The sequence below is a fragment of the Pelodiscus sinensis genome, chromosome 19, assembly GCF_049634645.1.
Source record: "Pelodiscus sinensis isolate JC-2024 chromosome 19, ASM4963464v1, whole genome shotgun sequence".
Taxonomy (NCBI): Eukaryota; Metazoa; Chordata; order Testudines; family Trionychidae; genus Pelodiscus; species Pelodiscus sinensis.
Window position 1 is genome coordinate 7,570,791 of NC_134729.1, and position 69,529 is coordinate 7,640,319.

A 69,529-nucleotide genomic window follows, 5' to 3' on the forward strand; every position below is an offset into this window, starting at 1 on the left:
TGTACAGCAGGGCTACTCAGCTTTGGAAGCCCCGGGGGCCACAATGATACTCACAGCACATGCCAAGGGCCGCAGCTTAAGTGTGGTTGCATATACATGCAAATAGCTTCTTTTACACAATGCCCTGGTGCTCCCGGCACCTCCTCCACGGGGGCTAGAAACACCGACACCCTGTACCCGTCTGTTCAGCCAGCCCGTCCGCTTGTCTTCCAATGTTCAGCCCGTTGTGCAGCGTGTTCCGCGTGGAGGCCACGTTCAAAGGATCCTACCTGCAGACCATGTGTTGAGCCTCGTGTAAACCCAAACCACACCACAGGCCGCATGCTGAGTACCCTGGGATAAGGCATCCGCCCTCTCACTCCGCCCACCCAGAGAGCAGCCGGACAGCCAACTCAGGCTGCTCCAGGGATGGAGCCAGCGCCTGCATTAGGAAGGCAGGATAAGGGTCATGCTGAAAGTAGGGAGGTGGCATGGAGTCCTGCAGTGGCTTAGGGGATAGGGCATCTGCTGGAGAAGCACAGGGTGGTGGGCTTGAGTCCTGCTTCCCCCTTGGCCGTTCAAGTCCTACCCACGCAGAGAGCAGCCAGACAGCCAACACAGGCTATCCCAAGGATGGATCTGGCTCCCACATGAGGCAGTCAGGATAAGGGACCCACTGGAGGTGTGGTGGATCCTGGAGTAGGTTACAGGATTGGGCATTTGCTTGGGGAGCTCTAGTCCTGCCCACCTTGGAGCAGCCCAGACACCCAACACAGGCTGCTCAAGGGACAGAGCAGGAACCTGCATTAGGAAGGCAGGATAAGGGACATGTAGGAAGGTGGGGTGGGTCCTGGACAGGGCATTTGCTGGGGAGTGCAGGATGACAGGTTGGTGTTGAAAAGCAGCCAACACAGGCTCTTCCAGGAACAGAGCTGGCTCCCGCATTGGGAAGGCAGGATAAGGGACACACAGAGGCTGGGTCTAGACTAGCCAGTTTTTCTGCAAAATCATTCGATTTTGCAGAAAAACTTGCCAGCTGTCTACACTGGCCACTTGAATTTCCGGAAAAGCACTGACGATCTCCTGTAAAATCATCAGTGCTTTTCCGGAAATACTTTTGCTGCTCCAAAAGACTTTTGCGCAAAAGTGCCAGTGTAGACAGCACAGTAGTGTTTTCTGCAAAAAAGCCCCGATCGCGAAAATGGCAATTGGGGCTTTTTTGCAGAAAACCACGTCTAGATTGGCCACGGAAGCTTTTCCGCAAAAAGTGCTTTTGTGGAAAAGCATCCTGCCAATCTAGACGTGATTTTTCCGAAAATGCTTTTAACGGAAAACTTTTCCGTTAAAAGCATTTTCGGAAAATCATGCCAGTGTAGACGTAGCCAGAAAGTAGGGAAGTGGAGTGGGTCTTGAATGGGGATAGGGCACCTGTGCACAGCCTGCTTCCAGCGTGACAGTGGCAGAGCTGCCAGGAGAGTTTTCCCACGAGGTCTCACTCCCCTTCTCCCCATGTATCTGACATGTCCGCAGGGCCAGGCTGGGGGGGGGGAGGGGCCTCCAGCTATGGGCAGCCCCAGGAGCTGCGTTCAGGGGGGAGTGGGGTTACTTCACTGCTGCCAAACTGGAGTCTCTCGGTACCAGCAGACGTCCTCTGGGAGTGCCAGCGAAAGTCCCTTCAATTCAGGGCACTGACCAGAGACCAGCCCATGTCTGTGCACAGGCCCAGCCTTGTCCTCTCCAGCACAGTCTGTGTGCCAGCCACCCAACCCCCACCCCACTGCTCCATCAGACCCCAGCAAGCTGCTCCCCCAGCAGGGAGGGGGGCCTGGACAGTGAGGAGGGTGACGAGAGCTCCATGTTGTGCAGACGCACCTGCACTGGGGGTCTCCCATGCAGCCAGGCTCTCTCTGAGCTTCAGGCTAATGAGCTTGGGGGCCCTAGGCCTTTACCCAGCCCGGGAGGCCCACGCTATCTGTGGCCAACCCACTGCCTACGTGCTGCAGGGCAACAGAGCTGAGGCAGGCGTTATATGCCAAGTACTGTTCCCGCTGCAGCAGGCCCATGGGACACCTCCGGCTGTCTCTACCCGATACCCAGCCAGCTGCCCCACTGCAGGCTGTGCTGCAAGGCAGAGGTATGAGCATGCACCCACCGACCCCTGGGGCAAGAACAGCATTCAACTTGTCAGGCCAGTGCTGCCCCAGCGCCCCAGGCCTTTGGGCTGAGCCGCTTCTCACTCACATGGATGAAGCCTTGATGCGCAGGCAACGGACATGAGTGACGTTGGCCAGGCCCCTCAGCAGTGGGACCCAATACCATACACCCCCCACCGGAAGGGGCACTGCTGGGCTAGGCCTGCCCTGCCCTGGCCGGCAGCGAGCTGCGTGCCCAGAAATCCTGTCTCTGCAGCTGCTGGGGAAGGAGCTTTTTATTTCCAGCTCTTGGAAAGAGGAAGTTTTGATCCAGCCTTGTCTTGGCAGTGGAGGACCATCCACCCCCTCCCCCAGCCTGGAGCTCGCCAGCTCTTACTTCCAGTGGGCCCTCTCCTGAACCCACCACCTGTTAGTCGCTGGTCGGCTCAGCTGGGCAGGGCCTGGCACCCTTTACCCCATGTTTACACTAGCCTTCGGCTCTCCAGCACGGGCTAAGCTAGGCCAGGACAGCCCAGGCCTGAAGAGATTTTTGCTCCGCCGGCTTACGGGGGCTGGCGCCTTGTCAGCAGGGGAACTGTGGGAGGCGCAAGCTAACCCCCCGCCTCACCCTGACAGGTCCAGCCGTGGGCACTATAGCCAGGGGCCAGATCCGTTGTGCCTGGCGCTGTCCCCTTCATGGTGCAGGGAGTGCAGGAGGCACCAGAGCAGAGAAGCTGCCTTCTCTCCTTGGCAGGTCCAGGCTGGAGATGCTGCTGCAGGACCAGGAAGGGAAACATCCCTGGGTACAAACCACTTCTCCTGGAAGCAGTGAGTAAAGTCAGAGCATCCGGCCCAGCCCCTTCCTGTCTCTCCTCCGAACAGAAGTTGCATGAGCTGAAAGCCGCCATTGGGGCTGGCCCATCACTGCTCCGGGCTCTGGCCAGCCAGCTCCACGTCCGAGAGAAGCAGCACAGCAGCCCAAGGGAGCCCTGGTCCTGGCTGGGCAGGCAGTCTGGAAGCAGTGGGGGCAGTGGCCAGCCCTCGCCCGGGAGGTGGAGAGACAGCTGCCGCGTGCAGCCAGGCAGGGGCACTGTGCGGGTGGGGAGCGTGCCCCTTGGAGGTCCTAGCCTGGCTCCTCCTGCTCTGCCCCTGGTCCTGTGTGTCAGGACTCAAGGTCCCGCGACAGCCGCGACAGCTCCTTCTGGTTGTCGATCACTTTCAGGTGCTGGAGGTAGGCCCAGGTGGAGACAGGACTCCGTCCGCTCAGGGACAGCTCAGAGCCTGCCGGAGAGAGCCCCAGATCAGAGGGGAGACGCTCTTGTCTAAAGCCCCCAGCTCAGCCCAGGCCTTGACACAGAGCTCTAGGGCCCAGTGCTGGGTAAGCAGGGATGGGGCAGGCAGCTGGAAGTGCAGCTTGTGCCTGGCTCTGTTGGACTCTGCCCTCGGCAGGGCTGGGCTGTGCACGGAGGCAACGCAACGCCAGGCTCACAGGAGCACCCCATGAGTGACCATGGGAAAGGCAGGGGGGGGCAGCCTTTGGGCTGGGACGAGCACAGGAGATCCTGTGAGGGTCCCCACCTGACGGACGGCTCAGGACAGGCCCAAGGTCCCAGGCGAGGCCGTGGCAGAAGCCACTGGAAGCTGGATCCCTGCCTTCCTTATCCAGGCTCAACCCAGCCCAGCCCAGCAGGCCCACTGGGGAGGGCAGAGGGGACGAGGCGGCTGAATGGCGGCCGGGTTCCAGGCACTGCCCCGGCCCCTCGTGGGCTGAGTCAGGTGGGGACGTGGGCTGCAGTCAGGCAGAACAGGTCACTACTGCACAGGGGCTAGGCCCTCAGAGCAGCAGGGGAGGCAGCCTCAGGCTAGGCCCCCAAGCTGCCCTGGTAGCGTCTAGCTCCTCCCCACCAGGCAGGACTGGCAAGCTCCTTTACTGCAGCGCTTTCACCCTGGGACCTGCCAGTGAGCCAGAGGGAAGGGCAGGGCTGCTCCTGCGTGCACAGAGGGGGCATCTCCGGGGCAGGCAGGCAGGTGCTGCCAGCTGTGATGGGGTCGCTGCTCTCCCCTGCCATGACTCGGCACAAGGGGGCCATGCTGGCAAGGTGGCAGACTCAGCTCCCGCTGGCCCTTGGCTGATGCTGCAGGAAGACGACGGGTCGGGAGTGCAGGGACGAGGGCGGAGGGAGTCTTCTGTGAGTGGAGGGCAGGAGGCGGTCCCCGGCTGGAGGGGACTTGGAAACCTTTTGATGTGCCCTCCTGTGCCAGGGTGGGCTGTGAGAACACAACTAGCCCTGCTCAGGGGCTGGCCATGCTCCCCAGCTATGGCCAGAGGCAGGAGCACCCCAGAATCTGCCCCAGCTGCTGTGGGTGAGCAGGCAGGCCTCTGCTCACGCTCCCACCCCGGGCCTGACATGCTCTCCCTAGCACAGATGTCGGGGGAAGACCCCAGGGGATGGCAGGGAGTAGGCCATGCCCACACGGGGTCTGGGCATGGCTGGTGCTGGCAGAGATGGACCGCGCAGCGGAGGGGTATGACTAGCCATGAATGGGGAAGGGGTAGCACTGGCCTAGCCTCCCCCACCCCCATGTTCCAACTCATCCCTCCCATAGGCTAAGGCACGGTAAGAAAGGTGGGGCTCCATACAGGTGGAGATCCGCAGGGCCTGGGGGTCCTCCAGCACATGGGGGGCACGACTCCGCAGCGGCGAGATGGGAGCTAGGAGGGGAGAACAGAACCAGATGTCAGGAACTCACAAGCATGGGCTTCCTTGCCCCTCTACACGCCCCTCCCCCAACCTCGGCCTGCCTGGGCCCCAGCTACCCTACACGCCCCTCCCCCAACCTCTGCCTGCCTGGGCCCCTGCTCCCCCATACGCCCCTCCCCCCCATACACCCCTCCCCCAACCTCTGCCTGCCTGGGCCCCTGCTCCCCTATACGCCCCTCCCCCAACCTCTGCCTGTCTCGGCCCCCTGCTCCCCTACACGCCCCTCCCCCAACCTCTGCCTGCCTGGGCCCCCTGCTCCCTTATACGCCCCTCCCCCAACCTCTGCCTGCCTGGGCCTCTGCTCCCCTATACGCCCCTCCCACAACCTCTGCCTGCCTGGGCCCCTGCTGCCCTATACGCCCCCTCCCCCAACCTCTGCCTGCATGGGCCTCTGCTCTCCTATACGTCCCTCCCACAACCTCTGCCTGCCTGGGCCCCTGTTCCCCCTACACACCCCTGCTTCAAAGGAGGGGTGCTACAAAGCAGCAGCACTGCGTGGAGCCCAAGGTCAGCAGAAGATGGGCTCCATGTGCTGCTGCTACTTTGAAACGCTGTGTGGAAAGTCCCCAGCTGACCCCGGGCTCCATGCGGCGCTCCAGGACCAGCGAGCTCCATGCTCCCCGCAGCGCTTTCGCCTTTCAAGTGCCCTTATCGACCAATCGAATAGTCGATGCAAATTGCACTGACTATTCCATTAGCCAATAATTGAAATGCAACATCCCTCATTTCCGCTGGCAGCAGACGCCCAGCCGGCTGTGTGGAAAGTGAGCCCTGGACACTGGACACCTCCTCAGAGTCCTAGCAAAATGCTGATCAAGGGCTTGCAAAGCCCCAGGGCGATTCTAGCCCGGAAGCGCACAGCAGGGAGGGGTGCACCCTGCTCCCAAGAGAAGACAATGGAGGGCTGGGACTGTATCGGGGGGTGCAGGTCCCCCGGCACAAGCTGCCCTATGGATGGAGGATCCCACTCAAAGGGGGACGCTGGGTGAGCTAACCTTCAGGAGGGGGGTTAGCGTCCTCACTTTAACGTAACCCTTTGCCTCCAGGCTGTCCTCTGTTCTTCCTTAAATGGCCTCTGACTTGTTTGTAGGACGCACTGTCCAAGTGCTAGGAGCTGAGTGAGGGGAGGCCCCCCAGGTGCAAGGCATAAGCTGGGGACCTGCTCCGGGGAGTGTCCCACAAGCCTCGGGGACACCTGAGGGGTCACTGAGCTGGAGAGAGAGAGCAGGGCCTGCGTGGCCCATGGCGGGTGGAGCCAGGGAGCTGACTCTGGCAGGTACAGACATGGTGCCTCACAGTCTTGGGCGCTCCCAGAAAGCATCACAACACATGCGCCCCTTTTCCTCCCAGCCCTCCTGCTCCAATGCCCCCATCTGCCAACATCTCCCTGCTAGGTGCCCTTCCACCCCCCTGCCCCAGTACCCTCTCCTCCTGATCCCTCTGGGCTGCCCTGGCTGGCGGAGCCCAGCACTGGAGGTGGGTTCCCAGGGGAGGTGCTGCCCGCCACGGCCCTGGAGCACGGCTTTCCCAGGGCTGGGAGCTGTCCTGCCCACAGGCCCCGTGCGCACTCACCATGCGTGTGGCTCTGGCAGTGGTGGATGATGCGTACGGCCTTGGCCATCATTCGCTGCAGGAAGGACAGGGTCACTCACTGACCAACCAGCATGGCACGGCCACACCCCAGCTCCTTGCAGGCCACATCCTCACAGGCTCCCCTCTTCTCCCACTCTGGAAGCCTTGCCCAGCACATGCCCACGTCCGTCATACAGACACCCCCAGCAAAGGGCCACGTGCTAAGCAGCCACAAGCCTATGGACTGGGGAGGCACTGCGACGGGCAGCTCCTCTGCTCAGCTTGGTGGCACTGCAGGAGGGGCAGGTGGAGCCAGCCATGCCCGGCTGGGGCACTGCCATGGGGCAGAGCAGCTGCAGACGGGGAGTGCTTCCCTGTGGTGGGTGAAGGGAACGGCCCAGATAGCCCTGTCCAGCTCCTGTGCATGGGCACTCTCAGCAGAGCTGTGAGCCAGAGCCGGCTGGGCGGTCTGAGCACATGGCCAGGAGCTAGGACCCCTGGATCCCCATTGCAGTGCAGCTTCCTCCCTGGAGAAACAGGTCTCGGAGCTGTCTGCTGGGGAGCCCCAAATGCCTTCGCCTGCGGGCAACACGTCTCTTTGCGACGGGCGGGGCTGAAGGGGGACAGGCTCCGCCTCCCAATGCCTTTGCTTGGGGCAGCACGTCTCTTTGCGGGGGGCGGGGCTGAAGGGGGACAGGCTCCGCCTCCCAATGCCTTTGCTTGGGGCAGCACGTCACTTTGCGGGGGGCAGGGCTGAAGGGGGACAGGCTCCGCCTCCCAATGCCTTTGCTTGGGGCAGCACGTCACTTTGCGGGGGGCGGGGCTGAAGGGGGACAGGCTCCGCCTCCCAATGCCTTTGCTTGGGGCAGCACGTCACTTTGCGGGGGGCGGGGCTGAAGGGGGACAGGCTCCGCCTCCCAATGCCTTTGCTTGGGGCAGCACGTCTCTTTGCAAGGGATGGGGCTGGGGAAAGGCTCCACCTGACTCACCATCTTCTCGAAGTTGATGAGGTTCTCTGTGAGCGTGCGGTTGCCCTCGTGGATGAAGGTCAGGTCTGCAAAGAGACACCTTGGAGTCAGTGCCCAGCCCCCGTGGTGCAGCTTCCTGCCACAGGGGCCAGGTTAGGGGCCAGACCATCAGCAGACACGGGAGTTCGAACCCCACAGCTGGGCTCTGCAGCTGGTGGCTGCTGCCCCTGAGCCTGTGCTGAGCCCATCCTGCCAATGTTCCTCTGTCTGGCAGGGCAGTAATGGAGGTGTGGGTTCAGAATGCCCCCAAAAAGTAGCCCAACAGCAACCCCACAGAATGGAGCCCAAGCCCCTCAACCCCACAGATGGAGTCCTGACACCACAGGAAGGAACCCTGGGCCCCTCAACCCCACAGGATGGAGCCCTGACCCCACAGGAAGGACCCCAGCCCCATGGGACAGGCTGTGTCACTGGCTATGTCTACACTGCGCTGGTTTTGTGCAAGAAATATGCAAATGAGGTTAAGCGTGGAACATCGCTGAGCCTCATTTGCGTAATTAATGAGCGGCCGCTTTTTGAGCAAGAGGCTTTTACGCAAAAAGCGGCCGCTCATTAATTATGCAAATGAAGCTCGGCGATATTCCACGCTTAGCCTCATTTGCATATTTCTTGCACAAAACCAGCGCAGTGTAGATATAGCCACTGTGCTGCCCCTTCAGTAGCCATGGGGCCCTGCCAAGTGGGGAGTCCCCAGGGTTTCCTCAGGGCAGGTGCCTGGACCCAGCCGGACCCCACGGCCTGCCCTCTCCGGGCATTAATGCCCAGGGGAACCGACCTCCCTGGGGAAAAGGGGACCTGGTGCTGGGCTGGAGTCCCAGCAAACCTGGGCACAGAGTTACTGCCCAGCCCCTCTGCTCCCAGCTGCTCCGTACCTTTGAGCAGGAGGGGTATGAAGGGGATGATGGGTGGGCTCAGCTTGGCGACGGCCAGTCTATAGACTCTGTGATTCCATGAGGGGTCCTGGAAGGAGAAGAGGGTTTCAGAGCAGCGGCTGTTTTCTGGGCCCCAGGGTGGTGCCTTTGCCAGGCCAGGTCCCCAGCCGGCAGAGTTCAGCCTGGCAGCCTGAAAGAGCCCCAGATGGAGGGTCACCTCGCGCTGCTGGGGGAGCACAGGCCTGTTTGCAGTGGCTCCGGGCTGGAAGGGCAGCCAGTGGATGCTGCGGGGGATTTAGGGAGGCAGAAAGTCCTCACCCAGATGACATTGAAGCCAGCGCCCCAGCTCACACCCAGAATATCTGGAGTCGCCAGTGAGTAGGGGATTCTCCTGCGGTGCTGGAGCCAGAGCCTTTACCGCTGCCTGGGCATGCAGCCCAGATGGGGGTGCCCCTTCTTACTTCACCTGCACTACGTCCCGCCCACAGGCCCCTCCCCTGGGCACTGGCCAGCCCAGCCCAGCAGGGCTTAACACCTGGGCTGGGCGATGGGACTTTGCCTGGAGGTGTCCCGCCTACTCCAGGAGTCAGCCGGGGAGGCGAAGGGGCCGGCAAAGGAACAAACTTACCAGCATCCGCTCCAGTGCCGAGTGCAGCTTCCTGGTTTTGTGCGGCAGCCTCTGTGTGAGAGAGAGAGCGGGTGAGCCTGCCCCCCAAGCCCCGGGAGAATCCTCCACCCCCTGCGTCAGGACCCCGCTGCTCCACTGCACCCCAGCCCTGATCATCCTCCATCACAGCCGCGCACGTTCTCAGAGCCTCTTCCAGGATGGGCGCTGCTTGGAGGCTGGCTCCCCTCAGCCCCTGCCAGCCAGGCCCTGGTCCCAGAACTGCCCCCCATTCCCATAGGGGCTCTGGACATGAGGAAGGCAGGCCCAGGCCTTGGCCCGGAAACTAGACACTGGGATTGTTTCAGCCAGCACTGGGCTGCAGCTGCTTTGGCAGGGACACAGGCCTTAGGGAAGGGAGTGAAGATGGATCTGGATCTGAACCAGACGACATGGAGGGAAGTGAGAGGGGGAGCCCCACCGGGACTGTAGCCACATCACTCGAATGAACCCCTAGAGCCCATGGCTGAGCAGCATTAGAAATGGGTTTGGAAGCCAGATCCAAATGTGCCCAAAATTTCCTGGAGTTTTGGTTCCCACTCGTGGCTCAGTGTCACCCAGCCCTGGGTTCTGGATCCCACCCGGCGCTCGGTGTCACTGGGCCCTGGGTTCTGGATCCCACCCGGCGCTCGGTGTCACTGGGCCCTGGGTCCAGGTTCCCCCCTGGCGCTCGGTGTCTCTGGGCCCTGGGTTCTGGTTCCCGCCCAGCGCTCGGTGTTTATGGGTCCTGGGTTCTGGTTCCCGCCCAGCACTCGGTGTCTCTGGGCCCTGGGTTCTGGTTCCCACCCAGCGCTCGGTGTCTCTGGGCCCTGAGTTCTGGTTCCCGCCCAGCGCTCGGTGTCTCTGGGCCCTGGGTTCTGGTTCCCGCCCAGCGCTTGGTGTTTCTGGGCCCTGGGTTCTGGTTCCTGCCTGGCGCTCGGTGTCTCTGGGCCCTGGGTTCTGGTTCCCGCCCAGCGCTCGGTGTCTCTGGGCCCTGGGTTCTGGTTCCCGCCCAGCGCTTGGTGTTTCTGGGCCCTGGGTTCTGGTTCCTGCCTGGCGCTCGGTGTCTCTGGGCCCTGGGTTCTGGTTCCCGCCCAGCGCTCGGTGTCTCTGGGCCCTGGGTTCTGGTTCCCGCCCAGCGCTCGGCGTCTCTGGGCCCTGGGTTCTGGTTCCCGCCCAGCGCTCGGTGTCTCTGGGCCCTGGGTTCTGGTTCCTGCCTGGCGCTCGGTGTCTCTGGGCCCTGGGTTCTGGTTCCCGCCCAGCGCTCGGTGTCTGTGGGCCCTGGGTTCTGGTTCCCACCCAGCGCTCGGTGTCTGTGGGCCCTGGGTTCTGGTTCGCGCTCGGTGTCTGTGGGCCCTGGGTTCTGGTTCCCACTCGGTGTCACTGGGCCCTGGCCTATAACCAGTGTTTTGGTCCTTGCCCCTCCGCTCAGTGTGACCGAGGGCAGAGTTTCGCTCTGCGCCCATCGCCAGAGCTGGGCTCTCACTAGGCAGTCAGGAGCCGAGGGCCAGGCTGTCATTTCCCGTGTCCTACGTCTTGGCTTGACGTCTCACCCCAGCGGCCTGGCGAGCTGGACATGCCCATTGGCTCTTCCTCTGCTTGTCAGGGCCCAGCAGGGAGATGCTGATTTACCATGGGTGCTGGTCCCTGGGCCTGGGGGGCGTTCCCCAGCTGGGCTGACCCGGGGCGGCAGGGCTGTGTTTTGGGCTGTACCTCCCAGGTCTTGGCGAGGCGACTCACGGCCGTGTTGCTCAGGCCAAACATCACCGCGAAGAAGGAATTCAGGTTCTTCTGCTCCTTGAGACTGAAATGAAGAGACAGTTACTCAGGGCGGGTGCCGCTGCTGGCCTGGATGGCCCGGCAGGGCCCATTGGCAGGCTGTCCCCATGACGCGGGCTGGCTCCGCTTATTGCAAATCACTCACTGTGCAGCCAGCTTGATGAACTTCCTGAGCAGCTGGGTCCGCCTGGCCGGCTCCGCGCAGAGGCAGAGCTCGGTGGCGATCCAGTACTGCAGCTCGTTGAAGCGACGCATGAGACGCTCCAGGTTGGCCGTGGTCACGCTGGGAAACGTCTGCTGCCCAAAGATGTAATAGATCAGCTCCACCTTCAAAACACAAGGCTGGAGTTCAGCCCTGCCCTGGCCCACAGCCTGCGTCTGACCCAGACGTACCGCTCCGGCACCGCCCGTTACCTGGTGGACACTGATGAAGAGGTTCCAGTCGTAATCCGTCAGCTGACTGGCCAAGTCCTTGGAGCTGATGAGATCCAGGACCTCTGAGGAGCCGGCGGTGGGCCCCAGCTGCTCGTGATGAGGGGTCTGGGAAGAGAAGGAGAGAGCATCACCCGGGATGCTCTGCGTGGCCAGTGGGCAGGGCCCGCAGCCTTGAGCGGGAGCCCTGCCAACTCAGCAGGAGATCTTAGGTGGCCACAAACGCCCAGGCAGGATGGCCATGGGGGCCTGACCCCAAGCCGGCCATGCCACAGGCCAGGAAGCAGCTCCTGTCGCTGGGAGCAGAGGGTGGCAACTGGGCAGAGGCACTGCTGGCCAGGCACTGTGTGGTGCCATGCTGAGCCTGGGGGCTCCTCGTCCCACACCGACCAGATCCCAGCTCGGAGTGTCTCTGGCCACAGGCAGCAGCGCCTTGGTGGGTATGTGCTGGACCAGCTGTCTTGGGGTCCCAGAGCTGGGGGGGTCTCCCGCCCTCGGCAATGAGAGGGCACAAGGCCCACCCTGCCTCTGCTCTCCTCACCCAGCCCTCACCAGCGTGGGCAGCTCCTGCACATCCACCACAAAGAGTCTCTCGTTCAGGCCCAGGGACGTGTACACGCCGACAGTGTCCATCGGCAGCCCCGCTTTATCTGTTGGAGAGAGCCAGTGGCAGAGCTGCTCCCGGCATGGTCACCGGGTGCATGCCCCGGCCAGCAGGGCCAGGGGCCGAGGGCCAGTGTCTGGGGCACACGGGACACGAGGGCCAGTCCCAGGCTGGGCAGAGCAGCATCCCCCTTTCCCCAAGTGACTTCACAGACTAGTAGCAACCCCCATTGCTCCCAGAGCGGGTGCTGAGCCACGCCAGCTGTGCCACGCAATGATTGTGCATCCCAGCTGTGCACCAGCGCCCACGCTGGCTGCAGCATGGGGCACCCCACTCTTTCCATCTCGGCCGGGGCAGGCTGAGGCGGGGAATGGGCATGGTGCTGGGAGTGGGCACAGCACTGGGAAGGGCTGGGAGTGGGGCTGGGAGTGCGTGTGGGGCTGGGAGGTCTCTGCACACACAGATCAGCTAGGCCCTGGCCACAGGTCTGCCCATGAAGCACGGTGCAGTGCCCAGGCCAGGCTGGAGCAGGAGCAGCTGCTGCCACTAAACAGCATCACCCCCTCTGGGTCGGGATGGGCAGGGTGAGCCTGGAGGAAACACTCTTAGCTTTGATGGCAGCAGAGAGGGGCAGAGGTAGGGTGTGTGTGGGGGGGGGGGTTGGCGTTGGGGCTTCATCACTACAGAAAAGGGATCAAGCAGGAGAACAGGCCATCAGGTGGGGGAAGGGACGGGACACGCTGCCCGGGGCGGCTGGCGGGGTGGGGGAAGGGACGGGACACGCTGCCCGGGGCGGCTGGCGGGGTGGGGGAAGGGACGGGACACGCTGCCCGGGGCGGCTGGCAGGGTGGGGGAAGGGATGGGACACGCTGCCCGGGGCGGCTGGCAGGGTGGGGGAAGGGATGGGACACGCTGCCCGGGGCGGCTGGCGGGGTGGGGGAAGGGACGGGACACGCTGCCCGGGGCGGCTGGCAGGGTGGGGGAAGGGACGGGACACGCTGCCCGGGGCGGCTGGCGGGGTGGGGGAAGGGACGGGACACGCTGCCCGGGGCGGCTGGCGGGGTGGGGAAAGGGACGGGACACGCTGCCCGGGGCGGCTGGCGGGGTGGGGGAAGGGACGGGACACGCTGCCCGGGGCGGCTGGCGGGGTGGGGGAAGGGACGGGACACGCTGCCCGGGGCGGCTGGCGGGGTGGGGGAAGGGACGGGACACGCTGCCCGGGGCGGCTGGCGGGGTGGGGGAAGGGACGGGACACGCTGCCCGGGGCGGCTGGCGGGGTGGGGGAAGGGACGGGACACGCTGCCCGGGGCGGCTGGGGGGGTGGGGGAAGGGACGGGACACGCTGCCCGGGGCGGCTGGCAGGGTGGGGGAAGGGACGGGACACGCTGCCCGGGGCGGTTGGCGGGGTGGGGGAAGGGACGGGACACGCTGCCCGGGGCGGCTGGCGGGGTGGGGGAAGGGACGGGACACGCTGCCCGGGGCGGCTGGCGGGGTGGGGGAAGGGACGGGACACGCTGCCCGGGGCGGCTGGCGGGGTGGGGGAAGGGATGGGACACGCTGCCCGGGGCGGTTGGCGGGGTGGGGGAAGGGACGGGACACGCTGCCCGGGGCGGTTGGCGGGGTGGGGGAAGGGACGGGACACGCTGCCCGGGGCGGTTGGCGGGGTGGGGGAAGGGACAGGCTGCACCATGCCCCTCACTCACCCCCTGCCGAGTTGACCTTGACCAACACGCGCTCGCCATGCTCCCCCTCTTGGCATGCGAGGGCCTGGAGCACGTCCCGCACGGAGGCGTTCACTGGCAGCACCACGGTGAGGCAGGAGTGGTCGGCCCTGTAGACCTCATAGGGCACTAGGGAAGGCAGGGAGCACGTTAGTGAGATCCCCACGGCCAGGGCCCAGCTAGCGGAGGGCAGCTAGGATCCAGGATCCTCGGGCAGGGAGCAACATCTGGGGCACGTTCCGCTGTGAACTCCATGGACAGACCCTGGGGCCCCACAGCCCCAGCCTTGACTGCAAGTGCCTATGGGCTCTAAGTAGGGCCCTGCCTCTGGGGGCAACTATGTAAGGGGATCTGCACCCCACACACCTACCAGGGTGACTGTCTGAGGGTCTACACCCCACACCTGTACAGGGTGATTATCTGAGGGGAGGGGTTGCACCACACACTTCTACCAGGGTGGCTGTGTCTAAAGGGTGGGGCATGCACCTACTAGGGGTGATGGTGCCTCTGAGGATGCCTAAGAATTCACTGGATTTTGCAGGTAGTTCTGGGACTCTTGGTCTGTGTGTGTTGGGGGGGGGGGGGGGAGTTGTACATGAAGAGGCAGAAGGTGTCTGTCTGCTGTGGCAGCGGGCTGTCCATGGGGTGTGCAGGGAGGCAGTGGAAGCTGTCTCTGTGGTGTGGAGGTAGAAGGTGTCTGTCTGTCTGTGCCCCAGCTGCCGCAGCAGGCTGTCCATGGGGTGTGCAGGGAGGCAGTGGAAGCTGTCTCTGTGGTGTGGAGGTAGAAGGTGTCTGTCTGTCTGTGCCCCAGCTGCCGCAGCAGGCTGTCCGTGGGGTGTGCAGGGAGGCAGTGGAAGCTGTCTCTGGGGTGTGGAGGTAGAAGGTGTCTGTCTGTCTGTACTTCAGGCTGCCGCAGCAGGCTGTCCGTGGTGTGTGCAGGGAGGCAGTGGAAGCTGTCTCTGTGGTGTGGAGGTAGAAGGTGTCTGTCTGTCTGTGCCCCAGCTGCCGCAGCAGGCTTTCTGTGACAGACAGACGCAGAGCTGCTACCTTTGTCCTGGGCCCCGATGGTATAGCTGTTACTCAGCGCAGCATCCTCCAGGGTGCTGAACCAGTTCACTGTGCTCCGAACCTGGGGTGGGGAAGGCAGAGTGGCATATGGGGTGCTGGATAGCAGACATTGGCATCTTCCATGCTCACAGCCCCAGGGAGCAGCCTCCCCAGGGAGACCCATAAGGCAGCTCAGGTGAGCCAGGCCTCCAAAGCCCCACACAGCCGCCCTGGGCCTGTCAGGCCACTCTCCTTTGGGGCCCGCCCATCCCTGCCTGCTGGGGGCCCTGCTCTGTCAGTACCTTGGGCTGCGGAGATGCGCTTCCGCCACCGTTCTCCAAGCTGCAAGAGGAGGGACACACACGGGTGAGAGCCTAGAGCCGCAGCTCCTGGACACAAATCAGCAGCTGCACCCCCAGCCACGGCCCCCTGGGCACCATGGTGCTCAGAGCACAGGGGACAGCTGCAAGTGCTCAGACTGCCAGCGGGGGGGGGTGCCCCCGAGCACTGACCTGCCCCCCCCTTTTCAGCTGGGACCCCAGACACCTGGATGGGGAGAGGATCTGACTGATATCGACTTATTTCCCCTTCCACAGAGCCTGTCCTCCCAGCGAGTCCAAGAGCCCTTAGCCTCCCTCTGGGCCAGGCACGAGTTAGCAGTTGGCCTGGGCTGCGGGCAGAGCCCTTGACTCCCTGCCCCCCCATAAGCCCACATGTCCATCCCGGGGCTAGGCCCAGGAGTGCGGCACTCGTCCGTGCCACGGCCGTGGCCACAGCACTGGACTCAGGCCTGTGAGAGGCCCGGGCCTGGCTGCAGTCACTGCAGAGCTGCGGCAGGAGTTGTGTCTGTCTAGGCACGGACTGAGCCCTGCCCAGGGAGAGGGGAGCTGGCAGCCATGGCTGGGCGGGGACTCACGCTCTGTGCCTCCGGCGATCCTGCGTCTGGTCCTGGAGCGAGCTGCACAGCCCAGGGTCCCGGCTCGCAAAGTCCGAGAGGTTCTGCAGGACGAAGGCGCTAGTTGGTCAGGGCCCAGGCTGCACCGTGCTGGGACCCCTCAGATCACCCGGCACAGGGCCCTGGCAATCCCTCCGGGAAGAGGGGATTTGAGGTTGGCTCCATGTGGAGTAGTGCCCCCCACTGCCCAGCAAGGCCACATGCCTGGGTCCCTCCCTGGGGCTAGAAGGGTGCAGTAGCCAAGGGGCAGTTGATCTTCCCTGGGGTAGCAACCCCTGGTGCCAGATTATGGACTTGCTGCCTCGTGGGCTGCAAGGGACGGCGGCCATGGGTGGCAAGGGACAGAGCACGGCCACCCCCGGGCCAGGATCAGCCTCGTTACTCCCCGGATGTGAGTCCCCTTCAGCTCGCCAGCCTCCTGCATCCCCCCGCTCCCCGGTACCTGCAGCAGGGTCATGGCGCTGGGCTCGGCCTGCAGCAGGTGCCCGTAGAGCAGCACCCACTGGCTGACCAGCCTCAGGATCTTCTGCCGCTTGCTGAGGGAGTAGACGGCCTTCTCCTGCGCCGAGCCCTCGGACGGCTCCGCGTGGAAAGTGGGTCAGTCAAGGAAGCCACTAGGGCAGTGTGTGCTGGGGCAGCAATGGGGACAGGCCGCAGGCCTGCGGGGCACAGAGAGAGGCGAGCCCAGCAAAGTGCACCCAGAGAACGGCAGCAGCACAGCAGGGAAGAATGCACCCAGGCGCCTGCTCCCTCCACCGGCCTGTGCTCCCCGGTGCCGGGGTGGCTGTGACTCCCATCACTGTGACGCCGAGTCGGGGTCCCCCAAATCCTGCAGCCCCGTAGCAGCAAGAACAGACTCCGCCAGCCAGAGACTAGAGAGGGTTTATTGCTGCTCCAGGACACAGCACAGCACAGACGTGATATCGCTACAGAATCCTTGGGTTAGGGGCGTCCATCACCCCCCTAGACCTCCAGCCCTCAGCTTAGGCTCACTCCCTCCTGTTTCCCAGCCAGCAACTGCCCCTTTCCCCAAAACCTCCCTCCTTTGTTCCCTGCCTGCCCTCTTCGGGTCGGACAGGTTGGGTCTTTGCCTACCTGACTTAAGGCAGCTGCCTTGCTGGGCAGTGTTACAGGTACCGGCCAGTAGGGGTCAACCCCAGCCCACACACAGCCACCAGTGGTTGCCCAGAGGGTATGGCCTGCCCACCACATCGCACACACATCGCTGAGCGATGCAATAGGCACTGCAGACATAAGCCACACACTGAGACCAGCCAAGCAAGCCCAGGTCCGGGGCTCCAGTGCGGAGGGCGGCTGTAGCACTGCCAGGCCAATGGGCACAGTATAGGGGCCCGGCCCAGGAGGACACAGAGTAGGGGCCTGGCCCGATAGGCACGGCATAGAGGCCTGGCACAGGCAGACAAGGCGTAGGGGTCCAGACCGGTGGGCACGGCGTAGGGGCCCAGACCGGTGGGTATGGCGTAGGGCCCAGACCGGTGGGCACGGCGTAGGGGCCTAGACCGGTGGGTATGGCGTAGGGCCCAGACCGGTGGACACGGCGTAGGGCCCAGACCGGTGGACACGGCGTAGGGGCCCAGACCGGTGGGTATGGCGTAGGGGTCCAGACCGGTGGGCACGGTGTAGGGCCCAGACCGGTGGGTATGGCGTAGGGGTCCAGACCGGTGGGCACGGCGTAGGGGTCCAGACCAGTGGGTATGGCGTAGGGCCCAGACCGGTGGGTATGGCGTAGGGGTCCAGACCGGTGGGTATGGCGTAGGGCCCAGACCGGTGGGCACGGCGTAGGGGTCCAGACCGGTGGGCATGGCGTAGGGGCCCAGACCTGTGGGCACGGCGTAGGGGTCCAGACCGGTGGGCACGGCGTAGGGGTCCAGACCGGTGGGTATGGCGTAGGGGTCCAGACCGGTGGGTATGGCGGAGGGCCCAGACCGGTGGGTATGGCGTAGGGGTCCAGACCGGTGGGTATGGCGGAGGGCCCAGACCGGTGGGTATGGCGTAGGGGTCCAGACCGGTGGGCACGGCGTAGGGGTCCAGACCGGTGGGTATGGCGGAGGGCCCAGACCGGTGGGTATGGCGTAGGGGTCCAGACCGGTGGGCACGGCGTAGGGGTCCAGACCGGTGGGTATGGCGTAGGGGTCCAGACCGGTGGGCACGGCGTAGGGGCCCAGACCGGTGGGCACGGCGTAGGGGTCCAGACTGGTGGGTATGGCGTAGGGGTCCAGACCGGTGGGCACGGCGTAGGGCCCAGACCGGTGGGTACGGCGTAGGGGCCCAGACCGGTGGGTACGGCGTAGGGGCCCAGACCGGTGGGCACGGCATAGGGGCCCAGACCGGTGGGCACGGCGTAGGGGCCCAGACCGGTGGGCACGGCGTAGGGGCCGAGACCGGTGGGCACGGCGTAGGGGCCGAGACCGGTGGGCACGGCGTAGGGGCCCAGACCGGTGGGCACGGCGTAGGGGCCGAGACCGGTGGGCACGGCGTAGGGGCCCAGACCGGTGGGTACGGCGTAGGGGCCCAGACCGGTGGGCACGGCGTAGGGGCCCAGACCGGTGGGCACGGCGTAGGGGCCCAGACCGGTGGGCACGGCGTAGGGGCCCAGACCGGTGGGCACGGCGTAGGGGCCCAGACCGGTGGGCACGGCGTAGGGGCCCGTCTGTTCAGACAGAAGAGTCCTCTCACATTTCAAGTGCACCACAGACAGGCTACAAAGCTTACCCTCCTCCCACCCTCCCACCCACACCACCCCTTGCGCGCTTCTCTGGATCCCGCAGAGCCTGCCTGTTTCTGTCTTCCATGGCCAGGAGGACGCCCCCAGGACCCACCTCCTGCCCAGTGGCCCTGTGAGGAGCTTGTCCCAGCAGCCCCAGAAGGATATTGGTGCAGCAGGGCTCTGCAGAGCTGGGCAGTTGGCATGAAGACTTTGTAGGTCAACAGGAAATCCCCAATCAAGGTATCTGAAAGCCACAAGCCCCGCAGGAGTTAAAGTGCCTGTGCCCCAGACAGGACCCACCGGTTCTGGGCCCAGCAACAATCCCCAGACATCGACCATCCCCTCCACAATCTCACTGAGCCCCCCCCTCCCACATTCCCAGCCCCCCACAATCCTCCCAGACATCCCAGCCCCCTACTCCCACCATCCCTCCACAGCCCTGCCACCCCCCTTTGCTCCCGCCATCCCCCCACATACCTAGGGGGTCCGAGAACGTTGCATCCAGCCTCATGGCTTCCAGCAAATACTCCAGGATCTTATCAGGGGTCCCAGCCATCACCGAGTACCTGGAGGACAGAGCACACCCAGGCATGCCGCACTCCCAGGGTTACAAAGCCTCCTCCCCTAGCCATGTGGCCGAGCTCTAGCTCACCCAGGCCCTGCAGAGCCTCTGTCTGCCAGGCAGCCAAGCACAGAGATGCCGCTGCCAGCCCCACACACGCTCCCCACCTGGCAGCTGGGGCCCCCAGCTCAGCTATGTCCCAGCATCCTTTGCAACAGGCACTACAGCTGCCTCCCTCGGTGGATTCTGGGGCCAGGGGAGCAGACGCTGCAACTCCCTGCCCTGCTGTGTCAGAGCCTGGGCCCCTGCCAGAGGCGGCAATGGAGCGGGGGTGGGGGGCTGCGAGAACCACCCAATCTGCCGGCCCTGCCTGGCAGGCTTTCGGCCGCTGTACCTACTGCTCCCCGCAGACGGAGCCGGGCTGCCGGAGCCGCCGCCCTGCAGGTTCTTCTCCAGCACTAGCACCACCTTCCCGTGCTCCTTCAGGCGCATGGTGTTGGCCTCGACGTCCTAGAGAACCCAGTGTCAATGCTGCTGCACCGGGTTCCCGTGAGATGGGCAACAGGGCTGGGCAGCGCAAGGCCTGGGGCGGGCCCCGGAACAGGGCAAGGACTCAGGGGTGGAGTGGGGATGGGGGCAGGAGTTCCACCCCCTTGCTGGGCAAGAGATGCACCAGGTCCCTCAGACTCCTCCCCAGGGCTGCTGGTCCCTGCGCTGGGATCTGCTCCGGCTCGTGGCTGCCCTGCCCCAGGACTCTGCTTTGGCAGATGCCGGGGTCCCTGAGGGCAAAGCAGGGCAGCAGGTGACGGCAGCACATTGGGTAGTTTGGATGCCCGGTGAGCTGTGGGGGTGTGGCGGGGGCGGGGGAGATCCAGCTGTGACTGCCTGGGGCTTGGGCGGGGAAGGCAATGGCCACTCCAGTTGCCTGGACAGTGGGTGCCCAGCATCTCAGGGCTGTGGACAGCAGATCCCGCCCGGTGAGGACGGGGAGGCCAGGCGATATCTGCCCGGGAACAGGAGGAAAGGCCCGAGGAGGGGCCAGTTGCTGGAGGGGAGTAGCGCCGGCCTGGCTCTATCGAGGGCTCAGTTCTGGCCTGACCCTCGTGGGCTTTGCTGTAACTTCTGCTCTCGGAGTTAACGAAGGACTCCTGGGGCCCAGACATCCCTCCCCGCTCACAGCACTGGCCGAGTCACTTCCGAGTCAGACAGCTGGGAGGCAGCCGCAGGGCGCTCCGGCAGGCCCACCTTGACGATGCGGTTGAAGTCTCGCTTGTCCACGCGCAGGAAATGGCAGTTGTCCTCCCGCAGGATGATGGTGGCAGCTCGGGGAGCATCGTTCACCAGCGCGAGCTGCCCAAAGTCATCCCCCTCGTGCAGGGTGGTCACCAGGCCCTGGGGGAGAAACCAGAGACTCCCCACCATCACCCACCTGCTGGGGGCAGGAAGCCTGGGAGGTGCTGGGATCTGGGGGAGCACCAGGCTGGCCCAAGGGGCCAGGCCCTTCAGCTCCCGCCTCCATTGAGTTCCCTCAAGGGACGGGGCCTGGAGGTCCTGGTTCTGTCCCGGTAGTGGGGCCGAGTTAGGGTGACCAGCTGTCCCAATACTGGGCCTTTGTCTTACAAAGGCAACTCTACTCACCCCATCCCAGTTTTTCACGCTCACTGGTCACCCTTGGCCCAGTGGACCTGCAGGGGCAGAGCCTGGAGGTCCAGTTGAGTCCCAGTGGTGGGAGCCAGGCACCTGCAGGGGCACGGTAGCATGGGGGGCAGGGCAGCACCTACCTTGCCATGGGTCACCACGTTCACTGAGCCCTTCCAGATGATGTACCACGAGGTGCCCTTGTCTCCTTGGCTGAACACTGCAAAGAAGCCATCGTTTGTGCGGGGATGGGGCAGCTGATGGGGCAGCCGATGGGGCAGCCCTGCCAAGGACGGTGTGTTCCAGGGGAGCTGCCCTGTGCGCAGAGATCTGGGGGGCACGGAACAAGCACTCTTGGGGCTGGGGCTTTGGCCAGCTCTGCCCCACGCCGTGAGAGCAGTGCAGCATGGTCGGGACGTCCAGCACCGCCAGCCATTGCTGCCCAACTGCCCCGGGACCCCGGCAAACAGCCACAGGGCCAGGCCCTGCCCTGCACCCCCCCCCAGAGTCGCTGGGCAAAGGGGCCCTCGGGACGGAGCCCTGCTGTGGCGCCCCCAGGGGCCGGGCAGTCTGCAGGGCGATGCCAGGCAAGGGGGTCTCCTGGGCACAACTTCCTGGTCAGAGGAAGCTGGGCGCCAGGCTGGCAGGGCGGTGCACCAGGCCCTGGACTGGCGAAGCGCCTGGGCGGTGGGGCGAGGCGGATACTCACACACGGTGCCCGCTTTGGGGTGCGACTCAAACAGCAGCACGGACGCCAGCTCCCGCTTCACCTGCAGTGAGAGTCACCCCTTAGCTGCGCTGGGGGCGGGGGGCGTATGGGCCAGGCGCCCAGTGGGCGGGGGCGCCACGTGCTGCTGGGCAGAGCAGGGCAGGAGGAAGAGCGGGAGCCCAGTGGGCCCCAGGAGATGCCTGGGAGTCACACAGGCAGTCAGGGGGCTGGCTGCTCCGCTGCGGGTGTCCCAGCTAAGGCTGGGTGGAGGCAGCAGGGATGGGGTGGGGAAGGACTGCGGGTGGCATGAGGGAGCAGGGAGAAGGGGAGGGCAACATGGCTTGTGGGGAAAGGGCAGAAGGGGAATGGGGGTGGGTGGAGTTCAAAGGCGGAGGGGCCCACAGGGAGGAGCAGGGCTGGTGGGGGAGGGCAGGGGGACGGGTGGGGAAGGAGCGCAGGGTAGGCGGGGGAGGGCAAAAGGACTAGCGGGGGAAGGACTGGTGGGGGGGGCAGCGCGACCAGCAGGGGAAGGGACACAGGGCTGGTGGGGGAGGGCAGCGGGACTAGCGGGGGAAGGGGCGCAGGGACTGGTGGGGGGAGGGGCGCAGGGCTGGTGGAGGGGCAGCGGAACCGGCGGGGGGAGGGGCACAGGGCGGGGGGGGCAGCGGGACCGGCAGGGAGAGGGGGGAGGGGCTAGTGGGGGGCAGTGGGACCGGCGGGGGGAGGGGCGCAGGGCTGGTGGGGGGGCAGCGGGACCGGCAGGGGGAGGGGTACAGGGTTGGTGGGGGGGCAGCGGGACCAGTGAGGGAAAAGGCGCAGGGATGGTGGGGGGACAGCGGGACCGGCGGGGGGAGGGGCACAGGGCGGGGGGGGCAGCAGGACCGGCGGGGTGAGGGGGGAGGGGCTGGTGGGGGGCAGTGGGACCGGCGGGGGGAGGGGCGCAGGGCTGGTGGGGGGCAGTGGGACCGGCGGGGGGAGGGGCGCAGGGCTGGTGGGGGGGCAGCGGGACCGGCGGGGGGAGGGGCGCAGGGCTGGTGGGGGGCAGCGGGACCGGCGGGGGGAGGGGCGCAGGGCTGGTGGGGGGCAGCGGGACCGGCGGGGGGAGGGGCGCAGGGCTGGTGGGGGGCAGCGGGACCGGCGGGGGGAGGGGCGCAGGGCTGGTGGGGGGGCAGCGGGACCGGCGGGGGAGGGGCGCAGGGCTGGTGGGGGGCAGCGGGACCGGCGGGGGAAGGGGCGCAGGGCTGGTGGGGGGGGCAGTGGGACCGGCGGGGGGAGGGGCGCAGGGCTGGTGGGGGGGGCAGTGGGACCGGCGGGGGGAGGGGCGCAGGGCTGGTGGGGGGGGCAGTGGGACCGGCGGGGGGAGGGGCGCAGGGCTGGTGGGGGGCAGCGGGACCGGCGGGGGGAGGGGCGCAGGGCTGGTGGGGGGCAGCGGGACCGGCGGGGGGAGGGGCGCAGGGCTGGTGGGGGGCAGCGGGACCGGCGGGGGAAGTGGCGTGGGGGTTCGCCAAGGCCAGGGGAGGACCAGGGCTCACCGAGTGGGACAGATGGGCCACAGCTTTGATGTGCAGCAGCTCCTCAAAGATAAGCTCCAGCTCGTCCTGCGTGCGCTGGGCAGGGCTGGGGAGAGAGGCTGTTACCCTGGCGCTGGCCTGGGCCCCGACCCTCCTGCCAGGCATGGCCCCACGTGGAGGGCACCCCCTGCCCTCCCCCCCCCATGAGGGCAGCCTCCCAACTCGGAAATGGCCCCAGGCCAGGGCAGCTCCTGGTCCCTGCCAGGCCAGGGGTCGGGTCTGGGAGCCCCCTTCCCAGGCTGCTGTCTGGGGGTGTCAGTGCGTCAAGGCTCTGGGACCGAGGGCACTGACCTCCCACACGTACCCCAGCCTGGCGGGGCAACTCCCCGCCCTCAGCATCCTCCCTGAGCGCGCAGGCCCACCCCACCCAGCGAATCTGGGTGGGCAGCCCAGCCGTGGGGAGGGATGGCCCAGGGGGCTGGGTTCTTGGCGGGCAGCCCAGCCGTGGGGAGGGATGGCCCAGGGGGCCGGGCTCTTGGCGGGCAGCCCAGACCCCCCATCCATAAGGCCCATGTGGGACACTCACGGCTTGCGCAGGGCCATGGTGAGCAGCGCATCGGGGCCCAGCTGGGCCAGAAAGGCCAGTGCCTCCAGGAGCTCCTCGGTGCCCCAGGTGCCAGGCTCCGGACTCAGCTCCCCCTCAGCAAAGCGGTAAAACTGGGCGTCCTTGTCCTGGAAATGCCACTCCTGCCTCACTAGGACAGAGCCATGGGGCAGCGTCAGCCTGTGCCACCCCTGGAGCAGGGCCCGAGCCTGCCTGGCCAAGGGCCCAGCCCAACTCACGAGCTGCGGGGAGCCCAGGGGAGCAGGGGCAGCAGGAGCTGGACAGGAATGGGCGCCAGGGAGACGCGGGCACTGCCAGCGTGTGCCACCGTGGGGTGCAGCGGCAGCCCCCTCATCTTGTCATGGCAGGAGCCTGACGTAGGCCTGCACCTGCACCCAGCATGGAGCCCAGCTAAGGAGCTTGGGCTTGGCAATGGTGTTAAGTCCGACACATCCCATGGGACCCTCTCAGCTCTTGCCAACCCACCCCAGCAAGTCCTGGCCCATCACATCCTGACAAACCCCATGTGGTTCCCAGCCCTGGCACCCCAGCTCAGCCCAACCTGCCCTGCCAGACCCCTGTTGCTCCAACCTTCCCCCCCCCCCAGGCCCTGGCACACCCTGCCCCCCATACCATACCCAGCCTGCCCTGCCAGACCCCTGTTCTCCAGCCACAGAGGTGGCCGGAGTCCTGGCTCCCCCCTCTCCCCGCGTGGGTCTCACCGTGCGTCAGGACTCCTCCATCCACCAGCACCTGGCAAACCCCAATGGCCTGGCCCCGCGTTTGGGCCGAGAGCCCCGCGCTGAGCAGCCAGTCCACCAGCTCCTTCCCGGAGAGGCACTGCCTGCGGGGGAAGGGCAGCAGAGGGCGAGGTCAACCCGGGCTGGGGCGCGAGGCAGGAGAAAAGGGCAGGGTGGCTTTGTGTGGCATTTGTGGCATATTGGGGCTGCAGGACCGGACGGGCAGAGCTCGGGGCGGGGGCAGGGCAGGGGAATAGGGGGTAGGAGAAGCCCAGGCCTGGAACCGCAGGGGGCTGTGGGAAGGGATCAGGGGACACCATCAGAGCTGGGGGGGGTCCAAGGTGAGAATTGCAGGGGTAGTGGTTCAGGCTTGAGGGGCAGGAAGGGGAGACCCTGTGCAGGTATACCAGAGGCTGTGGGTCGGAAGGGCACAGCTGTGTGGGAAGGATGGGCAGGGCTGTGTGGGTCAGACTGGCAGAGCTATGGGGGTTGGAAGGGCAGGGCTGTGTGGGTCAGACTGGCAGAGCTATGGGGGTTGGAAGGGCAGGGTTGTGTGGGTAAGACTGGCAGAGCTATGGGGGTTGGAAGGGCAGGGCTGTGTGGGTCAGACTGGCAGAGCTATGGGGGTCGGAAGGACAGAGTTGTGTGGGTCAGACTGGCAGGGCTGTGTGGGTCAGACTGGCAGAGCTATGGGAGTCAGAAGGACAGGGTTGTGTGGGTCAGACTGGCAGGGCTGTGTGGGTCAGACTGGCAGAGCTATGGGGGTCAGAAGGACAGGGTTGTGTGGGTCAGACTGGCAGGGCTGTGTGGGTCAGACTGGCAGAGCTATGGGGGTTGGAAGGACAAGATTGTGTGGGTCAGACTGGCAGGGCTGTGTGGGTCAGACTGGCAAAGCTATGGGGGTTAGAAGGGCAGGGTTGTGTGGGTAAGACTGGCAGAGCTATGGGGGTTGGAAGGGCAGGGCTGTGTGGGTCAGACTGGCAGGGCTGTGGGGGTCAGACTGGCAGAGCTACGGGGGTTGGAAGGGCAGGGCTGTGGGGGTCAGACTGGCAGGGTTGTGTGGGTAAGACTGGCAGAGCTATGGGGGTTGGAAGGGCAGGGCTGTGTGGGTCAGACTGGCAGAGCTATGGGGGTTGGAAGGGCAGGGTTGTGTGGGGCAGGGCTGTGGGGAGGATGGGTGCTGTGGGGATCAGATAGGCATGGCTGGGGGGGTCGGACTGGTGGGTCTGTGAGCGGAAGGGCAGGGCTATGTCTACACTGCACTCTAAACTTGAAATAAGATATGCAAATTGCGAAGCTTATTTCAAGTTTATTTCACAATAAAGTGCTACTGTATTTCAAGACATCCCTTACCCCTCGTGGAATGAGGGTTACCAGGATGCCGAAATAGCATGCTCGTTATTTTGAAAAATATTTCAAAATAATAGGTGGCTTGTGAAGACACGGGTAGCTATTTCGGGATACCTTTGGTATCCTGAAATAACTTTGATGTGTAGACATAGCCCCAGGGTATGTCTACACTACAAGGTTTTTGCGGCAGAGAGTATGCTAATGACGGACTCATTAGCATGAGTCACGATGTCATTAGCATATTTTCTGCTGGTGCTTGTTGCGCAAGCGGTTTGTGCACAAAAAGCAGCGGTGCAGAGGTTAAATGGTGCCCCGCCAGGAGAGGCATAAGGATCTTGCGCAAAAGGGTTTTTTTTGCACAAAACGGAAGTGGCTACCCTGCTTCTTTTTGGGCAAAAAGTATCAGCAGAAAATATGCTAATGACATCGTGACTCATGCTAATGAGTCCGTCATTAGCATATTCTGCCACAAAAACCTCGTAGTGTAGACAAAGCCTGGGAGCCCATGCCTGTCTCTCCCGTTCCCACTCTGGGGATGGGGCTGAGAGTCCCACCTGGATCTGGACCCAGGCCCACAGGAGCTGCCCTGCGAGATTCCCCTCTGGGAGGCCCTGCCAGGGCCATGGGGCAGGGTCTCCTACCTGTGGTGCCTGAGGTGGTGTTTGTGGTCGCGGATGAGGCCAGGACGGGTGCTCATGAGGTGGCTGTACAGGAGCTTCCCTGCTCGCCAGATCTTCTCTGCAGGTGCCTTGGGGACAAACAAGCATTGCCAGGCAGGAAGCTGAGCAGGGAACTGGGCACTTCCTCCCTAACCCTTCCCACCCCGGCCACTGGCACGGCTCGCTCTGCCACGCGGGCAGGGCCAGCCCTTCCCACCCCGGCCACTGGCACAGCTTGCTCTGCCACGCGGGCAGGGCCAGTCCTTCCCACCCCGGCCACTGGCACGGCTCGCTCTGCCACGCGGGCAGGGCCAGTCCTTCCCACTTCGGCCACTGGCACGGCTTGCTCTGCCACACAGGCAGGGCCAGCCCTTCCCATCCCAGCCACTGGCACGGCTCGCTCTGCCACGCGGGCAGGGCCAGCCCTTCCCACCCCGGCCACTGGCACGGCTCGCTCTGCCATGCAGGCAGGGCCAGTCCTACTTTGGACAGGAAACTGGCCAGATGAAAGTAGCCCCAGCTCCGTCTCCTTCCTGCCCACGTTGCTCCCCAGCCAGGGTCCAGGGTGCCTGCGGGTTGGAGGGGCTCTCCCAGACCAAGGGGCAGCGAAGGCCTTTGGAGCTGCTTTGTGCAGGGGAGTGAACTGCCCAGTGATGGGGCCTGGCTGCTCAGAGCAGGGACTCCCCACTCACCTGCGTTAGGCTCTGCCCGAAGTCTGGGGCTGACTCGCTGTCAGGGAGCGGCTTCTGGAAAGCAGAGATGGGCCTCAGTCAGTGGCACGCAGGGTCCCCCTCCACACCCACGCCCTCTGTGTGCAGCCTGCAATGGCCCAGGCAGCCCAGTGGCTGAAGGGGGGGAGGGCCTGCCCCCTCGCCCCAGAACCTAGCAGACTGCAATATGAAGCTAGCTGCTCTAGCTATGGGGAGAACCTGGGTTATGGGCCTCCCGCACATCTCTAGGAAGAAAAGAGCTCTCCCAGGCTACCCTGCAGGGCACAGGGTGTGTCCGGGAAGACCCCTAGCTCACACGGGCAGGCAGGCCTGCAGGAGTCCCACTCTTCCAAGCAAGGCTGCCCCCGGCCGCTGGTCAGTAACAGCTGCCATTGCCCGCCCCAGAGCAGCTGCATGCGGGGTGGAGCCAGGGCAGCTTCTCCGGGTGACACACTGACGGGAGAGACCGCGCCGGAAAGGAGCAAACCTGCCTATCGGCCCCTGGTTGCTGGGCTCGGATTAGTCGCCCGGCCTCGCTGCTGCTTTGCTCGTGGTGCTGCCCCTTGTGGGTCTGCCCCCCACATAAATACAAGCCCAACCTCATCTCCTTGCCCAGCCAGCACCTACCTCCCGGGGCTGCACTACGTCCCCATGGCGGGAGTGGGGTGCATGGGCCAGTTCTGGGACTTGAACGCCTGACCTCAGACATGGCCCATCTAGACCCCACGGCACCGGAGTGGCCCCATAGCATGACCCCAGCTGACAGCCTCACTCATTTGCCAGGGTGGGACTTGTCTGGGGGCCAAGCCAGGTCCAGCCCCTGCTGTCAGCTTGGGGAGCTGCCTTCAGAGCCGATGGTTTGACACTGCCTAGGGCCCAGATGTGAGGCCCGGCTCAGGGGGGCTGGCACAATTTCTGCAGGGGGAGGGGCTGAGAGCCAGTAAGCCGAACTCATACCCTTGTATAGAATGGAAAGGTAGGGGGTGTAGCTGCCCCCTCGCCCCAGAACCTAGCAGACTGCAATATGAAGCTAGCTGCTCTAGCTATGGGGAGAACCTGGGTTATGGGCCTCCCGCACATCTCTAGGAAGAAAAGAGCTGGCAGGAGGAGCTGTGATAGGTCCCAGCGCCCAGAACAGCAGCTGGGGCAGCACATTGGCCCCTGGCAGCAGAGTGCTGCGAGCTGGCACCACGTCACGGCTTCCATCAAGCAGAACCACTCTCCCTTGTGGGCCAGCTGCTCTGTCCCCGTGGGGCGGGCAGGGCTGCGGGGGGCGGGCGGGCGGGGCTGCCTGGCAAAGAGTCCAGCCCAGCTCATGAGCTGTGGGCGGCTTCCAAACTTGCTGGGTCGCAGTACTGCGCTGCTGAGGCCCTGGGATCCCAGATGAGCCTGGGGGGCCTGCTCCTGGGCTAAGAACGGAAAGGACAGGCAATTCTCTGGGGACGTGGCCGCGAGGGAACCTCAACAAGCCTGTTCCCAGCCCCGGCCCTGCCCGAGCTTGGTCTGCTCTGGGAGGATCCCAGCTACACAAGAAGCAATGGGAGCTGAGCCTGGCATGCTGAGCAAGAGCACCCCAGGCCTGCTTTGCTCCCCACAGCCCGGCCGGGCCGCTCCCTGGCCCTTTCTCCTCTGGCCCCCACCTCCTACGTGTGCTCAGATTTGCTGGGTTCCAACTTGAGTGGTGCCTCACCCACACTCGTGGCCTTGCACACGCACTTTCCAGGGGCATCTGAGCCTGCAGGCTTCTCTCACGTTTCACACGCGCCGAACGGGGACCCTCACGATCCCCCCGTCTGACATCCTGCGCACGGCAGGCCACAGCACCTCACACACCCACTCCTGGATATGACCCTCCGCCTCTGGCTGAGCCATTCATGCCCTCAGAGCAGGGCGTAAAGCAGGGGTCCCAAATTCCCTCAGCTGTACAATTTGGCCCAGGAGTCCCGGCAGGCGGGGGGGGGGGGTTGTCCTGCTGTTCCTATCCCCAAATCCCCCCCTTCTTACCACACCCCCCCTCCTCCCATGGCTTTCTGTCCCTTGTGGGATCACTGAGGGGGCCTGGTGGCACACAGTATTAGCAGCAACCCCCCTTCCTCCCGCGGCAGCGGGAACCGCTGGGGTGTGGAGCACACTCCGCAAGGACACTCACTCGGCTACACTCTGCTTCCCTGCGGCTCCTGCTTCCAATTGCTGCTGACGTCCCACACCAGGTCCCCCGGTAAACCCTGAGGCCACACTCTTTGAGGGATATGACCGATCAGCTGTTTCCCAGCTGAGATGCTAAGAATTGGGGGTGAGCTACTAGAAGTGGCCTGCTCTGGAGCAGGGGGGCTACTTGGTGAGTTTGTATTTGAAGAATAAAATTGCCTTGTGGCCGGTGCCTGAGGAGCCTCCCTGGGGTCAGGAGCCAGTCCAGCAGCCTTGTCCTCGCCGCCCGTGAGCTCCGGGGCCAGAAAAGCCGCGTTCGTAAGTGCGGATCCGACATAAGTCAGATCCGCATAAGTCGGGGACTGCCTGTACTCCAGCCAGGGATGGCCTGCGAGCCAGAAGTTTGACACTCTGAGGTGAAGATTTCAGGTGATAAAGACTCCCCCAATTGCCCATGACATTTGCCCCCTGCTGCAGAGAAGGCTAAAAACCCAAACCCCACAGGGTCTGCGCCAATCTCACGTACAGACAGAACATGGCAAATAGCACACGTCTTCTTAAAACTTACATGCTGGAAGTTACAAAGACATCCAGTCAGACAGCAGAAACCACAGCATGGGACTTGAGTCCCTATTCAACGGGGCGCCCGCTTTCATGTCTCTTTGGTTATGGGATTCCCATTTCCTGCCCTCTGTCACATGGAAGTGCGCCTGTCCTGACTGGCTGATTACGTACCTACAGTAAGAACACGTTGGGTGTTGCCAATTGTGTGCTTGTGCAGACCCAGAACGGCCGGATAGCACTGCAGGGTGAAATCAGGGACCTTCCTACACACACCATGGCACCTCCGCCTTGCCCACAGCCCCTGGGTTCGCGCTCAGCTGCTCAGCGTCCCCACACCAGGCACTTTTGGCCAGTCAGAAATACGATTTCCCACTGAAGAACATTTTGACGGCAAATGTTCAAGCAGCCCCACCTGGAGCTGCATTTTTGGGGGTGGGGCTGATGGAATTTAGCAGCTGGAACCAGGAGAGGAGCCACAATGTCATGAACAACCAGTTTCCTGCTGCCTCTCAAGGCTCAGCTCAATCATCGGCCTGTGAAGGGCAGCAGTGCGGACCCATGACCAGAGCCGGAAAGGGGGACACGCCCAGCTACACAATAACTCCAGGGAGGGAAGTCTCCTAATCCCAGGTTGTCAGCTGGCTCTGTACACAGCCCAGCTCCCTGCCCTCCAGTGGCCCTGCTCAGTCCTCGGCCAGTTCCCTGGCTGTTTAATTGTCCCAGCCCAAGAGTCAGGAAACGTCTGCTGAGTTAAGGACTAGAAAGTGTCATTCCCTCTTGCTCAGATCATACCAGCCAGCCAGCCAGAGATGGAGGGCTGGATGCAGGGAGCGACCCTGCCTGAGCGTGGGCACTGTCCATGCTCTGCGGAGCTGGGGGCTGTACAGACCCTGGGAGACACTGCCCCGTCCTGGGTTCTGAGCACTGGGCTGGCTGGAAAGTGTCAGAATCTGAAGGGTTAATGCTTCCTTGACGTGCTGTGGACATGCAACCTCCCCCAGGCCTATCTGCACTGCTCATAAGGGTTTGCAGGACTTGGGACATCAGTCAGATCCACGGGGTCCCTACAAGAACCCCCAGGGCAAGCTGCGGGGCCCTTTGGGGCATTCGGTCGGCCCAGAGGGGCTGCGCCCGGCCAGCCCCAGGCATAGAAGCCCCAGGCCGAAGGAGGATAACATTCCCCATGGGACTATCTGGAGGGAGCCCTTTTCTGGACAGTTCACCCCATTCGAGGGGATGGGAGGGGAGGAAGAAGCCCGCGGCATTCCTCTGTTGAGGTCAGGCCTCACAAATCCTCCCAGCCTTGCGCAAGGTCACCTGTTCCCCCAGCCCCATCATCCTGAGCCCATCTTCACTTCGGTTGAAATTCTGCGCCTGGTAGAGTCTTGTTTGGGAGCAGGTGCCAGAACAGGCTTGTCTCCTTGCAGTTAAACACTTGGTTCTGGGCAAGTTCATGCTGTTCAATAGATGATTTGAAAGTGTTTAAAATTCACAATCAGGATTCGAGGCAGCTGTCAAGGACTTTCCTTGCATCCCATATTCCATGTTGATTTTGAATCTAAGGCACACTATTGTCTCATATCCAGCTTCTCATCCACTGGAATCCCCAGGTCCTTTTCTGTAGAACTGCTACTTACCCATTTGGTCCCCAGCCTGTAACAATGCTTGGGATTCTTCCGTCCCAAGAGCAGGATTCTACACTTGTCCTTGTTGAACCTCATCATATTTCTTTTGGCCCAGTCCTCTTATCTGTCTAGGTCACTCTGGAGCCTATCGCTGCCCTCCAGCGTATCTACCTCTCCCCCTAGCTTAGTGTCATCTGCAAACTTGCTGAGGGTGCAATCCATCCCCTCATCCAGGTCATTAATAAAGATGTTGAACAAAACCGGTCCTAGAACAGATGCTTGGGGCACTCCGCTAGAAACTGACCGCCAACCTGACATCGAGCCGTTGATCACTACTTGTTGGGCCCAACAGTCTAGACAGCTTTCTATCCATGGGTACGTCTACACTAGCCCCCTAGTTCGAACTAGGGAGGCTAATGAGGGCAACCGAAATTGCAAATGAAGTGCGGGATTTAAATATCCCGCACTTCATTAGCATGTTCCTGGGCGGTTGCCATTTTGGAAATTGACTAGCCTGGAATAACTGCCCGCGTCTACACGCGGCAGTGAAACGGGAGTTCGAAGTAAAGCCCTAACACGAATTAGCTGGTATTCCTCCTGAAATGAGGTTTAACAGCTAATTCGTGTTAGGGCTTTACTTCGAACTCCTGTTTCACTGCTGCGTGTAGACACGGGCAGTTATTCCAGGCTAGTCAATTTCCAAAATGGCAACTGCCCGGGAACATACTAATGAAGCGCGGGATATTTAAATCCCACACTTCATTTGCAATTTCAGTTGCCCTCATTAGCCTCCTTAGTTCGAACTAGGGGGCTAGTGTAGACATAACCCATCTTACAGTCCATGTATCCAATCCACACTCCCTTAACTTGCCGGCAAGAAGATTGTGGGAGGTCATATCACAAGCTTTGCTAAAGTCATGGTATATCACATCCACTGACTTTCCCATATCCACAGAGCCAGTTACCTCAACATAGACTTGCCCTTCATGAATCCATGTTGACTATTCCTGATCACTTTCCCCTCTTCCAAGTGCATCAAAATGGATTCCTTGAGGATCCCCTCCATGATTTTCCAGGGACTGAGGTGAGGCTGACTGGTCTGTAGTTCCCTGGATTGTCCTTCTTCCCTTTTTTAAAGGCCCCCAGCTTTTCCCCATGAGTGCTCCAGCCCTGAAGCACCCACGAATGTTGCCAGAGGAGGGAAGTCCAGATCACAGAGACTCAACCTGAACCACATTCTTTGGCTATATTGATCTAACACCATTATTGAATTTTTAAAACATTTCTAGAATATAAGAAGGGCCAGACTGGGTCAGACCAAAGGTTCCATTTAGCCAATGCCAGGTGCCCCAGAGGAAGTGAACAAAACAGGAGATCGCTAAGTGATCCCTAACCACTCCCTGGCACTTCCCCAGCCCCTTGCTCTCCAGATGGGCAAACACTGCTTGGCTTCCTGCAGAGAGGTGAGCCACCATGGTGGCTGGTTGCTAGCTATCAAAGCCCCAGTGACTGGATTTGCCATTGTTTTCTCCAAAGCTCTGCTGATATGGGGCGTAGGGTCCAGACAGCTAGCAGCCATTCATGAGCCTGTCTCTGTAGAACATTTATACTGATTTGTCTGGGGGTTTGGTCCCTTTTGAAGGCTGTGCCTCTGGGTGCTGTCAAAACCCTATAACTGAGCATCTGTGTTACCCTGCTAAGGGCTGTTACCCCAACTCTGCGCCTTTGCTGGGGAGACAAGAGCTTCTGGCCCAGCAGGACAGGGTGGTGGGGCACCCCAGAGGGCAGGCAGCAGGGCTCAGTGACGTGATCAGCACATCGGGGGACAGTCTCATGGGGATCTCTGTGATCCAACTTGTCCCAGAGGCACCCGTAGAAGGTGGTGCCCAGGGCAACACGTTGCTTGCCCACTTGTAGGGCCAGCCCTGCAGGGAGTATAAGGACAGAAGGGACCATTCAGTCTAGACCAGTGTTTCCCAAATAGTGTTCCTTGGAACCCCGGGGTTCCGCAAAGTGAAAGTAAGGGTTCCATTCAGTCATAGGGTATGTCTACGCTTGCACCCTAGTTCGAACTAGGGATGCAAATGTTGGCATTCGAAATAGTCAATGAAGTGGGGATTCAAATATGATTCAAAAAAATGAGGAGTAACGTTAGTTCGAACCAAGGGGTTTGGTTCGAACTAATGTGTCCCGGCGCACACTTTCATTTTCAAAACAGCTGTTGATCAGAGTAACGTGCCGGCGAAATCATGCTAATGAAGCACGGGATATTTAAATCCCCGCTTCATTGACTATTTCAAATGCCTATATTTGCATCCCTAGTTCGAACTCGGGTGCAAGTGTAGACATACCCATAGACTGGCCAGAGCGCCCTGAGCCCGATGACGTATGTTTGCCCAAAGCCCTTCCTGTGCTGGGGAGCTGGGGCCTGTGGCTACTCACTCGTCCTGTTGAACAGCTGTGCCTTCTCTCTAGTCTGAATTTGTCTGGCTTCAACATCCAGCCACAGGACCTTGTTCTGCCGTTACCCACTAAATGCAAACACCCCAATTTTCTCCCCCAGCAGGCACACCCACGCGGTGATCAAGTCACCGCTCAGACCCCTCTGTCACAAGCAGAACAGTCTCAGCTCTGCCGGTCTCTTGTGCCTGGACTCCAGCCTTGGGATCCCTTTGGTGGCTGCTTCTTCGCCAGTTTTTCAATTTCCACTTTAAAATGTGGAGTCCAGCTGCAAGCCCTGAGCAGGCTCTCACGCTGAGCTCTTAGCTGCAGGACGCTGTAGGGCCTGGGTCCCTCTGAGCCAAGGGATACTGCCCCACCCCAGCTCCCCCAGGGCCTGCCTGTGACCCAGCATGGGCAAACCCACATGATCACCTTGGACCTGGAGGCCTAGGCACCGGAACCCCCTCCTCTGTTATCCCAGGGATAAAGTCTGGCTCCCTTCTGCCAGCAACCACATGCCACGTCCTGGTTTGCACTGGGCAGCACAAGGAGCACATGCACTCCCAGCTGAGTCGGCACCACCCCAGCAAAGCCTGTGGGGGAGCGGGGCTCTCTGCTCTGCTCCCCCTCACACAAAGGCTCCTGCCTGCCAGAGCAAGGCTAGCATGGCTCCCAGCGGCCAGGGTTGGGGTCACAAAGCTGGCTGCTCAGGGGCACATGGACAGTCTCACCCCCTTTTCTGCCAGGAGACTCACAAGCCCCTTCCCCAGCCTGGTGTGCAGAAGTGCCCACTGAGCCTCCACATGTCCCAGTTGCCAGGGCAATGCGCATTCACAGAGCACTGCTCTGCCTCTTCTTGGGGCACCAGCATGCCCAGAACAGTCTGCCAGGTGGGGCGCGCCAATGGGGTCCTCTCCCTAAGCGGGGCCTGAAAAGCTCTCCCCCGACAGCTCCTGAAGCACTGAGGGAAAGGGCTTCAGGGGCTGCCAAGGTGATCAGCAGCACAAGCTGTGGGAGGAGATACCTTTTGTGGGCCCCACTTCCTTTTGTGCGAGAGACTCGCTTTCCAGCTGCACAGCACTCTTCCGAACGTGCTTGGCAAAGGGACTGGGGGTGGCTGGCGGTGGGCACAGTGCTCTGTGGTGGATGAATGCACAGGAATGAAAGGTTCCCTGACTTACGAGTGAAGCCTGTCGAGGGATGTTTGGTAGCGGGGAACTGAATAGTCGTGTAACCACATCAAATTGTAGTGGTTATACGACTGATAGTCCTCAGGGCAGGGCCGGCAGCCAGTGCACACTCGGCCCCACTGCCAGGGAGCCCCCTGCTACTCCTCACCGCTGCCTCTCTATGGGTATGTCTACACTAGCTCGGTAGTTCGAGCTAGGTAGGCAAATGAGGGCAACCAGAGTCGCAAATGAAGCCCGGGATTTAAATATCCTGGGTTTCATTTGCATGTTTCCAGGTGCCGCCATTTTTAAATCCCCCTTAGTCTGAACTCCGTGCCCACGGCTACACGTGGCACGGAGTAGGTAGTTCGAATTAGGATCTCAAATTCCAACTACCGGTACGCCTCGTGGAACCGAGCCAGTGTAGACATACCCTATCAGAGGCAGCAGCGCGGGGCAGCAGGAGGGAGCCAGTCCGCAAGGGGAGCCAGTTTGAAAACCAGCTCCCCAACAGACCAGCTCCACCTACTGCCCCATGTTGCCTCTAATAGAGCTTGGACCACCCTGCAGTCAGAGGCTGCTGCCACGCAGCCTCCCATGCTCCTGCTCCCTCCCCCCCACCCCAGTTGCTGTAGGAGGCAACAAGGGGAGGGGCAGGGAGGTCCAGAGAGCTGGCATTCATTGAAAGCCAGCTCCTGCCTGCCCCCCTCACCCACTGGTAGAGAGGCAGCAGTGTGGGCGTGGGAGTGGCAGGCAGATCCAGTGCTTGTGGGAGCTGATTTAAAAGCTGGCTCCCCATGGACACTGGCTCCCACCTCCCCCCCTTGCTGCCTCTGATACAGAGGAAGCATGTTGGGCGGGGGAGGAGGGGAATGATGCATGTAGTCAACAGGATTAAGCCCAGGCTTACTGGTTAATCATGTAGTTGTCAACACGCTGACATCCCGAAACCTGTCCTGCCTGAGGGGCTCCCCACACACTAACCCTCACTTGCTAAGCGGGGGGGGGGAGGGGGATGCTGGAGGCCAATGAAGATAAGTGAAGGTGGGATGGGGCTGAGCCTGATGGACGCTGCTAAATAGATACTATATTACTGAGCTGCCCGACTCAGTGGAGCAGTAGAGCCCTGAGCGGAGAGAAATCGGTATCCGCGGAGCCTCAGCAGCCAAAGGATGGGAATGTGGCGCCACCACTCCCAGGAGCCAGCACCCCGCCCCAGCAGTGCCTTCTGGGCAAGCAGCTGTATTGCCCTCAGCCCCGGCCTCAGCCACATCTCCTGTCTGGGGTCGCACAGCCTCGCTGGGGGCGGGACTAGGGGGCCATACAGCCCCACGGCCAGGAGGACTGAAGGTGCCACATTCCTCCCCTCTCCTAGGAGTCGAGCCCTGTGGATTTCTATCCACAGACAGACGTAAGCGTCCAGGCAGGTGCCGGGATTGCGGAAGAGCAGGGCTGGCCCTGAGGCCTGGCACGGGGACAGTACAAAGCAAAGAAGAGGCAGCAGCATGGAGGTTCCCCACTGCTCCGCAAAGTCACTAAGAGCTGCGCTAAATGGGAAGCAGCGTTCCCTGTAAGCTGGGTGCTTGTGCGGCCGCTCAGGAGAGATTCCAGAGCCGCCCAGGTGACTAGTGAGCACCCACAGCTGGGTTTCTTGTTTCTCCTGGTGGTGCACATTCGCACGTGCTGTGGTGCGCATTAAACTTTATGTTGCACATGGATGGACAAATCCTCGCATGGAAAGAAAAGATTCGAGGGACCATTGATGGGGAGCCTCAAATGCAACAATGCACAAGTGGCAGAGAGCATCCAGCAGAGGTAGCAGCGAGTGGCCAGTAGCTGCCCTGGATAATCTCACCCAGGGGCAGAGGCGACTAGTAAAGGGAGATACGGGGGAGAGGAGGCACTGGCCTGGGGAAGGGCAGAGACACCTCCTTCCACCTCCAAGCCCCGCCTTTCCCTGCCCTTGCTCCACCCTTTTCCCTCCTCTTCCCCGTCCTTGCTGCACTGCCACCCCATTCTTCCCCCAACTGCTGTGGCCCAGGGGACTGGCAGGGATGGGGGTTCAGTGCCTTCCAGCCCCCCTGCACTCACCAGAAGGGGAAGCAGAGCAACACAGCCCCAGCTTGCTCTGCTCTCCTGGCCCATTGCCCTGCTGGCAAGTGCAGGGGGTCCTGCCCCTCCCTGAATGAGGCACCAGGAGAGCAGAGCAAGCTGGGGCCATATTGTTCCATTTCCCCAAAACAGCTGGTGAATGCGGGGGGTGGACGCCCTGTTGTGGGTGCCAGGCTCCCCTGCTAGTCCCTCTGCCCCGCTGGCTGCTGGCCAGCCCCTTGCCCTTCCCACCCATGGGCTGTGTCTACACTGGCATGAATTTCCGGAACTGCTTAAAACAGAATACTAGTCCGTTTTCAGTTTTTCCGGAAAAGGAGCGTCTACATTGGCAGGCTGCTTTTCTGGAAAAGCCCTTTTTCCAGAAAAGCATCTGTGGCCAGTGTAGACGCTCCTTTTCCGGAAAAGACTACTGGGCTGTCTACACTGGCCCTTTTCCGGAACAGTGTTCCGGAATAAGGACTTATGCCCGAGCGGGAGCAGAATAGTTTTTCCGGAATAGCGGCTGATTTTGTACAGTAGAGCATCGTTGCTTTTCCGGAAATTCAAGGGCCAGTGTAGACAGCTCGCAGCTTATTCCGGAAAAGCGGCTGATTTTCCGGAATAAGTGGCCCAGTGTAGACACAGCCATGGTGTTTGGAGAGCATGTCCCTCCTCATGCTCCCTGCATCTTGCCCCTGCTCTCTGCCCAGCACTTCTGGCTGAAGCAGACAACATTTACTAGCATAGTGAGCATGGGATAGCTTCATGCCAGGAACCAGGCCTCACATATGTCTACACTGCAGATGGGAGCGAGCTTCCCGGCCAAGGTGCACCCCCACACACCATAGGCGGCAACTGCTACTAGTGCCCCTGATTCGCGATGCAATCAGTTCCTGGGGAAGCGTCGCAAGTGGGGAGCGTCGTAAAGTGAACCCTCATTTATGACAGATGTCATGAGTCGTCGTAAATGCGGGACGGGGTGGTTCAGGGTGTCGGGGGGGGGGGGGGGGGTTCGGCCTCTTCCACACTTGCAAAAATGGTTGTAAGTGCGAGGGGTCGCAACTCAGGTGGTCACATCTCGGGGGTTTCTTGTAACTCTGCTTGCACTGGTGCACTAGAAACAGCAGTGTGAACATGGCTGCACGGCTGGTGGCACAGGCTAAACAAGGTCTGAGCCCTGGGTCTGTACTCAGGTGGCTAGCCCAAGCCAGTACACGCCACGACACCCACACTGCTGTTTTGCAGAGCTAGTGTGTGTCTCTTGCCAGGTTGGGGAGCTCACACCCAGCTTCGGGGAGACAGACCATGCATAACACAGTACCTGGCCCTGGCTACATCCAACCAAACCTGGTGATAACAGCTCCAGAGGACAGAAGAACACACGGCCTGGCCAGCACAGACTGCCCCCCACATAACCCACATGAGGAGCAAAATGAAAAGAACGCATCCCAGGTTCCCATGGTGACCCCACCACTTCAGCCCTTCCTTGCACAATCAGCTCCTGGTCTCTGCTGCATCGCCTCAGCCACTAAGCGGGTAACAAGGACTAACGCTTTTCACCCACACAGCAGGGGGAAGAGGGAGTAATCAGCCTGCACTCCAGTCAGCCTGAGCACGTGGTGCTCATCTCACAGAGACATGATCCCTAGCTGGAGCACAGCCCCCTAGCTCCACTGTCCTCACTAGCCTTAGGCAGACTAGGCCTCGCGGGAGGCTCCACACACCCCCAGGAGACGGAGAGTTTGGCATTGTAGCAACCTTCTCCTGGTTCCCGGAATGCTGAGACAAGCCAGCATCTTGGCCCCAGAAGCTGGACCTCGAGCCAGGGAGTGAAATATTCACGGCACTCATCACGTATCCACACTCAGGTTCTGCAGCAGACAGCACACTGCACGTAGCGTCTGTAACTCTGCCCCTCGGGGTTTCTGTCCCGGCCTGCAGCACAGTCCTTGTGCTGGTCACACATCCCAGCCAAGCAGTTCAATGGTGCTTGGCTGGCTTTTCATTCATTCCCAGGAGGCTGGTAGTTTTAACCTGTGACTGGAAGGCCACACCACTTGCCTTCATGGCAGCTTTGCGCTAGTCTCACCCTTCCCCTTCTCTTTGTCACATCTCAGGAGTCCCAGTAGGACTGAAACTCCCCTGCTTGGGACAGCCATTCACGCCTGTGAAAAGTGAGTGTGAAATGCAGGTGCTGGTGAAAGCAAGGATAGCTATGGTCTGGGAGCGGTTAAGTGACAGGGCATGGGATAATTGGACCTCCTGGTTCACAGATCATCGTGCTTACCCCTCGCATCGCTCTCCCCAGTCCTGGAACCACTGGGAACCAGACCAGTCCCTGTGCATAACTCACAGAAGCCTTAGGGCAGTGGTCCCCAACGTGGTGCCCATGGGCACCATGGCGCCCGTCGGGCCATTTATGTGCATTTAGGTACCAGCCCTGGGCGCATGCGTGGCCCCTGCCCCGGGGTCACGGCACATGCCGATGCCAGCCCCGGACATGCAACATCTAGGTGGCCCCTGCCCGGGGTCACAGCACATGCCGGTGCCAGCCCCAGGCACACAGTACCTGGGAAGCCCCTGCCTGGGGTCGCGGCACATGCTGGTGCCGGCCCCGGGCGTGCGGTGCATGCTTGGCCCCGCCCCCAGGCTCGTGGCCCGTGAGAGGCCCCGCCCCCGGATGCGCGGCACGTGAGCAGCCGTGCCCCCAGGCGCCCGACAGCCCCAAAACTTTGGGGACCACTGCCTTAAGGTGATGGGGCCAAAACCTTGCAGTCAGAACCCGCATATGGTCATTAAAAAAGAGATGGAGAATATCTTACTGTCTCTATATAAATCCATGGTACGCCCACATCTTGAATCCCGCGTACAGATGTGGTCGCCTCATGTCAAAAAAGATATCTTGTCACTGGAAAAAGTTCAGAAAAGGGCAACCAAAATGATTAGGGGTTTGGAACGGCTGCCATATGAAGAGAAATTAAAAATATTGGGACTTTTCAGCTTAGAAAAGAGGAGATTAAGGAGGGATATGATAGAAGTCTATAACATCAAGACTGATGTGGAGAAAGTAAATAAGGAAAAGTTATTTACTTGTTCCCATAATATAAGAACTAGGAGCTTCAGGGGGTAGCTGAGTTAGTCTGTTACAGAAAAAACAACACATGGTCTTGTAGCACTTTATAGACTAATGAAACATGTAGGTGGGATCATGAGCTTTTGTGGGCACAGCCCGCTTCCTCAGATGACCGGAGTTATGCGTTAGGGATATGAAAACTCAAAATTAATAGGAGAGGGGAGAGAAAGAAAAAAGGGAGGGGGGGAGACAAAGCATCATTAAGTATTTGGAGAATGGGTACTTAAACCTAAGCAGATAAAAATCCAAGTCAATAGATAGATACCTAAAACAGGAAGGATACCACTCTGGGAGCTGTTAGCATCTTCAGTGGTTATTAAATAGGTAGAGTCCCCACCAGCCCATATCACGAATGAGTCCATTAGCATGTGAATTGAATTTGTGGATGAACTGGGATTCCAGGGCTTCTCTGTGTATTTGGCTCGTAGAGCTAGTTTGTGACAACACAGCCACTTGTAGGACTGTCAGACTGTGATTAGGCAAGTTGAAATGCTCACCAACAGGCTTCTGTACATTTCCTTTACGTAGATCCGATTTGTGTCCATTGTTTCTTTCCCACAGAGACCATCCAGTTTGTCCAAAATATATACAGCAGTGGGACACTGCTGGCATTTGATGGCATAGGACGTACAGTCAAATGACCCTGTGATTTTGTGGCTTATGTTGTTTGCTCCAGTGATGAATTCGCCAGTGGCTGTCTATAAAGTGCTACCAGAACATTTGTCATAAGAACTAGGGGTCACCAAAGGAAATTAATTGGTAGCAGTTTTAAAACAAACAAAGGGAAGTCCTTTTTCACACAACGCATAGTCAACCTGTGGAACCCCTTGACAGAGGATGCTGTGGAGACCAGGACTTTAAGCCCTGGTCTGCACTAGGGAGTTATTTCGAAATAACTCCCCTCCCCTTATTTCGAAATAACAAACAGAGCGTCCACACTACCAAGCCCGTTATTTTGAAATAACTCCTGCTTGTCATGAGGAATAACATTTATTCCAAAATAGTTATTTTGGGAGTTACTATTTTGAAATAATTTCCTAGTGCAGACATGCCCTAACAGGGTTCAAAAGAGAGCTAGATAAATTCATGGAGAATAGGTCTATCAATGGCTGTTAGCCAGGATGGGTAGGAATGGTGTCCCCAACCTCTGTTTGTCAGAAGCTGGGAATGGGTCACAGGAATGGGATCACATGATAATTCCCTGTTCTGTTCATTCCCTCTGGGGGCACCTGGCATTGGCCACTGTTGGCGGACAGGCTACTGGGCTAAATGGACCTTTGATCTGACCCAGTATGGATGTTCTTATGAACATAAGGCATCGGCATTCCTGTGGTCTCCTGGGATGACACTTGGTCTCGCTGGGTGCAAAGCAAGATATCCTGTGGGGCTCTGAGCTGCATTTGAGCTGCATGGTTGATTTGAAAGATACGTTCTTCCTCAAAGAGGGACAAGAGAAGTCATGGTCAAGAGATCACCTGCTGGGAGGGTGGTGAGGCACTGGAATGGGTTGGTATGGAATCTCTATCCCGAGAGGTTTTTAAGGCCAGGCTTGAGAAAGTTGTCAACGTAGTTGGGGTTGGTCCTGCTTTGAGCAGGGCATTGGAGAAGATAACCTGTGAGGTCTCTTCCAACCCTAATCTTCTATGATTCTAGGACACCATGTCCCTCTTCCGCAGAGAAAATCTGTTACAAGTACTCTCTCTCTCCAGTCCTCCTGGTTTCCCTGACAGAATGGCCATGGTAGGAGGGTCAGAAGATGTCTGAAGGAAGCACTGAGTGAGTTCAATTGCTGAAAAGCATTTTCCCACTCTTTGGTTCACGTCCAGAGATGTCACTTTCCAGTGAGTTAGCCCAAAGGTCTGGCACTGTATGGAGTGAGTGCTGGTGGGGACAGGATGCTGCAGCTCCATGAAAGGGTTCCCCTTTAGCTCTGCCTGTGCGTCCTTTATGCCAGGGGATGGCACAGCCCACTTCTGTATGGAAAAGTTCATGTTTCCCCAAGGTATGGACTGAGACTCGTGGGCTGTGCCTGGAAGTGGGAGAGTCCCACTCTAGTGGCAGCACCAGCTGATCACTGTACAAGAGACACCATCTAGAACTACACTCACCCCCTCTCTGAAAGGGTTCAGCTCTAGCACATTCCCCACAGCTCTAACCAAGAGCCACTGCCTGGGCTCAGGGAGCCAGCTCCAGGGACCCCAGTTCCTTTGGCCCAGGGTCTGACCTGGCTTTTACAACATTATTTCCTATCTTCCTGCCATTACACATGAAGTGCAGCAGGTTCGTAGATGAGCTGTGGTGATAACAGGTATAAGGGTTAGCCCCTTACTAATACTCAGTGGGGGGCTGGCTTCTCCCCATACCAAACAAAAGGGGAAGGGTACGGGCTGATGGGAAACCAGGACTCTGCGACTGAGTCCCCAGGGGCAATGGGGAGAGGCCATCGCTCCAGGTCAGCCTGACTGACAGGGGTAAGGAGGGAGTTGGGAGGCCAAATCTCTACGTGAGCTGCAGCTACCCAGGCCAGAGTGGGGCTGAGCTAAGGAGAGAGCAGGAGCCCAAGCCGAACAGGGGAGCTGAGTCAGGAGCCACGACAACCAGGGCTAGAGAGCAGTGCTTCAGGCACAGCAGGAGCGGTGGTGAGGCCGGGTGGAACTGGGCCACATGTGGTGAGCAGCTAGGCAGAGTGAGGGGGACCGTGGGCAGAGGCCCAGCGCAGGGAGACACCCCCAGCCGAGAGGCCTTGCAGGCTAGAATGGGGGTGGGGATCATAACCCGCCACCTAGAGCCTGAAGGCACGGGGAAGACCTACAGCCTCCCTGCAGCACAGCCAGGGCCTGGCAGGGGCAGACTGAACTGCCCTGACATTCATCCCCATGCCACAGAGCAGGGACACGTGTTTTCCTTTAACTTTTCCTGTTTTCCTTATTTTGTACCATTGTGGCTGTTTAATGCACTGTATTTGCTTGAACTACATGCAGCGATCAGTGTGTCTGGGATGTGTCCAGAGCCAAGAGAGTGCCCCAAAGTGGGGACACTCTAGTCCAGGGGTGGGCAAAGGGCCCTGCGAGCTGGATCCGGCCCAAGCAGGTGGATCTGGCCCACGAAGACCCTGCTGATCCCCCGCCCAAAGGCCAATTAGTGCACAAAGTTTCCTCTGCCCTGCCCCCACCCTGCGCGGAGCACGCGGAGCTTAGAAACACTGCGCGCTCCTGGCAGGGCGGGAGGGGTAGGGTTGCCAGGTGTCCGGTTTTGAACCGAACAGTGCAGGATTTGAGCTTTCTGTTCGGGAAACAAACTGAGAAAATAGAAATGAGAAAATTGAACTGTGGTGTTTTCTCAGTGAGCTGTAATGTAGATTGTGATGCATGGCAAGTGTGCCCGGTATTTTTGTTGAAACCATCCGGCAACCGCAGGGAGGAGGCTCTGTGTGCTCCCCCACCCCCAAGCCCTGATTGGCCTGGGGGCAGAACGGGGACCGTGCAAAGTCTCCTCCCACTGCCAGGGACATGGGTTCCTAGGACAGGGGTGGGCAATAATTTTTTGCCAGGGTCCACTTCAGAAATTTTTGAAGTGGGCCTGAGCTGCTCCGGAAGGGGCGAGGACTCAGGGGGAAGGGACGGGGTCAGGATACTTCCCTGCTTCCCCATCCACAGACCACGATTGGTCTGGGGGTGGGAGAGTGCCTTTGCCAACCCCCCCCCCCTCCCCCGCCACCAGAGGTTCCCCCTAGGAACCCATGCCCCTAGCGGTGGGAGGAGACTTTGCGCGCTCCCCCTTCTGCCCCTAGGCTCTTCTAAGCGCTGCTCGCGGGGTGGGGGCAGGGCAGAGGAAACTTCATGCGCTTTCCCCTGCCCCAGGCCCTAACTGGCCTGTGGGTGGGGGAGTGGTTGGCCCTCCACAGGCCAATCAACCTGCTTGGCAGGCCGGACCCAGCCCACAGAGGCCTTTTTGCCCACCCCTGTCCTAGAAAGACCCTCTAGGGGGGACAAAGGCGCTTCCCCCACCCCCAGGCCAATCATGGTCTGGGGGGGTGGGGAAGTAGGAAAGTATCCTGGCCCCGCCCCTTCTACCTGAGGCCCCGCCCTTTCTACCTGAGGCCCCGCCCCTTCTGGAGCAGCCCTGGGCCACTTCAAAAATTTCTGAAGTGGCCCCAGCAAAAAATTATTGCCCACCCCTGCCCTAGTCCCTGTCTTAAGTGACCATGACAAGGCTGGGAGTCCAGCCCCCCAGGAATCCTGGGCCCAACCTTGTTGGGGTTACGAGGACTCTGCCACACAGTAGGTTGCCAGGGGTCCAGTATTCACCCGGACAGTCCGGTATTTTCGCCTCCTGTCCAGTAAAAAACAAAAATCAGAGAATACCGGACACTTGAGATGTTGGGTATTTTCTGAATTTTTCCCCAGCCAGGAGGCGAAAATGCCGGGCACCTGGCAACCCTACAAACACTCAGTGCCTGGCCTCCCCCCCCACAACCCCTCTCCTGACCCCCCCAAACCCCCAGCCCCCATGCTTACCTGCTTCCCCAAGGCTGCCAGCACAAAATGGCTGCTGACCAAAAGACCTAGGGGAAGCAATGCTTTCCCCTAGATCTTAGTGCTCAACCGCTCCCTGCACTCACTCGTAAAGGGGACATGCTGTTTTAACGCTGTTTTTTTGGCTTAAGTCCTTGGAGTCCTTTTTTTTTTTTTTTTTTTAAATAAACCAACAACTTTGGTCTCTCCCCTCTTTCCCCCCCCCCCTTCAACAGAATTTTTTCCCAGTGTTTTTTCTTTGGGGGGGGTATTTTTGTTTCAACCATCGGGCAACCCTAGACACAGGAGAGTGGAAGGAGAGCCCTCAGGGTCAGGGAGGCCGCTGGGTAAAAGGAGTGGGCCGATTCCACTGAGGTAGTGTTTACACCAGGCTCATTCCCCCCTTACATGTCCATCGGCAGAAAGGTGGAAGAGCAGAGGCTCAGATCTCAGCAGCCCAACCAATGCGAAAAGGTTTCAGCACTACAGCAGAACAAGCCCTCTCCTGCCCCACAATCAACGCTGCACAATCAGGGCCAGCAGAGCAATACTGCACAAGCAACCAGCCTCTCACCCCAGGGTGCACAGCCCAGACCTCAGACCCACCCACCAGCCCCTGGGCAGAGCTGCCCTGGTGCCGCACTGACAAGAGCAAGCGAATACGGTTGGCGCTGGCTGGGAGAGGAAATTCCACCTGCCACCAGCTAGTATCCTCCCTCCGGCTGAGATTGGCCACATCACACATAGAAGCTCAAGAAGCCCTAAAATATTAGAGCCACAACCTGTGAAATGAATCCAGCCCTTCGCCGCCCAGCTGATGAAAACAGCCCAGAACAACTCGGAACGGGGACAGCTCTGCCGCTCTTGGAGATGCATGCCTGCCAAACCCCCCGGGAAAGACAATTGTTTGCCGTGCTCAGGGAACTGATACCCAACTCTGAGACCCGTCCAGCTGCAGTCCCTCCTGCAACCTCTTGTGTTGGGCAAAGTGTCTGACTAGGGGCCGGGAAGCTCCAACCAAGGTGACCTCAGATCTGGATGTCTCATGACCTGTTTTATTCTTGTTTCACAGGCTCCTCTAAGGGCACTACAGAGACAGCTCTGGCGGCACTAAAGTCGATCCCTTCGTGGCCACAGAGGCAGGCAAAATCTCCTTGTTTGCACTGCTCGGCATCTCTGCAGCCATTGGCAAGTGGCCCATACGGCATTGCTGCCCCACCTGCATGATACAGCAACAGCAAACTGAGATGCCATGGGCTGAGGTTAGCCACAACCCCTAAACCCCAACACCCAGTTCTGTCCCTGCACCCTACTCCCCAAATCCCCAACTCATCACTTCTGCTCCCAACCCTGGACTCCCTCTTCTACCCTAAACCTGACCAGGGAGTCAATGTTTTGGTTATAAAAGGTAATAAAGATACAAAAGGGCTGGCAATTACAATAAGGATCATAGAATCCTAGGGCTGGAAGAGACCTCAGGAGGTCATCAAGTCCAACCCCCTCATCGAGTCCAGGATCTGGAAGTCCTTAGAGGAGCATGGAAAAGAGGAATCCCTTTGCATGGGGCGGGGTGGGGCTGTTGAAGAGAGAACAGGGACCTCTAACAGAGCCAAGCCTTCTGAGCCAAGGTCACATTTGGAAAAGAGGGAGACGTGAGGGGGTGGGAGAAAAGAAGGGGCCAAACCCCAGGGAAGGGCTGGCAGTGGTGCAGAGAAGTCCCACTTCCGCTGTGGTACTTCTGTGGCCCCGTCACCATGGTACCTGAGCGCCTCACTATGCCAGTCTCCTCCCAGCCCCAGGGAGGCTGAGCAGGGCCATTATCGCAATGCACAGGGGGCACACACAGACTAAGGGCAGATTTGCAAAGGCATGTGGGCACCTAGTGGGATTTTCAAAAGCAGCCAGAAGGTTTTGGTCCCTAAGGGTATGTCTACACTGCACTCCTCTTTCCAGAGAGGACTGCAAATGCAGCTGAGTGAAATTGCAAATGAAGTGCGGATTTGAATTTCCCGTGCTTCATTTGCATAATCACATCCTGACGCTTTTTTGAAATACCCTATTTTGAAAAAAGAAACGCTGTCTAGATGTGCTTATTTTGAAAGAAATCCCTCCTTTCTAAATTACCCTTAAACCTCATTTAGGCTATGTCTACACTACATCCCTCTGTCGACAGAGGGGTGTAAATGAAGCACTTTGAAAATGCAAATGAAGCCGTGATTTAAATATCCCACGGTTCATTTGCATAATCATGTAATGGCGCTCTTTCAAAAAAGCGCTATTTCGAAACTGAAACTGCAGTCTAGACATGGTTCTTTCAAAAACGGGGTGTTTTTTCATAAGATCCTGAGGTTTCAATTTCGAAATAGCACTTTTTCGAAAGAGCACGATTACGTGATTATGCAAATTAAGCATGGGCTATTTAAATCCCAGCTTCATTTGCACTTTCAAAGTGCTTCATTTACATCCCTCTGCCGACAGAGGGATGTAGTCTAGACGTAGCCCTTATAAGGAGTAAGGGTAATTTTGAAAGAAGGGTTTTCTTTCAAAATAACCACGTCTAGACAGCAGGTTTTTTTAAATACAGGTATTTCGAAAAAGTGGCTTGACACGATTATGCAAATAAAGTGCAGGAAATTCAAATCTGCGCTTCATTTGCAATTTCACTCAACTGCATTTACATTCCTCTCTTGAAAGTGGAATACGGCGTAGACATATAAAGCCCTGACCTGAAATCCCACAGGCAATCCGGGGGAGGGCGGATAAAACCCAGGTCTTTCAGGACTAGCGCCCTGTGCGCAGCCCAACCTGGCTCTCCTGCTTGCTGCAAAATAAGAGAGGACTGTGATAGATGGGAGCAACACCAAGAAGGCCAACTGTCTTAGACTCCAGGAAATGATCCTAGGGGACAGGGAAGGATGTACCAATACTGTGTTTTTACATGATCTCATGATTTAAAGCCAATCTCATGATTTTTGGTGAGCCTGACTCCTGATTTTCAACATTTCAGGTTGTCAATACTATGAAAGTGGCTTTGAAGTGTCAGTTTCACTCCAGTTTAAAGTCAATTTCTAGACTATTATTTGTCATGGGGTCACACCCTCAGGGCCCAAGTAGGTTCAGTATAAACTCATGGGCCTTGTCTTATCTGGATGTTTCCGAAGTTAAATGAGCTATTCCAAGTCCGGTGAACTGCAGAAAAGTGACAGAAAGTCAGCTAGATTTTTCTACAATTGATTTAAGTATTGTACTCAAGAGCTAGTAACAAAGTGAGAGTACATTACAGTCTTACACCTAATCAGTGTCCTCTCTGTGACTCGACACAAGATGTCAGACCGTATTAGTATTAGAGCTGAGTCGATCTAATATTTATTTACATAGGAATTAGATACAGGGCTCCTGCCAGCTGATGTCTAATTCATTATCTGCAAAACATCTGGAGTACTCAGGTGCCTGTGCAGCCTCTGGAATCACGGATAAAATTGCCTTCCCCCAATCTGATGTGGTGTCCCTTTGTCGCTGCATTTGCCTAATGTGCAGAATGGTCCACCTAGGGGTAGGACTCCAGTGCAGGAGCAGGCTTTGCACGCACACACACACACACACACACACACACACACACACACACACACACACACACACACACACACACACACACACACACACACACACACACACACACACACACACACACACACACACACCCAGCTCATTCTCCAGCCATCCCCACTGGCTGCAAATCACTGCAACCCGCATCAGGTGCAGCTTTACCCCTTGCCACCTGTGGATCCACATGTGGCGTGACAGCATCGGCTCTGCTGACTCAGACCATGCAGTCTCGTTTGCCAGTCCTTTGCGAGCAGAGCAGGCGTGGCCAGGAACATCCTGATGACTCAAATCGTTATCTGTGATTGCCCTACATGCCGGAGTCCCAGATTCTTGCAGGAACAAATGGCGGAGGACAGCTGAGGGGAACTCAGACTCTCTCCAGGCCCCTTGGGTGAGGCTGTCTTCACACTTGTGGCCACAGGTGCCAACTCTGTGCTCAGGCACCCTCTGCTGCTGTGCGAGGCTGCAGATCAGCAGTTCCGCAGCTGACGGGAGATGTTTGGGGAGATCAGTGAGCAGGCAGCCTCGGGGCTGAATGGGGGGTGCAAAGAGGTGGAGCGAGGGCTGTGGGGAGGGGCACAGTAGAGGCAGACCCTCAGGGCAGGGTATAGATGGGAGCACCCACTGGGGAAAGTGAGAGCCAGTGCCTGTGCCCTCCAGCACAGAGATCCGCGAACTGTGAGCACCACCCAGCCCCACCCTGCCCCCAGCTCTGCTCTGGCTCCTGCCTGACTCTCTTCCCAGCCTCAGCGTGATTCTACACCTGGCTGGAGGCCCAGCTGCCAGCCCCCGCCATGGCCTGGCAGTGGCTATTCTCTTACCCCCACTCCCAGCCTTGGCCTCGGCCATGACTCCAGACCTAGCCCTCGCTGCAGCTTCAGCCCCCTCTTCCCAGCCCATGTCCCCATTCCTGGCACTAGCTTATCCCTGAACAGCAGCAGGACGGGTAGAAATACTCTCTTTCATCATTCTAGTGCCAGCTAGTGCCACGTGGCCTGGAGGGCAGCTCAAGGGACCAGTCAGACCTGTTTTCGGCATGTTGTACTAGACAAGACAGGAGTAAGCTTCTAACATTAACCCAGAGAGCAAGAGGCAGCCCAGCCTGGGAGGGAAGGGGGGAGGGCTCTGTGGGCGGGCCCCCAGCAGGAGGGCTCTGCGGATGGGTGGGCCCCTGGGGGGCGGACTCTGCGGGTGGGCCCCCGGGGACAGGCAGAATCCAGTGCTTATGACAAAGTGGTGTTGCAAGTTCAAACTTCATTTAGGGAAGGCGAAAACAGCTTTGTGGCCCTTTCCTGTCTCCGGGGCCTGCAATGAACTGCAGGGCTGGTGTGCGGCTCCTGTCCCTCTGGGCCTTTCCCAGGACAGCGCTGGAGGGGCTAAGTGGCCCCATCCCCTCTCCGATCCCGTCACTCTTCCAGCTACGGACACTCCACCCCATCTCTCTGGGGGCAGCTCCACTGTCTGACCTACCCCAGACCCAGCCTCCATGGAGAGCCTCACACACCAGCCCTCACCCACCTCTGGGACCCAAAACTGCATCACCAGATTGTTCCAAGGGGCTGCATGACCCCCCTGTCCCATGGGGCTGGCTGTCTTCTCCCCCCGCTCTAGGCCTTGAGACCTCGGGGCTGCAACACTGCTCAGGTTTGGCCCCGCCGTGGGGAGGACAGGAGCCGGGGTAACCAAATGTGAGCGAGCGGCACTGCCACCGCCACTGCCTGAGCCAGGTCACAATGCCACCCTCACACCTTTAGTCCCGTTGGGGGAGGGGGGACCTGTGCAGCCCTGGAGGCTGCAACGCCCGGTGCAGAGAGCCAAGCCCAGCCAGCACCACAGCACAGGAACCGCCACTGTGGGGTGAGTGCTGGGCAGGACCCACCCCCCACCCCAGGGGCAGGATCCGACCAAAACAATGCCAGGGCCTCCACCCCAGACTATTTCCTGGGTCACGACAGGCCATCAATGTTGACAAACGGGTCCTGAGCCTCCAAAGGCTTCCTGTGTTAGGCCATGGGGGTGCCCAATGGCCGGGGGTGGGGGGAGGGACTGAGGAAGCAGCATGCAGATGGGGTTGGGTTACAGGAGCCTCCAATTAACGTGTCAGGAGGAGAGTATAATTGCCCAAAGAACCTTTCCTTCCTCCTGCCCTCCCCTGCCTGGCCCAGATGGCTGGTTAACCCCTACCATGACTGAGGCCACAAATCACCACAGCAAAACGGAGCCCACTCCTGGTGCAGGCAGTGGGGAATCGGCAAAAAGGAGCCAAACAGCCTTTGCTGCTTCTGCTGGGGGGGGGCTCTTCGAGGAGTGTGAAAAGCTGAGCTTTTAAGAAATGTTTTCCCAGGTCTGTGGGGGGCCCCTCAGCTCGGCCCCTCACTCCCCGCCTGGCCTGGGCATGTGGAACCATGGCCCCGAACACCTCCAGGCTCAGCAGCTCTCCCAAATCCAGAGCTCTCCCAAGCCTCCGAGTCGCCCTCTGGGTGCCAAGACTGTCACTCCCTGTACAAACATTCCTGAGGCTCGTGACTGGTTTATGGAGCAGGAAATGCACCTGTAATTAGGAGCCCAATGTTTACAAATTCATGGGAGGCCTGGGCTGACAGCTAGATGGAGCAGCAGCTAAGCTCCTGGGGTCAGCTCTCCACAAACACACAGCAACACCCCATCTGGCCCTAGTGCTGCTCATCAGAGGGCCACTAGTGCTACAGAAATAGCCCCTCCGCTGAGGCTGAAAAGCATTGTCCTCATGTTCAAGGTGGGGAAACTGAGGCACAGAGCAACCATGTGTCTTCCCCAAAGGCACATGGCCATGGAACCCCCAATAGACCTGGATCCCACACTCTGATCTAATCACCCCTCATTTCTAAACCAGCTGAAAACATTTTCAAGAGAAGAACTAACACACTTTCCAGCCTGGGTTGTCCCATAACTCAGCCCTAGTGATACACTTTTCGAAAGCCACCAATGCGTTCACCAGAGCAGAGCCCGACAGCACCTGGAACCCAGCAAGGAACAAGGAAAGGAACTGGGTGCTTGGAGTCACAGACATATAATGGGATCCAGGGTTTCCTTATCATTCGGCAGCTCTAGAAGGGTCTCTTGTTCACGCGAGTAACATTCCCACTGAATGGTTTCCCTGGATGCTCAAAGGGACCTGTGTGTCCAGAGTAGGTTTGTGGCACACTGACTGCTGCTGCCTGCTCAGTGCCTGAGTGCTCCAATGCCATGCACCCAGCTGGCCCCAGCACGCCACTGCCTGCCTCGCCCCCACCAGCCCAGCCGGCACTGCCCCACCACCACCCACCCAGCCCCACAACAGCTCTCCTCCGCCCGCCCAGCCAGCACCCATCACCTCCCGCCCTGCCTCACCAGCCCTGTCCAGCCAGCCAGCCTCACCCCACCACTGCCCACGCAGCCCCGCCACTCCACCACCCACCCTGCCCCACAACCACCAGCCCAGCCAGCCACCCTCACCCCAGATTTCTCTGTAAGGACTGCTGCTCCCTACCTAACTTGTTGAGTATCCCCACCTGGCCCCTGCCCAGTTTGTCCCAGCCCCTCAGCTGCTGTCTCCAAGCAGCTTCCTCGGGAGTCTCCCTTTTCCATCTTCCTGCTGACAGGCTGCAAGGGCCTCAAGATCCTGTCTGTCTCCAGAAATCCGGCAGCTCTGGGCAGCTGGCCAAGCCCTGGGACCATGGCTCTGCTCTCGCGCTGGCCTTTGTTTGGGATCCCAGGGACAACAACAAAGCTATTTCAGTCCTTAAGGCTCTTGTGAAGGCCCTCGCCCTTCCGCAGCTCCAAACAGGATGGCAAAAAACTAGCATCAGGCCCACCCCTGTGGGGTGCCTTCCTCTGCAGTCCTGAGCCATGGGGCCCTGCCCAGGGCCTGCAACCAGGGCTCTGGCCCCTCCTGGAGCTGTATGATCCGGAGTTCAGGAGCTCCCAGCCTGGCAAGACACATGTGGGGCAAGGGAACTCTCAGACCTCAGAGAATGAGGGACGCTCTGAAGTGACTTCCGCTCCCTCCTGGGCCTGGCACAGCAACACACATGGGCAGGTGCTGAAGTGTAAATGCTCAAAGCTGCAGACTGGCCAAGATTGCAGTGTTTACAGAGCCGCAAGGGGTGCTCCAAAGGGATAGGTCTCCCAGAGCAACAGGGAACACAGGGGAAGTGGCTCCCATGTCAGGCCTAGCCAGCTCCTTAGACAGCACAGTTCCCTTCTCCTGCCTCCTCCCCACTGCCAGCGATATGCACCCCGAGGGTGCTGTAGGTGTTAGCTGAAGGGCTTTGTCCTAAATTAAGGGCAGACCCACCCCTGTGCTCTGGGCTGGGCAACTTGCTGGAGGTTTAAGGAAACAAGATTCTGACACTAGCCCTTTGGGTAACGTCCCTGCAAGGCCGGTGCAGCAGAGCCCAGACCCAGGTGTGGAGATCAGTGTAGGCTGGAACCTGACAGTGATTTCCCACCCGCACTGGAAATCCCCCAGTCACTTCCATTTTATTTTCCATTTCTTTGTGTGCGCAGTTTTTAGAAAGAATGTTATAAAATGCTCTCAGCCTCTTTCATTCATCATTTTCACTTTGTTGGTTTGCCCTTTTTTCTTTTTGGAACACTGGATGGGGCCCTCAAGTCCAGTCCCTGCTGTCACGGGCAGCCCTGCCACACCACCACACCAGTTCCTTCAGAAACTTAGCAAACACCAGCTTTTCCCACCTCTTGCCAGTCTCCCTACATCCAGGCATTTTCAGGGCTGGACAGCAAATGACATCAAGAAATAAGAGTTGGAGCCATGGTCTATCTCTAACCCATTCTCCTGTTCCCACCGTGGTCAGTTCCAGTTGCTTCAGAGGAAATGAACAGAACCGAGCATTTTAACAAGTGATCTCTCCCCTGCAGGCCAGTCCCAGTTTCTGGCAGTTAGAGGTTTAGGGATACCCAGAACATGAGATTGTGTCTCTGACTACCTAGCTCTCAACCTCTTTCACCTTTCTTGGACCTATCTTTCACAACCTGATCTCATTTTTTTGTGAGCCCACTTCTACTTCTTTCACAACATCCCCTGGCAAGGGGATTAATTGTATGTTGTGTGAAGAAGGCCTTTTTTTTGTTTGTTTTAAACCTGCTGCCTATTAATATCATTGGGTGACTGTGACGGCGCGTTGGGGGTCCCCCGTCTCCTGTACCCTGAAATGGCACCAACAGACTGCACCAGCCGGTGGAACAGAGGAAGTTTATTGCCTCTCCAGGATACCGCACAGCACAGATGTAATCTGGTCACAGAGCTGGGCTAGGATGCCTCAGGCCCCCTTGAGATGGGGGGAGACTGGGCCCCTAAACTCCAGCCCCTTTCCCTAGGCTGTCTCCTCCATGCTCCCAGACAGCAACTAACTAACTCTCTTCCAGCCCTGCCCCCCAGCCAGGGCAGCATTCCACCTTCCTTTGTTCCTCTCCATGGGGGGTGTCTGGCCATACCGGTTGAGAGGTCCCTTTGCATAGTGACTCATCCTGTTTTGCTGGGTCGTGGTACCCACGGCAGCGGGGGGGGGGGGGGGGGGGGGGTTACCCCAGAGCCAGCAGCATAGAAACCAGCCAGGTATCCCCACTACATCACAGTGACCTCTGGTTCTCGTGTTAGGAGAAGGGGTACAGAATACGTCTTTATTCACTTTCTGCACCTTTACTATGCCCTTCCACTCCCTTCCCTCACCGTCGTCTCTTTTCCAACAGTCCCAGTCTTTTACTTTCTCATCAGATGGAAGATGTTCTATCCCCCTAATCATTTCTGTTGTGCTTCTCTGTACCTTTTCCAATGTTAATATATATATTTTATGAGATGGGGAGACCAGAACTACATACAATATTCAAGGTACGGGTGGACCACGAATTTATATGGAGTGATTGTTATTCACTGTCTTATGATCTACCCCTTTCCTAATGGTTCCTAACATTCCGTTAGCTGGTTTTGGCTGCCATTGCACGTTCAACAAATACTTTTAGAAGACTATTTCACAGTGACTCTAAGCGGGAAGGTAAAAAAGGAAAGCCAAATGAAAAACAAGAAACAAAATATTTTACAAAAAAAATCACAAAAATTGACACATTTTTCACAAAAAATATATTTGAAAAATAGCCATTTTTCCTTTAAAAACTTTCTGTTTGAAAAATGTCCCTAGCTCTTACTCTGACATCACTGGGGGAGGCAGACATGGATACATTTGAGAGATGGGCCAGTTAACCGGCCATGTGTCGGGAGCACCCCTACAAGCCCTACAAAGCTGCCCCTCGCTCCCCATGGGCTGTGCTCAGGATAGCCTTTGCTGTGCCAGGTGGCTACCCCCACCCCCACAGACTCTCTGCTAGTGCTGTGGGGCCCAGTTCTCATGTGCACCGAGAATGCCACCTGCACAGGGCTTCTCCCTGCCAGAACATAGCCCTATACCCAGCCACTGGCAAAGCGAGATTGGCCAGAACTGAGGAGGGCTGAGAGGGGAAGCCTGCATTGGAGCTATTCTCTGCTTCCAGGACACAAAGAGGACAATGAGAGGCACAGCAAACATTAGAGCAGTTTTCGTTTACGGGGGAAGAAGCAGGAATTCAAAGGAAATCCTGCCCATGGGATGTTTAGTGGGGCAGAGACAGGGCAGGCTTTTGCTGGTGCAGAGATTGCTGTGGAGGTGTTTCCTGTTCGCATGCTCTGGACTTAAATCTAATCTAAGCCTCGGCCAAGTAGATTGCTTAAACACGCAGTGCAGCCACTGTGCAGTGAAGCACAATAGCACAGGTCTGATTTCATGCCTCAGTGCGAGCTGAGCTTGGACAACAAGCCAGGGCAATCACCTGGGAACTGCTTTCGCTAACAACTGGGGCCACGTCTGCAGAGGTGTTCCTTGTCCTGCCCAAATCACCTTGCACTACAGTAACAGGGAGCGAGCCCCAGCCCAGGTCTTAGGCTGTCTGGAGACTGGCTCGTGGAGATCAGACATCTGGAAATGTCAGTGCTGCCAGGGGAGTGCTGTGCTGGAAAGTGACACCAGAAGCTCTGTGTTAAATTCCCCTGTGCTTGGTGTACAAGCAAAGGCTGTTTTCTCTGACTGTCCACCCTGCAGCCCATTCCTGGGACCAGAGACACATCAGGGATTTTCCATCACCAGGAATTAAGGTTCCGCCCCCAAAGCCCTCTGCACAGACAGTTTGGCGCCTTGCAGACCTACTCATGGTGCTGGACAGACCCCCACAGCAAAACAAGCACAAGAGTCCCCTGAGTCTGACAAAGCTGAGGACCAGCTCCAGCAGGAGGACTCTGCTGAGAAGGGGCCACTTAGAGGGGAAAGTCCGGAACCTGGCTAAGAGATCCCACGGGCTGGCAAGGTTCACATTTCAAACCCCAACATCCCTCTGCAAACTCCTTCCCTGAGGTTTTATTCCCTTTGCCCTCAGCACACGTTCCTTCCCGCTCGCTTCCCACCAGCCTCGCAGCAGAAGTGTGGTGGAAACTGCCACAAATTATTATTGACTCCAGATCCAGAGGCCCCTTCTGTGCACTGAGTTGGCTGGGTCTCCACTGGTTGTCACTAAGAACAGTTCATAAATGGCTCCTCACTGGCTGTCTCAGGAGAGGGGCCAAGCCCTGACCGGGCTGCAGAGACTAACTCTTTTCTCCCCTCTGGCAATTCCCCATTGTCTGGCCCTGGTGCAGTCAGCCAAAGCAAGTGCCATATGGATGTGAAATACCAGAAAATTAGAATGCCTTCCACCCCCACTTGTGCACTGGCCATGTAAATAGCTCCTCAAACTGCAGGACAGCACAGGGTCAGTCCCTTGGGTGCAGACAGTCTCTACACAAGTGCAACCTTCCGGTCAGTTCTGGCAGGAGAGGAGGGGGAGGGGAGGGAAGGGCGGGTGCAGAGGTGCCACTCCAGCAACCTTTCCCTTTTAACACTGCACCTTACCCACTAGGCTAGGAACCCCAGGGAGTATCACCCTCAAACATCTCCAGGCTGGAAACCCTGGACTGTCCGTGGAACCCTTGAGACCTGCTTTCCACTGCCACCAAGCTCTTCCCAATGCCCAGGTCAGTTTGTGCTGCTAGTCAGTTTCAGGTGAGTTATTGCTACAGCGATGCCTCAAGGGATTCCTGCTCCAACCCCACTCACCTTCGCTCCCAGTGCTGTCCCCCCACAAGCACCCACCTCCCCGCTCGCACCAGCCAGGCAGCACAAGCAACATTGGTACTTACCCATCGGATGCCCTGTATGCTGGGCAGGCTGCCCGCCTCCCCCTCCAGCCGGATCTGATAGCTGTAGCTCCGGAACAAGTGCATCTTCTTCACGAGCAGGTAGAGCCGGTGCCCTTCAGCAGTGGGGTCTCCGAGCCGGTGGAGCTGCGCTGGCGAGTCTTGGGGGCCAAGTCCGACATGCCACCTGCCCTGCGCGCCCCAGGCCACCTGTGTGCAGAGGGACCCTTGGCGTTCAGCCGGGCCGGGGCAGGCTCTGGCCACCCCCCTCCCGCAAGCTTTCCGCTTTCTCCGCTCCCGCCCCCCTGCACGAAGGGCAGCCAGCCGCGAACTCCCTCCCCTGTGTCTCACCTGCATGTCCCGCGGCTGAGCAAGTCACGGCTCCGGCTCCGGCAGGCGCCCCGCCGGCTGCCCTGGGGCTGTAGCCGGAGTAGCTGGGCTGGGGCGCGGCGAGTCCCCACCACTCGCGCTTCTCGGCGAGGGGTGCTTATGGCCCCGGAGCAGCCCTGGGCAAAACCATGGCTCCCGGGATCTCGCTCCCCGAGCTCCGGCGCAGCCGGCTGGAGACACGCTCAGTGCCGGCTGCTGCGCCTCCCCTCCGCGGGGGATTGGGAGCGAGCGCAGGAGACGCTCCAGCGCTTGGCGCAGGACCCGAGACTTCTCAGCTGCAAACGGCTCCAGCGCGGGCTGCGAGCGCCACGCCCCGAGCCCGTGCGAACTCTCCATGCGCAGCGCGCCCAGCACCGGGGCAGGCGCAGCTGAAGAGGCCCCAGCTACGGGATTCCCCTTCCTTGCTCAGGGTCTGGAGTGGAGCTAGCCCAGGGGGATGGGGCGGCCGCCGCGGCCCTCGGGGGCGGCCAGGGCCCAGGGCAGAGCCCGACGTGTCCCCTACCCAGAGCTGGGAGCCTTTCTCCAAAACTTTAGGCAGGAGAGAGCTTGAAGGCAGCAGACACTGCACGTGTCCTGCAGACAAAATGAGCCCAGAGCTAGTGACCAGAGCCTCTCTCAGTTGTTCCCTCTGCATTATTTGGTCCAGAAAAATAACAATTAATAACTAATAAAAAGCCTTTTCAGCGGAAATGAACCTTTCATCTGGGTCCTGATGTTCATGAGCTTTGGTGAATCGACAAGAAGGGAAAATTTCCCAAAACCACTTGGCACAATCCGGAAATGTTTCCATTTTTCCATTCATTTTTTCCTGGAATTTTTTTTAAATGTCCAGCATCTCCTGAAACAAAACTGGAATGTGGGCTGGCAACGGAGCGCTCCCAGGGCTGGGCGAAGGCAACATCCCAGACAATTAACTGGCTAAAGCTCTTATGATCGTCCCGGGCTCAGAATTAAATGCCTGGCCTCACCAGCACGGTTCCCAGGCCCATCTCATCCCTGTCCTGTCTGGCTGCACTCACACAAGCAGGGCTGTACCAAAGACAATTCCCCACAAATGGGAGTGCGGAGTTAGCAGTCCTATGGGAAAGTAGCGAGTGACACTAAGACCCAGATTCTCCACTGCGGGAGCAAAGGCTCTATTTGTGTCCCTAATCCCAGAGCCAGTTCTAAGAGAGATTGCTGAGCTCGGTCCCTTGCTCCTGGTAACAGCCCAGTGTGCCTTCTAGGAGCCAGGCTAGGAGTATAGCTGCCCACAGCCCTGCCTCCTGGCCACACAGGAGTCCATCCTGGCACTGATCTGACCTCCATTTTTGCAGTAGCTAGAAACCTGCATTCATGCAGCTCTCTGGTTCTTGGTCTGGTTCAGACCTGCATGGCTTTGTGAAACAGGGGACTCTGCTCTTCCTGCTCCCAGTGACAGCCCTGCCCGTCTTATCTGTTGGGAGTGGGAGCTCTTTGGGGCTTGTCTGTGCAGTGCTTGGTGCTATGCAGTCCCCAGCCTGGTTGTAACAACCATCACCATCAATGCCATCAATTGTACCTCCGCATAGCCTGGCCGGGAGACAGTGCCAGGCCTGGAGTCTGCCATGTGCACAGTCGGTGTGTCTGGAACATCTGAGTCAAAAGCCCAAGGCTGCTGTGGAATTGTCTTCACTGTTCATCTTTATCAGCAGCAGACACATGCAGCTTGAGAGCACCCTTCAGGCCTGAATGATTCCTGGATCTCAGAGCACTTCAGAGGCTGCATCCCTCACTCACCCACCACTCCCGGGCAGCAACATCCGGCCAGAATGTGACTGCTACTTGGAGAGGGCCACAACAGAGCCAAGGGGTAGCTGACACTTGGGTGGGGCTGGAGTCTGCACACTAACACAGGTACCCGCTGGGGGCCGCTGGCAATTGGGCTCACAGTCAAGGGTGACACTTTATCATGAGTGGTGGGAAGGGAAGGCTGGGACAGGCTGATCCTCTCCAAAGAGCCAGGAATGGCCCCTCCCTCACTCAGGACCCAGGGCCCTGATTCGGCAATGTCGCTGGATTCCAGGGGCTCAGGCCCCACCGTCCATCTTCTCGAAGCTGGGGAGACTGCAGGGGGGCCTCAGGGGGAAGTAGCGGGGCTAGGGACCTGCCAGAGGCTCTGAGGCGAAAGCGGAGCAAATCACACCACTCTCAATGCTGTTGTATCAGTCACCCTGGCTGAGGCCCCATGAAGGACTCTGGAGACATGGATTAACCTAAAGCCCCTGCAGGAAAAGGCAGCATAGGAATTGGTATTGCAGTTGTATCTTGGCTCTTGGACCATCACCTCCCTCCTGGCCCCCTGAGATCTAGCTGATCTCCCAGCACTGTGGCAGACCCCATGGCCCCCATAGATTGTTTTCCCACCATGGTATATTTGGAGCATTAAACAACAAACCACACCAAATGTTCCTCTTTCCCTGAGCCCTCTTACTACTGAAACTGACCCTCCTCCCCACAGCCTTCCTGCCCTCTCTGTCCCCATCCCAGGCCAAGAGCAGCCAATCAGCCCAACCTCTGAGTTAGCCCAGACCTGGAGGAGGCAGGGATAGCAGAGGTGGGAAATTCTCTGAATATGGACTCACATCTTAGCAATGGGGGATAAGGGCGGGAATTGGGGAAGGCCTTGGGCTGAGACAGGAATGGGGGAGGGGAGTCCAAGATGGCACCAGTGTTGCAAGCGGGGGTGATGAGGATGTTCTGGTGGACAAGGTGCTGGGCTGGGCAAGTGACTGTGTCTCTCTGAGTCTCAGTGCCCAATTACGACACTGTAAAAGGTGTAAATTACACAAGAGGCGCAGGCTGGGAAGGGCCCGCATTGCCTCACAGCTCCTGTGCGCCAGGTAGGTTGGTGAACTGGTGCACAGGCCAGGCCTCAGGGAATACCTCCAGCCTTCCAGGTGGTGGGCCTCTACGCCCAACACAGAACTGGCTCTGCCAGCTCCGCCTGCATGCACAGCTGCCCTGTGTACAGGGTGGCTGTGTCTACACTGCACCCCTTTTCCAGAAAAGGGATGCAGATTAGACACTTTGGAATAGCAAAATCTGCGGGGGATTTAAATATCCCCCGCGATATTTGCATTAACATGGCTGCCGCTTTTTTCCGGCTTGGAGATAAGCCGGAGAAAAGCACCAGTCTAGACGTGATTCTCCGGAAAATAAGCCCTTTTCCAGAGGATCTCTTATTCCTACTTTCAAGGAATTCCTACTTTCAAGTAGGAATAAAAGATCCTCCAGAAAAGGGCTTATTTTCCGGAGAATCACGTCTAGACTGGCGCTTTTCTCCAGCTTATCCCCAAGCCGGAAAAAAGCGACAGCCATGTTAATGCAAATACCGCGGGGGATATTTAAATCCCCCGCGGATTTTGCTATTCCAAAGTGTCTAATCTGCATCTCTTTTCCGGAAAAGGGGTTCAGTGTAGACACAGCCGGTATGTTCTGGAGCAGGGCACGGACTGGGGAGTGGCCAGGATATTCTTGCAGCCCCTGTGCCCTGAAATGGTCCATGGGGCCTGCACCAGGAGCCATGTTGGACCCCAGGAGCCCCTGAGTAAGAGACACAAACCTCCTGTCCATCTCCCAGTGCTGGCAAGGGCAGCCTTTCTGAAGCATGGATCCAATGGAGCACAAATCACTGAAGTGCCAGTGGTGCAGTGAGTGCCCCCAGCAGGGGACCTCTCCTGTAGGCATTAAGCAAACACGGTTCCCTGCAGAGTTCTCCTCTCGCTTCCTCTCTACTTTAGCTTCTGCAGAATCCTTTCCCCTCCCAGCATCCCCATAACCCTGCAGTAGCTGGGCAGGGTTCGTAATCCCTGACTCCGCCATTAGCACAGAAATAAACGAACACATTCGTTAACTGGTTACTGTTTAGTCAGTCCCTATTATCTGTTGTGTCTGGGTGAGCGACAACCCCAAACATCGCACTAAGCTAGCTGCACCGACCCAGCCAGCCCCTTCTGTAGCTCTCCCCCCTCCGACAGCAAACCTTTAACGCTGATCTTCTCCCGGCTCTGCTTCAGCCCCACAGGCACAGGCGTGCTGGGGGAGGTTTCTGAAGCATCCAGTAGCATCCATCCATATTTGTTGTAACATGAAAGACATGGTGAGGGGCCCTCCTCCCCCAGTGCACTTGCCATGTCTGAGTGAGGGCCCAGGCAGCCCTGTCTGCAAAGAAGCCCCCATGGAGTGAGCGCCCCCAAGGGAGCCAGGGACCTCTGTCCAGGAAGGCTGGTGCCTCGCTGTTCAATAGGAGCTGTCACTAGAGACTCATGTTTGTGGCGCAGGCAGCCACACGGCCTATCACTAGCCTGCTCTGAAAGAGGATGCAGCACACATATTGCTGGGGATGACCCCTCTGGGAAGCTGCCCAGCCCTGAAAGTAAATACTCTTGGCGGTATAATGCATGTGGATGTGCCAAGTTCACACATACAGAGCTCTTCGGCCTGACCCAGGCACCTGACTTCTGCTGACAAGTGCCTGAGCTCACTGAAATGCACAGCTACACACCCATGCATTTGACAGCTGTTGCAAACAGCTACTGGAGGAGGAAAAGGTAGAAAGGAGTTAATCTATGTGAGGTAACTCAGAAAAGCACTTGCCCTTGGGGACTCCCTCTTGAAGGCTGAGGTCAAATGCAACATCCTAGTGAAGCCTTGACACCTGGGCTTTGCTGCACTGGGGATTGGAGGTATCCCATTCATTGATCCCTCTAACCTTTTCCATCCATGTGCAGATTTTTTCCATCCATGTGCAGAATAAATTTTATGTGCACAGAGGCATGTACAAATGTGCATCACCAGGAGCTATACAAACGTAACCGTGGCCACGCTGCTAATCAGCTGGGCAGCATTTGAATCTCTTCTGAGTGGCTGCACAGGTGTACTGCTTATAGCGAACATGAGTCCTAACCTTTGGACAGCTCTCTTACTCCAGGCTAGCAACCATGAGAGCAAGACTGGCAACTGTCTGCTGATGCTTTTATCTTGACATCCTCCGGATCTGTTCTGAGCAGGATACAAAACCCCTGAATCCCCTGAACCCAATTGACCAACCCCCCCCCCTCTCTGCCCCCACCTCATGCATTCCTGGGCGTTACTCCCGGAACAGAGCAGGCCTGAGCCCTCCTTAGCTTGTAAACATTTCCAAGGTCACGGCCTAGGCTAGTGCAGCCGTGCTGGTGAGGAGGGAGCCTGTGACACACACAAAGCAGCACAGCCGTGTCCTCCTGGCCACTGGGCTATTCCGAATTCTCCTCAGCCCACAGTCAGGGCCAGATTTGCCAAAGCTCGGTGCTGAGACTGAGCACGTTGGGTGCTGGGCTCTTTCGGAAACCTGCCCATAACAGCACAGCCGGAGCTGCTGGGGGCTGCATCCGTCTGAGCACTTGTTAGGCGCGTCCATGGAGCTGGCCTGGTTTGAAAAGCCAGCCCTTGGCCTCCAGTACCAGGTGTGAGGTGGCACAATAGGCACCATTCCTGTGACAGCACCATCTGCAAGCCTGGCCGAGGTGCTGGGCAGCGTGGGGCAAGCTGGGATGGTGTCAGAGCACAGACACTGCACCTCCCCTTGTGTCAGGTGGTCTCCTGTTCGGGTTTCATACACTCCGTTCTGAGCAAGCTTGGTGCATGAACAGCTGGTATCTTCTAGGCACCCCATTCAGCAGAGCTCCTGCCCTGCCATAAAACACTTGCATAATGGCTCTGCGTTATCTGCATCTTTATCACCATATTTAACCTGCTCACTTTATCTGCACCTGACTAATAATTAATCTCTTGAAACAGCCGGGCCTGGCCCCAGATTAATCTGCGGTTCATGTGGAGTGCTCATTGGAATTTCTCTACCTCTTCTGGGATCTGCCACTTGGGAGCACCCTCTCCTGCAGTGCTGCGCCCCTCCCGCCCCCCCCCCCCCATCCACCCAGAAAATGAAAATCTTTCCTATTCTGTGGCATTGTTCCAATGCCTCTGGCTTTCCAAAGGGTGACGCTCTGGCAATGGCTCCAAGACAAAATGGGCTTTCATTGAAAAATGGCCATGTTCTAAAAAAGGAAACTTTTCCATGTGGGATTGTCGAGCTTGCTGACATGAGCTTCGGGGGGTAACCGAGGTAGTCTGCTACCAGACCATTTGCTTGCTGTTTTTTCTCATGTGAAAAATGACATGCTTCTGTGAGTCCCCCCCAGTCTCACAGCAACTAGCACCCAAATGCTTTCTGAACCACCCACAATTCACAGCGACTAGAAAATGTTGAATGAACAGAAAACGTGTCTCATTTGAACCTTTAGAAACAACTTCCAAATTTCCCATGTTTTTCTTTGTGGAAATAGGTTTCCATTTTCCAACCCATTCTGAAGTCGGCTCCTTCTCTGCTCCTTCACCCACCGTCAGCCCATGCCATTTCATCCCCCTCCCGCCTGGCCTTTGCACCCAATACTTTATGTAGCACAGCCAGGGGTCCATGCTCTGCCACGGCAGAGTCATTCTCAGCCCACTGGACGGGCAAAGGAGCTAAGCTCTTTGCGGTGATTTTGTCCTAGAGCAAAAACCTGGAGTTTCAGGGCCCTTCCAAACTGTGGCCAGATGCATTGTGGCCAAAACGTGGTTCAAGGGCCATTCTGGCAGCAGGGGTTTGCCAGACAAGACAAGTACTCCGGCCTACCCCTCCTCCCTGAGTTCTGCTGTGGTAGGGGCTAGGAGCAGAGCTCAGCAAAACCAGGGCTTGTGCTGCCAAAGCAATACAAGCGGCAGCCTTCGGGGCTGAGGATCTGGTGAGAAGAGTGTATTACCAAAAGGCATAAGCAACTTGCACAGGGCTGTTTCCAGTGGCTATGACCCCTGCATCTTGCACACCGTACTGGGGAACCATTGCAGGCTGGATTGTTGGTTGGTGTAAGTGTAAATCTGCACTTTGGCACTAATTCAATGCCAATGGGAGTGAGCTGGGGGCAGGACATGCGCACATCAGGGTGGGGGAGAGGTTAGGAACTCACCCCCTGGCTTCACTGGAGCCCAGGTTTATCCAGGCATGTCCCAGCTCATCTTTTCCTTGGGTAAGGCTTTTGAGGAGTGTGTGGGCAGGGTCAGTCTAGGCTTAAGGTGTGGTCTGGGAGAGATGGAAATAGGGCCCACAGTGGATGGCACTAGAGGGGTGATTGGAAAATGCAAACGACTACTGCGGCAAATAGTGAAACCAGCCAGGCTAGTGCAGGGTAGCCCTGGCCGTGTGAGCACACAGTGGGCCATGCCTGGCTCTGAAGAAGCTCTGGGATCAGCACCAAAGGGAAGGTAACCAGGCTGGGGCTGCATGGCTGAAAGCCTCAGACTCCCATCTCTCGTCCTGAGCAATGGGCTCTCAGGTCTGGGGATCTCTTCCCCATGTGCTGGGTGGCTCCTGTGCTGCGTGTGGATGAGGGGAGGGCACGCTGCTGGGCAGGTGCCTATTCTGCCAGCATCTCCATAGCCATTACTGGCAGCATGCTGAGGGGGTGGACCAGGAGTATGCTGGAGGGAATGTGTAACGTGTCCTTCCTGGATGTGTGCAACACTAGCAGGACTAACGGTTCCTCCCTCTGTTCCCGGCTGTGTCTGGATGCCCCTGGCCCCTTTGCATGACTGCCCAGGTCACACCCAAACCATCCTCGGCTCGTGGCTCCATCCCCTCCACAGTAAGCTCCAGTTGCATAGCACCAGCCAGCACTGAGCTGGCTCACACCCCGGGAGCACCAATTGTGACACGCTAGCATGAGTCATGGGCGCAGGGTTATGGCAACCGATGAACATCCCCAACCTGAATGGGGGGTATTGGAGCCTCCTGCTGACCCGCCTCCTCCCCTTGTACCTAGGCAGGGCACCCAAAGGGGGGAAGGCATGGCCAACAATGTGGTCCAGAGACCCTCTATGCCCTGAGGACAAGGCTGCTGGACTGGCTCCTGACCCCAGGGAGGCTCCTCAGGCACCAGCCACAAGAATTTTATTCTTCAAATACAAACTCACCAAGTAGCCCCCCTGCTCCAGAGCAGGCCACTTCTAGTAGCTCACCCCCAATTCTTAGCATCTCAGCTGGGAAACAGCTGATCGGTCACATCCCTCAAAGGGCAGCCACCCTGGGAGGCTGGATACTCAGCTAGGAGCTGTCTCCGCTCTCTGGGGCATGCAGCAGAAGCACACAGCAGCAGCTCAGTAACAGAGGCTGCGGGTTCCCTGTTCTCACCATCCAGCCTCCATGTGCTGGGCAGGCTCCTCCTGTGGGGCTAGTGGTGGATCAGTTTGCTCCTATTAGCAGCATAGAGCGTGGCTACAGAAATAGTCTCCAGAGATGAGGGGCCCCATGGGATCCTGCTCCAGCCAGTGAGTCATGCCAGCCCACTTGGACTGTCACATCTGGCTGATTGTGGCGTTCACAGCCATAAACCAGCACACTTCCTGACTGCATGGGAGCAGCATCCCCATCTCACTGGGGCACAGCCAAGTCCTCTGGGCACCTCTGGGCCAGGGCAGGTGGGTCCAGTCCTGGCTGGCTCTAACCATCCTTCCCGCAAGCTGCAGCAGACGAACAGCCCTTGGAAGAGGTGACTTGCTTCCTGAGCTTTGAAAGATCATGCAGCAATAGCTCCACTGACATCCCAGGGCAAACTCATCAGCACCAACCCCAGAGGCCTCTGGGAAGGGACTTTGATCCACAGGGGCAGCTCATCTTCAGGAGAGGAGACAATCCAAAGGGAGCAGGAGGGTAGCTGGGCCAGCCAACCAGCAGAGATGCTGTATAAACGCCACTCCCTTCCCCTACCCACCAGCCAACACACGTCTGCACCGTGTGCTCCCCCTGCCACCTCCTCACCCCTGCTGGGGCTGCCTTCTCTAGCACAGGCTGCCCTGGCCTCAGAGCCTACCGCACCTGGTGATGGTGCATAGGCCCCCAGAGGGCAATGCAGAAGGCTTTGCAATGGGGGAGCAGGGGCCACTCCTGGGGACCTGAGCTCCTGGAAAACATAGAGGATTGAGATGAGTAGCTTGGGAGTCCAGAAACAGCTGCAGCCCCTGCCTGAGTCACTATTGGAAGGTAAGGCAGGGAGACCCCACGGATCAAGGTTCTCCAGAGAAAAGTTTGAACTTCCTGCCTCCAACTTGAGAATCAAGCCCAAAACGCTGCTCTTCGTGTGGCTCCAGTCTGGCCCCAAAGCTGCTGGCCTCTTCCTCCCCTGAGAGGGGGAGGGAGTGGAAGACGCTTGTGTCCTGCAGTGGCCTGCACAATGAGTTCCCCAGATAGCCAGGTGGACACAATACCCTGGCATTGCCATAGCAAACCAGAGCAGTGTCATCTAGTCCAGCTCCTGGCTTGGACTCCAGCCAGGAGCGGCTGCTTCAGAAGAAGCTGCAGGAAACCCTCTAGTGGGCAATTCTGGAATAACCTGTCCTAGCTTTCTAGCCCCCCTCCAATGACTGGATCATGCCAGGAGGCACCAGGTTTATACAGCCCTGGGGCCTTTCTTCCTTCTCCAGTGGAAGGGGGAGATAAACACCTGTTCTTGAGAGTCCTATCTGCAATGGCATTCAGTGGCAGGGAGTATCACAGGCTCATTGTGCCATGCAAAAGTATTTTCGTCCCTCTAACGGTCCGTCTGCTGCCCCGGAGCAAGGCGAGGACACGAGTGCATGAAAGCTGAAGGGCTGCTGGGGAAAGTCAGTGCAGGGGGTTCCTGATGCTGAAGGAGGCGTTCCTGAGCAGGGAGATGTGGAGTGCTGCAGGAAAGCTGGTCTGGGGGTAATTCCCAACCTGCCAGCATTTCCCTGGGGCTGTCCCCGGAATCCAGCAAAGGAGCCCCTCCCAGTCTGAGTCTTGCATGTGCCATTAATAACATAGGCCAAGGGAAAGCTTTAGAGATGCCCCAGCCTGTGCCTTTTCCCCACTCTGCTTCTATTGCTGCCATTGGTCCTTGGGACTGGCCCAGTCTGGGCCACAGCCCTCCCATCTGCCAGCAGCACAGCGCTATGGGGCAGGGTTTCACACCTGTGGCCCCCTTTGTCCTGACAGGTGCCAAGGTGAATGGGAGCCCCACGTTGCACACCCCAGCCAGAGTGAGGAGTGCATCAAACTGTGCACTTCCCCTCACTGTCCCTGATGAAGGGGAATAGCCAGCAGTGTCCCTGTACAAATGGGTAGAGGGAGCTTCCGCCCTGCCCATCCTCCCTAACAGGCACCTGGCAGGTGGAAGGCTCAGGGCTGGGACCCCCAGCCAGCCCCTGTCACCTGCCTAGGGATTCTGCCACTTTTCTGTGTGGTTTGATGAGAAGTAATCACATTCCAGGCACATCCCATTGTCCGGCACAACCAAACCCTGACCTTGCTTTCGGTTATCATAGGAGGAAGCTGAATACAGATTTGGTGGTCCTAGCGTTTAGGAGGAGTTCTTGAATACAAAGACAAACACTTTCTCAAATATACAGAAGATTAGTAAACCCAAAAGGAAGTCTCTTTCCTGGGATTCAGGGGTGGCCAGCCCTCCTCCTTGGGACCAGCGTTTCCCTGGGAGCTTCCCTCCCAGAGCAGAATGTCTCTCTCCCTGCAACTGAGCCCTGGTGGTCCCTGGACTCCCAAGCCTAGGGAGAGGGCCTGAGCCCCAAACCTACACAGCTACGTGTAGGTCAAGCCAGACTGTGGAACTCCCTGCTGTTTTGCCACTCACCGTGTAGCTGTACCTTCAGGGTGCAAGGAGAGAACCAGTTAACCATTTACCGAGTAATGATTACCAGGTAAATGGTTAACCAGCTGCTCCTGCCCAGCTGGGCCCACTGTGCCATGCTGCAGGCGGAGGGGCACCCCAGCCCAGCCAGGCTAACTTTTTAAATGGGATTTTACATCCTGACTGTACCTGTAGGGCCAGCAAGCTGTGGACAGTCCCTCTTGGAGCTCAGCTGGCTGTTTTTCAGATAGATGCTGCTCCCAGACCAACTTCCTGCTGTGGTGTTGCTAACACTGTCTAGTCTGCAGCATGCCATGACAGATTAAACATGTCCTTGCCCTCCTGCAGCCCTTGGTGCTTGGAGAAGAACCACTCCTCAGGTTCCCACTGAGAACAGCTCTGCAGAGACTGTCTGCTGTGTAAGGATAAGGCCGTGTAGTAAGATCAGTAGCCATATTGTAAGGCCTAAGCCTAAAGCCTTTGTCTTTAGCCAAACTGAAAGAGCAGCAGCCATTAGCTGCAAAGCAGGAAGTGACATACTCATATTCCGTCTAGTGTAATGCCAGAATGTTACCATGCCAGAATGCCAGAATGCCCTGTACTAATAGTGCCCAATATCAGAAGATAAAGAAACAGAGCTTAAGATGGCTAAAGAAAACTTAGTTTGAGAGAATTTTGTCTGGCAAGAAACTCCTTATCAATAGTTGGGATTCTGAAATCCTCATTTCTTTACTGTTCAGTGATTATAGTCCCCTGTTCCCTATTGTTGACTGTATGGTCTCTGGTTCTTTAATTGCTTTTGTCTGATGGAGAATTAATTTTGCAACCTGTAAGTCAGTTCTCCAAAATGAATTATGGTGGTGGGGTATAACTGGCTAGAGAATTATGTTACAATATGCTTAGGATTGGTGAGTAAAATAATTGGTTAAGGTATAACTAAGCAGGACTCAAGTGTCACTATATAAACTGGGGTTCAAACAGGAGTTCTTTGGGAATTGACACCAGGAAAAGCCCCAAGTTTAGAGCTGCCAGATCTCAACCCTGTGTCAATGCACCAGGCAAAAACTGTGAAGTCCTCAAGATAGCCCTGCTCCTGACTGTTCATCTATCTTGTTGGGAGTGGCGAGCATTGTTTGTAGCCTGAGCTTTCTGGTTTCGGTGATTGCTGATGGATAGAGGTTAAGTAGAATATTACTGTGTAAGGCTTTTTCACTGGTAAAGGACAGAGTGTAAGATTATGCCTGAGCCTAGCAATGAGCCTAGTTCCCACAGCCAATCAGCCAGAGTACAGGCTGAGAGCAGGAATTCGCCATGGTGCCCCCAGCCAGTAGGTGAGTGTTCAGAGAAGAGGCCCCATCAAGAAAAGTACTTGTGCTCTGTCTGTGCACAGTGGCTTGTCCAGTGCATGCACCCAGTGAGCCTATGACCACACTGCCCCAGTCTGGAGCCACACAAAGAATCTGACAGGCATTTGGGATTCTTTTGGTTCAGATCACTTTGTACCAGCTGACTCATCCTGGAGCTCTCCAGTCAGGATCATGGAGGCCCCCTTGTGGAGGTGCTGCCGAATTGCCAGCACCATTTTCTAAAGCTGAAAATCAGGCTGTTTCCAAGTTTTTGGTCCAAAATATTGGCACCAGCACAAATGGCCAGATGAAAGGTCCCCTGAGAGTTCTCCATCTCCAACCCCTCCTCCACCTAGCCTAGGCAAAGCCTCTGGGCTCCAGCTGCCATCAATTCCCTACTAACACCTCAGAACCCACCCCCACTAGTGCTGTCATGTGCAACCTTGGGTGCACACTGATGTGCCCATTCTCTGAGACCCCTGAAGATTCATTGGGTCCTGGATCCACACCTCCAGGAGCTCTCTGGGAGCTGTAGCTAACATGCACCCAACCAGGCGCTGCATAAGAACAGCAGGTGGCACTTCCTGGGGCCTGAGGACTGATCCCCTGGTAGGTTATCAGGAAGAACTGGAAAATGAGGCCTGCATAAGGGACTGGTTGGAGGGGGTGGGTAGGAGTTTGGCTGCTCCACACAGCACATGCCTGAGGACATCAAGCCCTTCAAGCATGAGCCCCCTTGGGAAAGACCCAGTGGCTGGAAGTTGAAGCAAGATGAAGTCAGACTGGAAACAGAATCATAAAAGATGAGGGTTGGAAGAGACCTCAGGAGGC

General features: G+C 58.7%; 1 protein-coding gene across 1 annotated transcript; it reads right to left on the bottom strand.

The window, feature by feature from the left end:
• Positions 1-1,376: 1,376 nt before the first annotated feature.
• On the bottom strand, positions 1,377-57,031 carry RAPGEF3 (Rap guanine nucleotide exchange factor 3). Its single transcript, XM_075902088.1, has 28 exons — positions 56,617-57,031; positions 56,269-56,475; positions 26,720-26,773; positions 26,010-26,116; positions 24,001-24,122; positions 23,261-23,429; positions 22,696-22,780; positions 21,164-21,224; positions 20,598-20,674; positions 20,062-20,208; positions 19,211-19,326; positions 18,732-18,820; positions 18,420-18,498; positions 15,969-16,119; positions 15,488-15,570; positions 14,874-14,913; positions 14,572-14,653; positions 13,507-13,653; positions 11,752-11,849; positions 11,182-11,307; positions 10,913-11,094; positions 10,702-10,792; positions 8,974-9,024; positions 8,346-8,433; positions 7,435-7,499; positions 6,446-6,500; positions 4,753-4,824; positions 1,377-3,392 (listed from the first exon to the last, which is right to left on the bottom strand). The coding sequence occupies exons 1-28, from the start codon at positions 56,620-56,622 to the stop codon at positions 3,274-3,276; spliced, it is 2,769 nt and encodes a 922-aa protein (XP_075758203.1). The 5' UTR covers positions 56,623-57,031; the 3' UTR covers positions 1,377-3,273.
• Between the last annotated feature and the right edge of the window lie 12,498 nt (positions 57,032-69,529).

Bases quoted from the DNA above. Each gene is read 5' to 3' on its own strand.
- RAPGEF3 (XM_075902088.1), bottom strand. The intron at 11,095-11,181 runs GTAACGGGCGGT...TGTGTTTTGAAG, and splicing joins TCTTCATCAGTGTCCACCAG to GTGGAGCTGATCTATTACAT. The intron at 7,500-8,345 runs GTACGGAGCAGC...GTCTCTTTGCAG, and splicing joins CATACCCCTCCTGCTCAAAG to ACCTGACCTTCATCCACGAG.